The 72,089-nt window shown below is 44.0% G+C and overlaps 1 protein-coding gene across 1 annotated transcript; it reads right to left on the reverse strand.

Annotated features, from left to right (window-relative positions):
* Positions 1–11,562: 11,562 nt before the first annotated feature.
* Positions 11,563–51,040, reverse strand: LOC145361907 (putative G-protein coupled receptor 139). Its single transcript, XM_080217893.1, has 2 exons — positions 50,839–51,040; positions 11,563–12,470 (listed from the first exon to the last, which is right to left on the reverse strand). Exons 1-2 carry the CDS (start codon positions 51,038–51,040, stop codon positions 11,563–11,565), a joined length of 1,110 nt encoding a protein of 369 aa, XP_080074019.1.
* Between the last annotated feature and the right edge of the window lie 21,049 nt (positions 51,041–72,089).

A 72,089-nucleotide genomic window follows, 5' to 3' on the forward strand; every position in this document is an offset into this window, starting at 1 on the left:
TTGTCAGTTGAGGTAGTATGGGCGGAGATTAGAAATAGGAGAGGAGAGGTCACCCTGTTGGGAGTCTTTTATAGACCTCCTAAAAGTTCTAGAGAGGTTGAGGAAAGGATTGCGGAGACAATCCTGGTTAGGAGTGAAAGTAATAGGGTAATTGTTATGGGGGACTTTAACTTTACGAATATTGATTGGAGTTGCTATAGTTCTAGCTCGCTAGAGGGGTCAGTGTTTGTACAAAGCGTGCAGGAAGGTTTTTTGTCTCAGTATGTAGACAGGCCAACTAGAGGTGAGGCTATATTGGATTTGGTGCTGGGAAATGAGCCAGACCAGGTGCTAGACTTGGAAGTTGGTGTGCATTTTGGTGATAGTGACCACAATTCGGTTACGTTCACCTTAGTGATGGGAAGAGATAGGCGTGAACCTCGGGTCAGCAATTTTAGCTGGGGTAAGGGCGATTATGAGGCTATCAGGAGTGAATTAGGAAGCATGGATTGGATTAGGGGATTGCAGGGACTGGGAACATCTGAAATGTGGAATTTTTTCAAGGAGCAGCTACTGCGAGTCCTTGATAGGTATGTCCCTGTCAGGCATGGTGGATTTGGTAGATCTAGGGAACCGTGGTGCACTAAAAGAGTTGAGTCGATGGTTCAAAAGAAAAAGGAGGCTTATGTTCGGATGAGATTGGAGGGCTCAGATAGTGCACTAGAAAGCTTTAGATTGGCTAGGAGGGAGTTGAAGAGTGAGTTGAGAAGGGCTAAAAGAGGACATGAGAAGACTTTGGCTGATAGGATTAAGGAGAATCCTAAGGCGTTCTATAAGTATGTCAAGAACAGAAGGTTGGTCAGGGCAAGATTAGGGCCAGTTACAGACAGCAGGGGGAAGTTGTGTGTGGAACCGGAGGAGATTGGAGAAGTATTGAACCAATATTTCTCTTCGGTGTTCACGCAGGGGGACATGAATATAGCTGAGGAGGACATTGGGTCGCAGGGGTGTAAAATAGAAAGTATTACGGTTGATAAAGAGGATGTGCTGGAAATTCTTGAGGGGCTGAAAATAGATAAGTCCCCAGGTCCGGATGGGATCTACCCTAGGATTCTCTGGGAGGCTAGAGAGGTGATTGCAGAGCCTCTGGCTCAGATCTTCAGGTCGTCATTGGTCTCTGGTGTAGTCCCGGAGGATTGGAGGATAGCGAATGTTGTCCCATTGTTTAAGAAGGGGAACAGAGACTTTGCCGGGAATTATAGACCGGTGAGTCTTACTTCTGTTGTGGGCAAGGTTTTAGAAAAAATTATTAGGGATAGGATTTATAGTTATTTGGAGTGTAATGAATTGATTAGAAATAGTCAGCATGGTTTTGTAGCAGGTAGGTCGTGCCTTACTAACCTTATTGAGTTTTTTGAGAAGGTGACCAAAGAGGTGGATGGGGGTAAGGCAGTTGACGTGGTATACATGGATTTTAGTAAGGCGTTCGATAAGGTTCACCATGGTAGGCTTCTGCAGAAAATGCAGATGTATGGGATTGTGGGTAATCTAGGAAGTTGGATCAGGAATTGGCTATCAGATAGGAGACAGAGGGTGGTGGTGGATGGTAAATATTCATCATGGAGTGCAGTTACGAGTGGTGTGCCTCAGGGATCTGTTTTGGGGCCACTGTTGTTTGTAATTTTTATTAATGATCTGGATGAGGGTATAGTTGGGTGGATTAGTAAATTTGCTGATGACACCAAAGTTGGAGGTGTGGTAGATTGTGAGGAAGGGTGTCATAGTCTGCAGGGAGACTTAGATAGGTTGCAGAGCTGGGCCGAGAGGTGGCGGATGGAATTTAATGCGGAGAAGTGTGAGGTAATTCACTTTGGTAGGAGCAACAGATGTGTCGAGTATAGGGCTAACGGGAGGACTTTGAATAGTGTGGATGAACAGAGGGATCTAGGTGTGTGTGTACATAGATCCCTGAAAGTTGGGAATCAAGTAGATAAGGTTGTCAAGAAGGCGTACGGTGTCTTGGCGTTTATTGGTAGGGGGATTGAATTTAGGAGTCGCAGTGTAATGTTGCAACTGTACACTACTCTAGTGCGGCCGCACTTGGAGTACTGTGTGCAGTTCTGGTCCCCGCATTACAAGAAGGATGTGGAGGCGTTGGAGAGGGTGCAGAGGAGGTTTACTAGGATGTTGCCTGGTATGGTGGGGAGGTCCTATGAGGAGAGACTGAGGGATCTAGGGTTGTTTTCGTTGGGAAGAAGGCGGCTAAGAGGGGATCTTATTGAAACATATAAGATGATTAGGGGTTTAGATAGGGTGGATAGTGATAGCCTTTTTCCTCGGATGGAGAAAGCTAGCACGAGGGGGCATGACTTTAAATTAAGGGGGGGTAGCTACAGGACGGATGTCAGGGGTAGGTTCTTTACCCAGCGGGTGGTGAGGGATTGGAATGCCCTGCCTGCTGCAGTTGTAGATGCGTCTAGTTTGGGGGCGTTTAAGAGATCTCTGGATAGGTTTATGGACGAAAAGGGATTGGTATAGGCTAGTGTGTCATTGTTTTTGTAACTGGTCGGCGCAACATCGTGGGCCGAAGGGCCTGTTCTGCGCTGTAATGTTCTATGTTCTATGTTCTATGTTCTAACACTCAATACTATTCTACACTGACAGATAATCCCAATTTCAATGATTACTGGAATCAGCATTTCCACTCATGTTCGTGATCCACACTCAGTACAACACTACACTGACAGATGCTCTTGTTATACATGTTCACTGGGGATATTTTTCCACTCGGGTTAGTTATTCACAATGTACAATTCCACAATGACAGATATTTGGGTATATTTGTTCACTGGAGTCAGCTTTCCCATTCTGGTTGGTGAGTCAGTGTAAAATCACTCTGTATGATTTTACTCTGACTCCCACGAACAATGTCTGTCAACGAGTTTGCTGTAACTCAAGGCTGGTTCAACATTACAGAATAATCCAGAAAATGTACAATCTGATACAATGCAATATATTTCCTCATCATGAGCAAAACAACACAAAATGTTTCCACATCTCTATCTAAGACAGCACAATAGGACTAGACAGAAAAATGGTTCGGCACAGCCAAGAAGGATCAAAAGGTCTGTTTCTGTGCTGTAATGTTCTATGATTCTATGGTTCTATCTCATCATAATACAACACAATAAGATTCCACATCTCAATCTCATCATCAAAATAATATGATTCTTCATCTCAATCTAATTCAACAACATAATGCGAATCCGCATCATAAGCTAATACATCACATCACGTTTCTACATCTCAATCTGATACAACAAAACATTATAATTCCACATCTAATCCTAATGCAACACAATAAGACTTCACATCTCAACTGAGTACATCAATATAATATGATGCCACATCTCAATCTAATGCATCAACACACTACGATTCCACATCTCAATCTCATACAGTTTTTGCTTTGCAACCATAGAATAGTGGGGGAATAGTGAAAAGCCACAGCAACAATTCAATTGACCCGATGACTGGAATGATATGGTTGACCAGATTTCTGTATATCGGTGACAATCAGTTCACTCACAGAGTGAAATATTTGTTCAGTTCACACACCGTATCAGACAGCTACCATGGATATAATCACTTACCAGGAACTCCAAAAACACCCAGGAATGAATAGAATATTTTTTTCGCCATTTCAAATTGAAGTCCCATTTTCTCTGTGGTACTTTTCGAACTGCAAGGAATTTCTGCATTAACTCTGTGGTCATGCAATCTCCTTAATATATACCCTGGGTATCCTCTGGGATCCAGGCGTTACACAATCACTCAACTGATTTTCTCTGCTTTAATGATCAACGCATGACAACATTGGATTAGTCTGGGGAATATGCATGTTTCTGAGCTCGAGTTGTTGTGTTTCCTGGACTGGGCAGTGTTGACAACATTAATTAACTAATAAAGTTACAGAGTGCATTTTGCCATCAATGGCGCTATCATCTCAAACTTCAAATCGCTAACTGTCAAGTTGCTCCAATATTATCCTTCACCTGGCTATGACCAATCAATAATTCAACTTCCAAGAGAGATTTTATTTCTCAGGGCTGTTCTGCACTATCCTGGGATATGTTTACTCTGTTTAACTGTAACATCAAGTTGATAAATATAGCTGTATGTTTGTGACTCGTCATTACAGGAATTGAATAATAAAGTATCTGCCTTTCAATAGCACAACATGATGTGATTTCTCATGCCAGTCGAATATAGTGCAATACAAGTCCACATCGCCATCTGATAAAACATATTTTCCCACATTGTAATTTAATTCAACAACACAATCGTTTGCGCATCTCAATATAATTTCAAATCTCGACCAAATGTTACACAGAGTATGATTCCGCAACTAATACAAGACAATATGTGAACATATCTCAATTTAATCCAACACAATGTGCTCCAACATCGAAATCTAATTCAATAACACAATATGTTTCCACAAGTCAATCTGATACATCATAATATTATTCCACACCTCAATCAAATTACACCTCAAAATCCGATTCCATGTCTCAATCCAATACAACAATACCTTACAATTCCACATCTCAATACAATACAGCAACACAGTATGATTCCACGTTTCGATCAAATAAAACACAAAATGGTTCCATGTCTCAATCTAACAGAACAACATAATATGACTCCACATCTCAATCTGATAGAATAGCACAATATGATACTGCATCTCAATGTAATACACATCATGATTGTGCATTTCAATCTAATACAACACAGAATGGTTATGTAACTCAATCTAATAAAACACAATATGATTCCACATCTCAGTCCAATACAATGGCACAATATGGTGGCATACATCAATCTAATACAGGACAAAATGTTTGGGCATCTCAATATAATTCAACACAGTTCTGTTTCTTAATCTAACACAACACGACATGTTTCTACATCTCAGTTCTCTTTAACAACACAATCTCATGCCACATCTCAATCTAATGCACCATGGCAATATGATTCCACATCTCAATCCAAAAGACCAATCAATATGATTCCACGTCTCAGTCTAATACAACACAATTTGTTCCAATATTTCAATTTATTTCCACAACACAACATAATTCCAAATCACAATCTGATACAACACAATATGATTCCACATCACGATCGAATGCAACACAATATGATTTTACATCTCAATCTAATACAACACAATATGATTCCGTACCTCAAGCTAATACAGCAATGTAATATGTTACACGCTAAACGCAATGCATCAGCACAAACTGCTTAAGAATCTCAAACAATCAGGACCCTCCAAGAGATTGAATAAATTACATGTAGGAATTAAGGGTTGTGATTGCACAAAGATGAGTAGAATGGTACATTTTGAAAACAATATAAGAGGCAACAACAAAATATAATTTCTCCACACAGTGGTGCAGATCAGTCTGGGTTCCAAGAGTAGGAATGACAAAAACGAGCATGCAGACACGGTGAGAAATGAAGTAAGGTAGTATTATGTGGGTAGCAATGATACCTCACAGAGCCAGGGAGCTGGGTTCATTCCCAGCCTTGGTTCATTGTCTGTGTGGATTTTGTGCATTCTCCCTGTGTTTGTGTGAGTGTCCTCCGGGTGCTCCGCTTTGCACCCATAGTCCAAAGGTTTGCAGATTGTGTGGATTGGTCATGTTAAATTGCCGCTTGGTATCTAAAGTAGCTCTGGTGGATTTGCCGTGGTGAGTGCACGGTTTATGGTGATAGGGTGGGTGGTGAGCCTGGGTAAAATCCTCTTTAGGAAATTTGATGAAGCTTCGACGAGCTGAATGGTCTCTTTATGAACTGTCGCCAATCGATCGTTCCAATGTTAGCATTTACTCTGTGGGAAATTGAATATAGACGGAGGAAGGTTGCTCTTCAGTTGTACTGTGTACTGGTCAGCACTTATTGGAGCAGTGTGTTCAACATTGGGCTCTTCATTTAAGGAAATGTGGAAATCCGTTTGAAGCATTTCAGACAAGTGTTGAAGACCAGAAAGGTGAGTAAGTCTAAATTACAACGATAAAACATCTCGCCTGCCTCCACTTCCAACACGGTAATGGCATGTTTAGATAGATTCCTGGCAAGCAAGGCAGTGATATGTTGTCGGGCGCAGGCGAAATATAAATTTGAGATTATTTTCAGCAGAGCCAGCATGTTATTAAATGGCGGAGCAGGTTAGAGGGGTTGAATGGCCTGCGTCTGTTCCTTACCTCCTCAATCGATATCGCTGCAAGATTCTGTAAAGAAATAGCGATTGCTACAGACACTCCAATGAGTCCATGCAATCCAACTGCAGTAGATTCTTGTGCCTTTATTCATGAGTCATTTAATGCCTATTTTCTGACAAAGCTGCTCCCCCTCAAGGTGGGGTGCCCCCATCCCCACACCTTCGTTCATCGTGTTCGAGCCGTATGGAATTCCTTTGAATGCCTCTTTTTACTGTTGTCACCATTTTCATTACCCATCTGATGTGGGGAATTATTTTAGGTGGTCTGATTAATTTAAAGTCTTTATTCAACATTTCATTTCAGAAAGAGAAAATGTTTATTCAGTTCAATTAAATTCTTCATTTAAATGAGATTTTTTGATTAACATATTCAAATGCTTGAAACAAAAACAGCACAAATTAACAATATTCAGACAAACATACAACTCGGACAAGACAAATCTGATTTTGGCCCAAAATGGGAGATCAATGCTTCCACCAAAACAGCTAATGAGCTCGCAGGCTTTCAGAAAAGATCTCAGATTTCATGCCAAACAGCAGAATTGGTTCTAGTTTTTGTTATCAGATTATACAGCCCAGCACTTAATTAAAAGCGATTTCATTCATTCGCTGTTCTGTAAGTCTAACAATGGCATGTCCTTTAATCAAACACATTTTGAACCTTCAAATATTGACCTGTCATTTGCCTGTCCGTTTTATGGAAGTTCTCTCTCAAAAATGGTTTCAGCATTTCTCGAACCAATTTAGTCCGGTTCTATTGAAGGAACATTTATCTATTGGACCTGTTCTCCCGGCTTAGTTATGCATTGGCAATTTACTTTTTTTTGCATGATTTGTGCCTGAATTGTGCTGATATATTCATGAATTCAGCTTTCATTTGTATGGCATCTTAAAAATATTGGTGTACTATCGGCCACCCAACAGCCCATGGGCAGTGGAAGAAGGCATGTGTAAAGACAGTTTGGATAGGTGCAGAAAGAATAGGGTTGTTGTAGTGGGAGATTTTAATCTTCCTGGAGAGGATTGGAAGGTGCCGAGAGCTGGGGGTTCGGTTGGGGAGTAATTTGTAAGATGTGTACTGGAAGGGTCCTTGGGGGCAGTATGTAACTAGCCCTACTAGAGAGGGGGCTTTACCGGATTTAGTTCTGGGTAATGAGCCGGGTCAGGTGGTTGAGGTTGCAGTGGGCGAACATGTGGCTAACAGTGACAACAACTCTGTCTACTTTAGGATAATAATGGAAAAAGTTGAGTGCTGTCCAAAGGGGAGGGTGTTAAACTGGGGGAAGGCAAGTTACAGCCGGATTTGGCATGAGCTTATGGATACTGATCGGGAGAGTTTGTTTGCGGGTAAGTCCATGTTCGGCAAGTGGGAGGCTTTCAATGGAAAACTGAAAAGGTTGCAGGAAAGACATGTGCTGGTTAAAAGGAAGGATGGGAAATGTAGGATTAGAGTGCCGTGGATTACAGGGGAAACTGAGGACTTGGTCAGGAGGAAGAGACAGGCATATGTTAGGTCTAAGCAACTGGGAATCGAGAGAGCGCTGGAGGAATATAGAGAGAGTAGGAGGGAGCTCAAAAGGGGAGTTAGAAGGGCGAAAATGGGCCATGAAATGGCTTTGGCGGATCGGATTAAGGAAAATCCAAAGGCATTTTACTCCGATGTTCGGAACAGAAGGGTGGTTAGAGGGAAAATCGGTCCTCTTAGGGACGGAGGAGGGGACCTGTGCTTAGAGTCTGAGGGAATTGGGGAGATCCTTAATGAATACTTTGCGTCAGTATTGACGAAGGAGAGGGGCTTGGTGTCTTGTACTGTCTTGGAGAGAGCTGTAGACCAATTGAAAGAAATATCCATTACGAGGGAGGAAGTGTTAGTCTTTTAGGCAGCATTAAAACTGATAAATCTCCGGGGCCTGATGGCATTTATCCTAGGCTGCTTAGAGGGGCGAGAGATGAGATTGCTGGGCCTCTGACGCAAATCTGTGTCTCTCCTTTGGACACAGGTGAGGTCCCAGAGGACTGGAGGATAGCGAATGTGGTACCGCTGTTTCCAAAGGGTAGTAGGGGTAACCCTGGTAATTATAGGCCGGTGAGTATGACGTCACTGGTAGGAAAGTCGTTGGAAAAAATTCTTAGGGACAGGATGCATACGCATTTGGAGCGTTGCGATCTGATTACGAATACACAGTATGGCTTTGTTAAGGGGAGGTCTTGCCTTACGAATCTGGTAGAATTCTTTGAGGAGGTGACAAAAACGGTCGACGAAGGACGAGCCGTTGATGTTGTCTACATTGATTTCAGTAAGGCGTTTGACAAAGTCCCTCGGTAGGTTGGTGGAAAAGGTTAAGGCTCATGGGATACAAGGCCAGATATCTGGATGGATTGATATTGGCTAGGCAACAGGAGACAGAGAGTAGTAGTGGAAGGGTCCTTTTCCAGCTGGAGGTCGGTCACCAGTGGTGTGCCACAGGGCTCAGTACTGGGACCTCTTGTATTCATAATATATATAAATGTTATGGAAGAAGGCGTACGTGGTGTGATCAGCAAGTTTGCAGATGACACAAAGATGGCAGGATTGGCGGATAGTGAGGAGGAGTGTTAGGCAACACAGCAGGATATAGATAGGCTGGTATATTGGGCAGATAAATTACAAATGGAATTTAATCCTGATAAATGCGAGGTGATGCGGAAGGATGTGGAGACCACAGAGAGAGTGCAGAGGAGGTTTACCAGGGTGCTGCCTGGTATGGAAGGACTGGGTTGTGAGGAAAGATTGGGTAAATTGTGGCTGTTTTCCTTAGGAAGACAGAGATTGAGGGCGGATCTAATAGAGGTGTATAAGATAATGAAGGGTATCGATAGAGTAAACAGTGGCAGGCTTTTCCCCAGATTGGAGACAAATATCACGAGGGACCACGAGCTTAAGGTGAGGGGGAGAGGTATAATTTGGATGCTAGAGGGAGGTTTTTCACACAGAGGGTCGTGGGGGTATGGAATGCACTGCCAAGTAAGGTGGAGGAAGCAGGCACGCTGGACTTGTTTAAGGTTTACTTAGATAGTCACATGAGCGAAACAGGGATGGAGGGTGATAGGAAACGGTTTTAAATAAGGATCAGAGGCTCGGGACGTTCCTGGAAATCAACTGTTACGTGTGTTGATGTTTTTCTCTTTTACTCCACTGGTGTGTTCGTCCACCTTGTTGTCTAACGAGGGGCATACACACGGTGGGTCGTGCGTGGGCTGCTCTTGGGTGTTTCGAGAGTAGCCTAGTACTTCACGTCGTTTGTGTACGCTAAAAACTGGACCAGCAAATGGGCACCCACAGCAGCTCAGTGACTATCACTGCTGGCTGTGCAGATACATGGATTTGGGCCGGTGTCTCTGGGAGTTTGCACATTCTCCAAGTGCCTGCGTGGGTTTCCTCCGGGTGCTCCGGTTTCCTCCCACACCCCAAAGATGTGCTCTTAGGCTGATTGGTGTAACAAATTGTCCCTAAATTATTCTCCCCTCAGTCTGGTTTCCAATGTGGAGTGCCATAAGCATAGACATGGGTCAAGGGTGGAGGAGGAAAAGCACAATGTTAAAATGGCGGCCCAGGCTCGTTGGGCCGAAGGGCCTGTTTCCCGGGCTGTGTTGTTCTTTGTTCAATGTTATAGGGAAGTAATTCAGAAAATTGATTTTGCTAATTATAAGAGATTAACTTTTGGGTTGGCTTCCCTACTTAACATTTAAAAGGGATCAGTACAGTTTGAGGTGCTTTCACTGACACTGAGACAAGTCAGAGTGGAATTTATGCCTGAGCCATAATTCGATGGTTCTGAGCCTAAAGTGTTGTGGCAGGACTGTAGGATTGCAAACATTACACACTGGTTCTAAAATTACATTCGGTGGCAGTGGAGCTCCCTGGTGAGTTGAGCATGAAATAAATGGAGGATAAAGTTGAAGTCCGGTGCAGCCTGAAATTATAGTCAGCATGGATTTGTCAAGGGCAGGTCGTGCCTTATGAGTCTTGTTGAGTTCTTCGATAATGTGACTGAACACATTGACGAAGGAAGTGCCGTGGACGTGGTGTACATGGACTTCAGCAAGGCGTTTGATAAGGTCCCCCATGCAAGACTTCTTGAGAAAGTGAGAGGGCATGGGATCCAAGGGCCTTTGGCCTTGTGGATCAAGAACTGGCTTGCCTGCAGAAGGCAGAGAGTGGTTGTGGATGGGTCTTTTTCTGAATGGAGGTCAGTCACCAGTGGAGGACCCTTGCTGTTTCTCATTTTCAGAAATGACCTGGATGAGGAAGTGGAAGGATGGGTAAGTAAGTTCGCTGATGACACGAAGGTCGGTGGTGTTGTGGATGGTCTGGAAGGATGGCAAAAGTTGCAGCAGGACATATATAGGATGCAGGACTGGGCGAAGAAGTGGCAGATGGACTTCAACGCGGATAAATGCGTAGTCGTCCATTTTGGCAGAACCAACGGGATGAACGAGTACACTATCAAGGGCAGGAGTCTTAGTAGTGTTGAAGAACAGAACGATCTTGGGGTCCGGGTCCACAGGACTCTTAAATCAGCCTCGCAGGTGGAAGAGGTGGTCAAGAAGGCGTATGGTGTACTGGCCTTCATTAATCGAGGGATTGAGTTTAGGAGTCGGGAGGTAATGCTGCAACTTTATAAGACCCTTGTCAGGCCTCACTTGGAGTACTGTGCGCAGTTCTGGTCGCCTCACTATAGGAAAGACGTAGAAGCTATTGAGAGGGTGCAGAGGAGATTTACAAGGATGTTGCCTGGACTGGGAGGCATGCCTTATGAAGTTAGGTTGAGGGAGCTGGGTCCCTTTTCCCTGGAGAGACGTAGGTTGAGAGGCGACCTGACAGAGGTTTATAAAATGTTGAGAGGAATAGATAGGGTGGATTCCCAGAGGCTATTTCCCCGGGTTGAAATGGTCGCTACGAGAGGACACAGGTTTAAGGTGCGGGGAGGAAAGTACAGAAGTGATGTTAGGGGTAAGTTTTTCACTCAGAGGGTGGTGAGTGAATGGAATCGGCTGCCGTCGGTGGTGGTGGAGGTGAACTCGCTGGGGTATTTTAAAAGACTTCTGGATGAGTATATGGGGTTTTATGGGATTGGGGGTTATAGATAGGTGTTGATGTGATCGGCACAACTCATGGGCCAAAGGGCCTGTTTGTGCTGTAGTGTTCTATGTTCTATGTACACTGTCCTTCTCCGATTGTAGACAGGGCCGTTTGAGTTTTTTTTGTTTATTCTTCAAAAGAAATACAGGGATCCACCTCCGTGTTATTCTCAGTTGTTTTGTTTCGTCATTAACTGAAAAATTGTAACCGGATATTTAACTGCATTCCTGAGCTGCTCTCTGAACTTGGACTGAGTCAGTCCATATATAAATGTGTTTGTACAGCAACTTAAATTGAGCAACATGAATCCAGCTTGTTGAAATATCAATTCAGAATTGGTGTAACCCATTGTGTTTTTCCCAGCAATGATATAATAGAAGAACTCTATAACATTCACCAACCACAGAAGTATGAAGCTGCCAGATATAGAGAAGAGTAAAATCACGGACTTCTTCCTACTCTCCATCTCTGGGTCACTGTAATTTCTTGTGTTGCCCTGGGACCTCAGGCCTTTACGTGCTCGACTGGTCACTAAAATGTGTCTGACTGTCAGAGAGTTGAGCAGCAGAACTAACGCAAATGGAACCAATGGCGAGAGAATCGTATCAAACCAGTCTAATCCCACCCAAATGGGATTAGTGAAATAACCTGGCTTGATATCACAGTACCACGATGCATTGTCGATGATTGCTCCAGGCTCGTATGCAAAATAAAAGGGGATGTTCTGCAAAAAGAGCAGGATGCATGTTATCTGAAGAACCACGGCTGCAGTTTCTCTGGTGCAAAAATTCCTTTTCAGATCCTGGCAACAAATGGCTACAAACCGATCAAAAGAGAAAGTGACGGTGAACCAGACTGAACAGTCTGTGGCCGCGCTAATCAAGACAATGCGGACACTACACATCGGGGTGATGTCCAGGAAGGATGATGGGAAATAGTAATACTTGATATGAGTCAGTATGACCTGACATATAATGACCAATAGATCCGCCATTGCCATCGATACAAGGTAGAGAGTGGTGCATTTGGAGAGGCCACACTTTCCCTGGGAGAGGATCACAATTCCTAGTACATTCGCTAGAGGAAAAAGGAAAGAGACTGTAAGTCATGTGTCAAATGTCTGCCCACTGGAGCCCATTGTGCTCACAGGAACTCAAACTTTTTGGTGAGAAACATTGCACTTCCCATTTCAATATCAGAACCCACCAGTAACACCACTTTCCTTGAGACTGGCTGTTAGATAATTCAGGTACCGCTTGATAAAATCCCTTCTCACAGTAAGGAAACAGAAGCAGTATTATAGCACCTTCGCCCTATCTGACGCTCTTTCAAATAATATTCACTCTTCCATTTTAATCCATCCCACAGTATTGAACATTGTTCACGCTGGTATCAACACATTTCTTCCCCAAAGACCCCAACCCCCAAGAATGGACCCATGGCAGCGTTGGGCATTCCCGATGATCGAACCCATTTCCCATCAGCTCCAACCACTGAAATGAAGAATGTTGTGATTGAATTCTCCTCAGGAGTAGGCCTGCCCAATATCTCAGATCCTTCCCAGAAAATAAAATACAATAAAAGCTCTGATTAATATTCTCCCAGACTGGAAGGGTTGGTTCCAGTCTCTCTCTACAGATTCTGCCAGACCTGCTAAGGTTTTTCAACATTTTCTGTTCTTTTTTCAGAAGCAAACATGGCATTTTGGCAGAACCAATGGGATGCAGGAGTACAATATCAAGGGTACGAGTCTCTGCTGTGTTGAAGAGCAGAAGGATCTTGGGGTCCGGGTCCATAGGACTCTTAAATCGCCTCACAGGTGGAGGATGTGGTCGAGAAGGCACATGGTATACTGGCCCTCATTAATCGAGGGGTTGAGTTTAGGAGTCGGGAGTTAATGCTGCAACTTTATAGGACCCTTGTCAGACCCCACTTGGAGTACTGTGCGCAGTTCTGGTCACCTCATTACAGGAAGGATGTGGAAACTATTGAGAGGGTGCAGAGGAGATTTACAAGGATGTTGCCTGGATTGGGAGGCATGCCTTATGAAGACAGGTTGAGGGAGCTGGGACTCTTCTCCCTGGAGAGACGAAGGTTGAGAGGCAACCTGATAGAAGTTTATAAGATGTTGAGAGGAATAGATAGGGTGGATTCTCAGAGGCAATTTCCCAGGGCTGAAATGGTTTCTACGAGAGGACACAGGTTTAAGGTGCGGGGAAGCAAGTACAGAGGAGATGTTAGGGGTAAGTTTTTCACTCAGAGGGTGGTGAGTGAATGGAATCGGCTGCCGTCGGTGGTGGTGGAGCCGCTGGGGTCTTTTAAGAGACTTCTGGAAGAGTATATGGGATCTAATGGGATTGCAAGTTACAGATAGTTCTATGGCTTGGTAGGTATAGATGTGATCGGCGCAACTTGTAGGCCGAAGGGCCTGTTTGTGCTGTAGTGTTCTATGTTCTATGTTACATATGTCTTCCTGGTGACATCTGTCTTACAGAATTTTACCAAACCCAAATCACATTTCGTAATATTCAAATACTGCTCAGTATCAGGCACGCTTTTCCAGAAACAACTCAGGAATAAGTCAGGGTTTGCGCCATTCCCTCGGAATCATGCCAATCAGGATTATATCCTCTAAGCCGCCCACTGTCAGCAGAACCTTGATCCTCCCTCTGTTTGCCCGTCACATCAATAATTCCTTCCTGAGATCAGGTCGTAGAGGCATGAGCAACCCTACACTTGCAGACCCCTCTCCAGGGTTGGGGGACCTTCACGATGACATCTACACTTCTGGACCTCATCGAATCAGAGCCATTCCTGTTCCAAAGCAGCATTCCCTCAGCATCAGACCCTGTCTGCATGTGCAAGCAGATAACCATTATGATTATGTTTGAAACTATGGAATCTTATCAAGATTGTAAAACTAGATCTTAAAGTGATTCTCCCAGAAGGAACATGACATTAATTGTGTATTCCAGTGGAGGTTAGTCTCGGATTTCTTCTCTCAAAAAGGATCACAAGGCATTTCAAATTCAAGAATGCGTGGAATGTAGGATATCATATTCATTTTTATTTTGCAATAACCTACTCCATCAGAGAGAACAGGAGGCAAGGAAATGATTATTGAATGATAGTTCTTATCGTTTGACATTGCCTATAAGGGTCAATTATTTCCCAAAATTACCTGAAAAAAAAACATTTTGAGTTTGTAAAAAGAAGCAAAATTCCATTTAATCATACAATTTAGGAGATTTTAACAGCCGGCAGTGATGATCTAACACATATGTGGGGTATTGAGATCCCTGGGAGATGGATTTAGAGAAATATAAAGGAAAGCAGCAGCATTTGACCAGAGATAAGGTAATCTTTAATACGACATGAGCAGAACACCTTATTGATTGAAAGAGTCTGACACACACACACACACACACACACACACACACACACACACACACACACACACACACACACAAACACACACACACACACACACATGCACACGTATGTTTTTTTATTTTGTGAATTACGTTTCTCCCTCCACAGCATAAACACCCCCTCAGCATCGCAAACCCTACAAAGGGTTACACAAATCTCAGAATAAATGCAGGATCAGACACCCCTCCAGCTTGAACCCGTCTGACGAAGAGGCTCTAAGGAGTACACGATCCCACTGGCATCACTCTAAACTCAGAGTGTGACCACCTTCTACAGGTTGTATCAAGCCCACCTTCCTTGCAGTGAAAAGGCCTCTCCTCGTGCAGTGAAAAGGCAGGAGCAGATCCTCCACTCCAGGGTAATCCCCCCACAAGCTCAGAGCCTTGAGGATCAGACTCGCTCACATTCAGAACCACTTTCTTGGAAGCAAGCAGAACTTGATTTGAGACAGCGGTCCATAGGATCTCCAGCCCACCCCTTCCCCCTGAAGGATCAGAGTCCTAACTCGCTCCCAAGACATCAGGTACTGCAGGAACATATATGGTCCCGTGGAACAAACCCACCCAATATCAAAATCCCTCAGGATCATGACAACTCCGAGATGATGTACCCCCTCCACGGAACATAGAACCAGAGAAAAGTTACAGCATGGTGGGGGGGGGGCATTCAGCCCACTTTGTCCATGCCAGCTCCATGACACCCAGGTGCCCTTTCTAATCCCGACACCCCTCCCATGGCCCTGCAGCTCACAACAGGAAAGTCGCAGATCCATTGTAAAGACTGAATCTGCCACCACTACCAACCCAGGCAGTGAATCCCAGGCACCGTCTACCCTCTGCGTCAAAATGCTTGTCCTTACGTCCCCTCGACACATCTGCCACTTATTCGGAATTTATGTCCCCTGGTTATAGAATTCTCCACCAAGGGAAACAATTTTATTCTACCCATTCTATTCCTCCCCCTCATTCATTTGGACGCCTCAATCAAGTAACTCATCGGCTTTCTTTTCCTCCCAAGGAAAACAATCCCAAACCTTTAGGGACCTCCCACTTCATCTACCCGACTTCGTCGACCCCACTTCACATGTTCCCATTCATTGTGTACTCTGACAACTGTTTCACCTCGCTATTCCATCACCTCCTCCTTCCCTGTGCTAAAATCCATCTGCCAATTTACCCCCCAGTCCGTCACCACAACAATATCAGTTCGGAGATTATAGTTAGCCGCTATGCTCGTTGAATCTTTGTATCGTCTGCAAGTCTGCCAACCATGAACCCACTTTCACGTCCAAATCATTAATTAAACTGCAAGGGTCTCAACACTGAGACCTGTGGAACACCACTTGAAACAACTTTCCAATCTGAGGGACATCATTCGAACTTTACTCTGTGTTTCAAAACCACTTTTATCCAATTCTCCAGATTACCGTGTATCCCACTGGCTTTTCCTTTTTTTTTTGACCAATCTGCCTGTGGGACATTACTCAATGCCTTGCTAAAATCAATGCACAAAACCATAATCACGCTACCTTCATTAACTCTTCTTGTCACTTCCACACAGATTTCAATGAAACTTGTAAGGCAAAACCTTCATTTAACAAATCCATACTGACTAGCCCTGACTAGTCAGTATGCATTTAGACATGATGGTTTAACCTATTTCTCTGGATTGAATCTACTCGTTTGCCCATCTCTCCTGTAAGGCTAACAGGCCTATAATTGTTCAGCATTTCCTTCCATCTCTTTTAACTCAATGGGACAATATTTGCATTTCTCCAGTCCTCTGGTTCCTCCCCTATAACTGATGAGATTTGAAAAATCATCCTCAGAGCATCTGCTATCTCGTCCGTGACCTCCTTTACGAAGCACAAAAACAGTCAGTCGTTCCCTGGAAAGTTCAAATATTTCAGGGATTCCAACGCTTTGAGAACTTTCTCTCTCTTTCTGATTGTCGTGTCAAACTCTCAGTATTCCTCTTGCTCTATTAAATCTGCATCGTCCCTTTCCTTTGTTCAGACAAAATAATCATTTCCCACAGCTCCTGCTTGAAAACACAAGTTCACGTCTCCCTCTCTGATCGCTGGCAAAGTATTTCCTTAATTAACGTTTTTTGTAACTCTGAAATATATTGGTAAAGCACCATTGTATGTTATTGAACTTTACCAAGGAATCGTTTTTATGTTCTCTGTTTGATTTTCTTATTTCCATTTTTCACTTCATCTCTGCACTTGCGACATTGTGTAGTGTATGTGTAGTGCATTATTATTTTTGCCTATCCTACACTTCCTTTTTCTCTGTTTTATCTTCACCTGCATTCCTCCAGAAAACGAGACGGGTACAGATTTCAAAGCAACACTCGTATGTTTGGAGAGAAAATTCTGCAGGAAGTAACCCTGACTTATCAAACATTCACACCGCAGGCAAGTGTTGAAATCTTGCCCACTAACCTGGATGAGTGTCGTTCCAAGAACACTCAAGACACTTCACACCATTGACGGAAAACATCAACACTGAACTGCCATCCATGGACTACCAGAGACCTCTGCCATTTTGGAGCGTAGAAGAATGAGGGGAGATTTGATTGAGGTGTATAAGATTTTGATGGATATAGATAGAGTGAATGCAAGCAGGCTTTTTCCACTGAGGTTAGGGGAGAAAAAAAAAAACAGAGGGCATGGGGATGGGTTAAGGGTGAAAAATAAATCAAGTTGAGAATTTATACTCACCATGCATATAATTAGTAAATGTCCTTGAAACGTGGTTTTGAATATTCGAACAATATGGCCGGATGATTTAAACATCACTGGGTTGTATATTTCTATTCAGACCAGGTTACGTCAATAGTAACTGCGAGATATTTCTATTGATACATTGATGAAACAACAACTTCCAAAAACAGCCAAACTTTCCGTGTTTCCCATATATTACACTGGCAAAACACAGAGGCTGCACCCTGGAATGGAGAGATTAGACGCCAGTAAGCATGACTTGAAATAAAAAAAAATAACAAACTATTCTATTCTAGTCTGGGACCCAACACTCAAGATAATTCCAAATTGACAGAGGACTCATTAATAAATGGTCGCTGTCAAGGGAGAGTCGAATTTGGTTTCGGGCACCCACTCGCCAACACCACACACATACAGTTGAAATAATTCACAGACATAAGGCTTCCAGGAACCTACCATCACTGCAGATTTTCTGTATACATGCGTCTAATACAGACAGTGACGTGATCAGTCGCAGAATAAGAACAGGAAACAACACACACACTCTTTCAATGGATCTGGTCACTTTCCACGAACACCAATGATGGCACGGTTCGTGCGGAACCTTTTCCCGATGTTCATGCATTTTCAGTGCGGAGTGACCGCTCCTTCCGTGCTATTGGAAAACAACCCGGACTAAGCTGTTCCGTTTAAAAAGCTTTGAATTTATCCCCTGTGGAATCGCCTGGCAGATAATAACGTTGCAAGATAATTCAATGTTTTTTCTTTAGTCTTTGATGTGAACAAATAGATGGTGACATCAGTTAATTTAATTTTGCATGGGGATATGTCAATTTTTAAATGAAAAATCCTGGTCAAATTGATGAATTAACAAGATTTGAAGATGTGTTCCCGAAGCACTTGTACTGTTCACACAAACATAATCAATATGATATCCAGTTCTCATTTCATTCCAGAAATGGCCTTCATTTGATCCTGATCATGCAGGAATGAAAATCCAAAATGTCAGAGTGGCTGCCTCAGGCGTGTTCTTGAGCATTGTATGTTGTAGCTGCCACTTATTTAAATGTACCCATTCATAATAGTGATTGAAGAGGAACATCTTGGAATATTAATTGCAGAATTCAAGTGATGGAGTATCTGGAAAGTGATGTAATATGAAACCATCCTTCTTGATGATCGAATGTCTCAGTGCCCTTGTCCTCTCTCTCCATTCCAGTGAAGGAACTCACACTGATACAATGTTTGACACGAACAGCATCCCTGACACTAATACAAGCCCTCACACTAATACAATCCCCCGCACTCCCACAATGCCTTCCCCAAAACAATCCCTCACACTAATACAGCCCCTCCCACTGAGACAATGCCTCAAAATTTTACAAACCCCCTCACGAATGCCGTCCCTCACACGAATAAAACACCATCACGGTAATGCAGTTTATCCCTCGTTTTAACACAGACTAGTTTACTTCAATCGTAATTTTGAGATCCTTCTCTTGATACAGTGACAACACAACGACTTCCAAAGAGAGTCAAACTTGTTCTGATTTCCATAAATTAGACTGGCATGGCAGAAAGGTTACAACATAGAACATAGAACATTACAGCGCAGTCCAGGCCCTTCGGCCCTCGATGTTGTGCCGACCAGTGAAACCAATCTAATGACCCTCTAACCTAAACTATTCCAATGTTATCCATATGCCTATCCACCGACCATTCGAATGCCCTTAAAGTTGGCGAGTCCACAACTGCTGCAGGCAGGGCATTCCACACCCTTACGACCCTCTGAGTAAAGAACCTACCTCTGACATCCGTCCTATAATTACCACCCCTCAATTTAAAGCTGTGTCCCCTCGTGTTAGCCATCACCATCCGAGGGGAAAGGATCTCACTGTCCACCCTATCCAATCCTTTGATCATCTTGTATGACTCAATATGGAATGGAGAGACTGTTCGCCAATCAAGCCTGATTTCAGTGTAACGACAAACTATTCCATTCTAGCTGGGACCAAACACTCAATGTAATGTTAAGAGGACCCAATAATAAATGGTCGCTGGCAAGATACAGTCTAATTTGACTTGGGATCGCCAACACCAAGCACACAGACACACACACACACACACACACCCATACACACACACACACACCCACACACACACAGGCCCACACACCCACACACAGACACACACACACACACACACACACACCTATACACACACCTATACACACACACACACACACACACACACCTATACACACACACACACACAATACAATTCCACTCTCAAAGAAAGACAACTTTGAAAGTCTTCCCCGAGTGAACACCGACACCCCGATTTGTGTGACACCTGCAGCATGTTCCTGTTGAATCTGTAAGATGTTAATTGGTGGAATTTGTGAATAAAATCAGCATTTATTTTTTGAACAAACAAGATTATTGAATCAATTGACAGATAATCGTTCAAAGAACATATTATCACTGAGAGTTTGTCTTTAAAAATGTGATTAATCGCGGAATAATGACAGGAAACAACACAGATATTATTTCAATGGATCTGGTCACATACCTGGAACACCAATGATGGCAAGGATTGTGTAGAATATTTTTCCCATGCCAATTGATGGTTTGTGCATTTTAATTGCGCGCTGATCTCTCCTTTTGTGCAGTTGGGGAACTGTCCGTGTTAAGTTCTGAGTGAGACATTCAATGTGCCTTTAATTTATACCCTGTGGAATCGCCTTAGAGATAACGAGGTTGCAAGATCAATTGTGTTGTTTTTTTCTTTGGTTTGAACAAATAGGTTGAGACATGAATTAATTTAATTTTGCACATGGGTACATCAAATGCAAAGTGAAAAAAATTCTGGTCAAGTTGATGAACTAATAAAATTGGAATTCACTCATCCCCAGCATTTCTACTCAAATATAATCAGCATGATACCAATTCCACATTTAATTCCTTCACTTGACTCTGATCATTCAGGAATGAAACTCAAAATGTCCGAGTGTCTGCCTCAGGCCTGTTCTTTTGCCCCCTGAGCTCTCGTTGGCCTTTTCAAGTGTGTACATTGAAAGTGTGTGTAAAAAGTCTCACAACACCAGGTTAAAGTGCGACAGGTTTATTTGGAATCACGAGCTTTCGGGGCGCTGCTCCTTTATCAGGTGAGTGGCTTCTTCATTTACCCGATGAAGGGTCAGCGCTCCGAAAGCTCGTGATTCCAAATAAACCTGTTGAAGCTTAACCTGGTGTTGGGAGACTTCTTATTTTGCCCAAGCAGGTCCAACGCAGGCATCTCCACACCATGGCATTTGGTATAGTGATTAAGTGGAAGGTTCTGAACATTAATTACAAAATTCATGTGATAGGGTTTATGGAATGTTCTGAAATATATAACTATCTGTCAGGGTGTGCAAATGGCTCAGGACCCTTGTCCACTCTCTCCACTTCAGTGAAGGAACTCACAGTATTACAATGCCTAACACTAATAAAATCCCTTATACTAATATAGTCCCTCACACTAATACACTCCCTCACACTAATACACTCTGAATTGGTAGTTCAGTGTGCTCAGCGTGTGGGGTTACTTCCTCCTGCATTGCCATCAGTTCAATAACTTTGACTGCCTGTGCTGCACAGTCCAGAGCTTGGGTGCAATTGGTCAACCCTGCTGATTGATGTGGAGACCAAACAGCTGAAGGTGGCTTATCCTTAACATGTATGGAAAAAAAAACGGCAGCAACAACTTCACCAATTACAAACAAAAACAAAGCAACAATAGGAATAATAAAAACAATGTACAACGTTAAACAAATATGTCTCAGTTGCTCCAAACAAAAAAAAACCCTTCCATGAACAAAAACCTTTGAACAAGTTCAACACCGCAAAGTCTGATGCTCATGTGATAATGGAACCAAGTCATTTTGGTGAATTCTGCAGTTGTCTTAATAAACTCAGAACAGTTTGAAGTCAGAACAGCTTCTCAGAACACCAGGTCAAGCCACCAACAACAAGATTTTCCACGCCAGGAAGGCAAGACCTTACATTCAGATAACAAGTAGAATTTCCAAATAAAACAGGGAAAGAGACAGAGAGACAGGGAGAGAGAGATGAGAACCCATGACGTTCCTCCAAACAATGCAGGGCAATAAAACAACACAAAGTAAAAATAAACAACCTAATTTTAACCACGTAAGAAGCAATAACAGGACTCTGCAATAATGAAATCTGTTCAGGCTGCAAGGTGAGAGAACATGACGTGGAATAGATTGTTGCACAAGATTAAGTTACGTAGAGTTGAGGGTAAAGTGTTAGCTTGCATTGAGGATTGGCTATCTAACAGGAAGTAGAGAGTTGGAACAAATGGGTGCTTTTCCGGTTGGCAGTTGGTTACTGGTGGTGTGCCGCAGGGATCAGTGCTGGGGCCTCAACTGTTGACCATATATATAGACGATCTGGAGGAGGGGACTGAATGGAGGGTAACAAAGTCTGTGGATGACACAAAGATGAGTGGGAAAGTTAATTGCATGGAGGATGCGGAAAGTCTGCAGAGAGATTTGGAGAGGCTAAGTGAGTGGGCGAGGATCTGGCAGATGGACTATAACATTGGCAAGTGTGATGTTATCCACTTTGGAAGGAATAATAGTAAAATGGACTATTATTGAAATGGTGAAAAATTACAACATGCTACTGTGCAGAGGGATCTGAGAGTCCTTGTGCATGAATGGCAAAAACATCATTTTGCAGGTGTAGCAGGTGATCAAGAAGGCAACTGGAGTGTTGACCTTTATCACGAGGGGGGGATGGATTATGAGAACATAAGAACACAAGAAAAAAGAGCAGGAGTAGGCCATCTATCCCCTCGAGACTGCCCCACCATTCTACAAGATTATGTCAGATCTGATCGGGGTTCAGTTCCACTTACCCGCCTGCTCCCCAAAGCCATTAATTCCCTTATTGGTCAGAAATCTATCTACCTGTGACTTAAACACATTTAATGAGGTAGCCTCCACTGCTTCAATGGGCAGAGAATTCCAAAGATTCACTACCCTCTGGGAGAAGAAGTTCCTCCTCAACTCCATTCTAAATTGACTGCCCTTATTTTGAGGCTGCGCCCCCTAGTTCATGTTTCCTTTCTAAGTGTAAATTACCTCTCTGCCTCTACCCTGTCTAGCCCAAAAGCAGGGAGGTCTTGCTGCAATTGTACAAGGTACTGGTGAGGCCGCAACTGGAGAACTGTGTGTAATTCTGGTCCCCTTATTTGCGGAATGATATTTTGGCTTTGGAGGGAGTGCAGAGAAGGTTCACCAGGTTGATTCCGGAGATGAGGGGCTTAGCTTAAGGAGAGATTGAGTAGATTGGGTCTGTACTCATGGGAGTTTAGAAGGCTCAGGGGACATTTTATAGAGACAAATAAGATAATGAAAGGGCTAGACAAGGATGCCCATAACCTCTGACCTAAATCCTTAAGGAGACTGTACGGCACACACCCACACACCCCCACACACACCCACACACACACACACATGACCAGGCAATATGGATGACCTGATGCATGGAAATGCGCTCCAAGTACAAACTTCTGTTTCTGTGTTTTCAGTCTGTCGGGATTGATACACAGCCTGGAATTACCTCAAAGAAAAGCCCAAATTTGGGTACTTGCCCCGATCAGTAGGTGGATCCGAAGGTTTATTTTTTGCACAATTTTATTCTGCTCTAGTTGCAGTGAATATAAGCAGCAGACTTTCTTCGAGTGGATTTTTTTCTGCAAATGTCTTTCAGTAAAAACGGGAAAGAGTGCATGGACAATTTAGGAGTCAGCACTCATTGTCCTGTGTTACAGGGAACGGTTGGCGAGGCCAGGACTTTATTCCTTGGAACGTAGGAAAATGAGGTGACCTTATTGCGATGAATAAAATCATGACGGGCATAGATAGGATGGAAACAGGGAAGGGGAATTGAAAATAACAGGGCATAGGTAAAAGGTGAAAGTGGAAAGAATTAAAGGAGGCCTAACAGGCAACTTCTGCACACAGAGGGTGATGTTTTTGTGGAATCAGATGCCCGAACAACTGGTTGAGGCAGGTAGAACAGTAACAATTTTTATTTAAATTGGATATGTAATCTGATGGAAAAGATTAGAGGGATGTGGGCCAGACGTGGGCAACTGGGACCAACTGGGAGGACACCATGGTCAGCATGGAAATGTTGGGTTGAAGGGCCTGATTCCACACTGTATTGCTCTCTGACTGCAGATATGCAATGCACAGAAATTTAAAGGAAGATGTATGATGTTTTACTACATTGTCGTGACATTCAGTTAATTCCATCAAACAAACGTTTATATATAACAAAGTGGATTTGCAGTGTTTGTAATAAGTTTCAGCTGAAGACATTTGGGATTTTGTTCTTTATTTTAAGCAGAGTTGTTTCTCCGAAGTTTATGAGTCTCTTTTATGCAATGTTGATGATGAGAAGTCTCTTAACAACACAGCACAGGAAACAGGCCCTTCGACCCTCCAAAAAGAGGGGCTTGGAGTGAAGACTTGGAGTGAAATGAGTTCTACATTTGGAGTGGGAATTATACAACACAGCTATTTCAAATGCTTTAGTAAAATGTACCCCTCATGATGACGTCTGCAAGCCTCCTGTGAACTGATGTGAGCGATCTATCTGATAGGTATTGCAGAATCCAGTGCAGGCTGAAAATTTGGGATCATCTTCCTCCGCTGATGGGACATCACACCTTTGTCTTGGCTTCTTAAAATAAAAGAAGTTATTTAAATGTTGCAACATTGATGCAGAGATCATGAGCGAGGAGTCAGCAACATGCAAAATCTACAATGGACGTGACGAACACTCGCCGCCCTTCCCCTGACCATATTTAAATAATTTACAGAGATCTCAATCAAACAACGAAACCTTTGTTAATTTATACATATTAAGATATTCCTCATTAATCATTTGGAATTACATTTGACAAGAGACATTAACAAAGGCAGTAATCACTTAACAGAAATAGACACAAAAACAGCATACCTTTATAATAGCAGGGAAACCGTTTGATCTCTGTGCTTTGACATTAAAACTGCTGTTTCAAAGCTGGACCTTGGACATTCCCAATCAACCCATCACAAGTGGTCAAGGCTAGAGTGAACCTGCGTCGTGTTGGGGCCTGCTGAATGTTGAAGACTGATGCTCCAAATGTGAGCTGTCTCTCGATTTTTCAACTCAGTGAAATTGGCAACAACTTATATTGTTTTTCGTTGTGCATGGTTTTCCACCGCTAATTGGGAAGTTATGGGCCAAACTTTCATCCAAGGGCCACCCAATACAAGATTTGTCATAAACATTTCAAATGTCCCAAATTTTAAGTCACTGTTACCAATTAAAAGCATCTAATTCTCACATGTGAATTTGAGTCCGAATTGAAATTCTCACATGTTCAGCAAAATATCTTGGAATCATGCCGCTGGCCCATAACCATGGTACAAAATTAATGACTTTTGAAAATGAAGCTTTATGAAATACAATTTCTCTTCTTTATCTGTTTGTCTTAAATCACAATATCAGACAGAAAACTTGAAAATTTGAAACACACCACCCAAAACTCTCCAATGCAACACCAATAGTAAACACCACTTATTTGTTGATTCAATCTCTCAGACACATTATCTCCTGCTAAATCTTTGTTCTTTGTTTGGTGTTGCTATGACCAGGGAATAACATTCCCAAAGAGATTCTAAACACCTGCAGACTGTGTTTAAAATGCTCACATTTAACTGATTCCCATCAACTCATAATTGTAATCTCACACAGTTGATATATCTCTGTATTGGATGTTTTGAGTTATTGTTGTTCCAGAATGCCATCTGGATACGTGGAACAATTCAGTGATTGCAAAAGCAAATTGGGTCTAACTTTATCACACAGTCAGACTTGAATGTTCCCCTGCTTCAGGACTCAGTGATATTGTCAGTATGTTTCCTGATGCATAAGCATTGCATGGATATCATTTGAGGTTAGAAAGTAGCATTAAATTTTTCAGACAAATCAGTCCATGCAAGCCGCTGCCAGTGTTATCAAAATTGCAGCCTCCAATTATCTGTCGTTTTCAACAATCAGTGAAAGCTTAGAAAATGTACATATGGGAGTTGGAAATTTAAACACTTAGTTCCATGCAGTCTGCTGCGATGAAGTTCTTCCAACAAATCACAGGAGACTCTGCTACAGGTTACAATAGTTTATGGTTAATTCAAGCAGAGATGGAACGGCCCCAGAGCAGTTGAGGAGCGGCCCCTCTGACACATCCCAGGTCTCACTGATTGGTTCATACTGATGTCGCTCTGAGAAGTAAATGTTCCAATGCAAAGGGCAGGCTTTGATCAAATGTTGGAGTCTTCCCATTGGTTGGCGGTCAGAATTTGAAGCCCCTTTTGGTTACACATCTCGGAGTGTGGGAGCTGGAGGGGGTGAGGATGGTGTGGGGGAATCTAGTGTCTGAATTCTGATTGGCTTTGTCCAACGACAGCAAGTGTGATACGCTCACTTATTGGCTGATGTGTCGATATGAATTTGTGATTGGCAGGCTCATTTTGTTTACAAAATTGCCAGGAGTCTCCTCATGTGTGGCGTGATCACTGGATCACTCTCCTTGGACGGCTTCCCTTTAGATCTTAGAATGGAATCATCTGTTTAGTTGGGAAAATATCAATCCATCTGAGAGCTTCCTGATTGGGCCGGGTGCTGTTTGTACCATCAGATAAAGTTTGGAGATTGGCTCATCCTGTTGTCAGGGCAGAGTCCAGGATAGACAAATGCTTCATTCTGCCAGCGGGACGGTCCAGTTGATTAGTGAAGACTGCACTGAAGCAAAGCTTGATTGTTAATGATTGGCTGAGGTGGCAGCTTTTCATGAATTTGGATTACTTGCATTCCTGCTTGTTCAGAATGATAACAAGCTGATACATCCTGGTTGGCTACAGAATCTGTCAGCTAGTCTGTGTTTGGCAGACATGGCTGTCAGGCTGAGAGCAATCTGATTACCTGTGGCAACATTGAGTCACTGGGTAGATCTTCCTGAAAGCCTAAAGTAGCGGACAGTGGGCGGACAAATCATTCCAATTGATGGAGGTGGGTCAACAGTAATCAGCCGTGTCTCTCTGATTGGCTGAGAAGAGAAGTGTGATGCTGTCAGTTGATTTGTTTCTTTACTAATTCAATAATTGATGTGAGTGGATATTTTACTGTGATGCTGATCTGCTCTCTGAACTTGGGCTGAGTCACCACATAAATCAATGTGTTTGTGCCGCAATTCAAGTTCCGCAACATAATTGCAACTTGTTCAAATATATATTCAGAATCTGCATCAAGGCTTGGATCCGTTCCTGCAATTTGAGAATAAAAAAAATGCATTACATCCCCCAACCACAGGAGAATAAAGCAGCCGGATATGCTGAAGAGTAGTATTATAGACTTCTTCCTGCTCTCCAGCTCTGGGTCACGGCTGCTTTCTCCCTGAATCTGAGCCCTCAGTCCCTTCCGGACTCGACTGGTCACCAAAATGTGTCTCACTGTGAGAGCATTGATGAGTGGAATTAAAACAAATGGCATCAAAGGAGTGAAAACTGTTTTAAACCAAACAAAACCCAACCATCTGTCGTCTGTATAAGAACTCGTTTTTACAACACAGAACCATGGCACATTTTCAATGATCTGTCCAGGTTCGAATACAAAATACGAGGGTATGGTTTTCAGACAGAATAAGATGCTAATTGTTGCGAGAACCACAGTCGCAGTTTTCCTAGTGCAATATTTTGCTTTCATCTTCTGGCAACAAATGGCCACAAATCGATCAAATGAGAAAGCGGTGGTGAACCAGACAGAACAATCAATGGCTGTAAAAATCATTGCATTCAGAATGGTGCACACAGGGGTGATGTCCAGGAAAGTCGTTCCAAAATAATAATAAACCATCCTCCAAAGTACGACATTAGAGGTTACGAGCAACAGATCCGCCATCGCCATAGCCGTCAGGTAGCGAGTGGTGCAGGTGGAGAGGCCACACTTTCCCTGGATTAAGATCACAATCGCCAGCAAATTAACTGCAATAGAAAGATAGCAATGTAAACTGGGCATTGACTGCTCACTCATTCGACCTATGGAGAGGAAGGACAAGATTCTGTCATGGAAGTTACTCAGTGAGGACTGTTTCCAAATTAGAAATAGAGGGCTTGGTGTGTTGTGTGGAGGTTGAGGACTTGGGGGATCAGGCTGGGATGAGGTACAGGAGGCATTGCAGTGTCCCAAGTTAGTGGGTGCCCTTGGCCTCGTGATTTCAGAGTTGATGTGAGTTTAAGAATCAGGGGTGGAGAACTCCATTTTTTTTATGGAAAATGCAAGATAATAATGGGAGTGGGGCATTTTGGTATTTTTGTGGTTTAGGTGGATTGTGGGTGCTCTGCACGAGGGATATTGTTCGGGACTGAGGTTGTGGGGTGCTGGTGGTTACCCCCTCAGTAACTGCTCAACATCATCGAGGACATAACATCCCGTTTTATTGGCTTCCACACAATAACACATTCACAACATTCACCACCAATGGGCATGAGCACCTGTGCGTTCCAACTAAAAGACGCACAGAAATATCTCACAAAACTTCGTCGGACAGATCCTTTCATTTCACAAGCTCTATCATCCTGGAGAACAAGGGCAAGGAATACAAGGGAACCCAAGCAGAGAGAAGTCCCCCTCAAAAGAACACAGCATCATGACTTGGGGTTATATCAGCGTTCCTTCACTGTCACTGCGTCAAAATCATGGAACTCCATCTCTCATAGCACTGTGGGTGTAACTGCACACCCCGGACTGCACCAGTTCCAGAAAGCAGGCCTTCATCACCATCTTAGGGTGAATTGCAGCTGGGCAAGAAATTCTGGTCTTGTCAACGATGGAGACATCTCCAGATTATATAAAACAATATTACAATCAAGGTCATATTTGTACACATTTCTGTTGTTTTTATTGATGGGTAACTCTCCGAATTTGAAAATTAGAGTAAATTGTTAGGTGCAAAACACTTTAATTTTCCAAGGTCCTGCTGGCAAGTTAGAAAACCCAGAATCATGAAGAATCTCAGAACAAGTGGAGTTTGGGGACAAGCAGCAGAATGGTCAGCAAGCTGGCAACAATATCACTAAACAGTGAAATGTATTTGCAAGTAGTTGTTCCGATTGGTGGTGGGTAGGAAGTGGTAATTCAGGGGGTCAGCACTGGGATCACGGTCCTTCACACTTTAAAGAAATGCTGTGGTCTTGGGAAACTGAAATGTGTTTTCAACTATTCCAGCCAAATCCAAATTGAGAGCAGAGAAAGCAGAGGAACAATGGAAACGAATTCCATTAACATATCATTAGTAGTAAATGATGACTTGCACATTAACATTTCAGGAAGAGTTTAATTACAAGCCTTCGATGTGACAATTGCTGCTATCTGATTGGAAAATCAAGATTCTCAATATGCTGCTGGGAAATTAAGGGTTTGAATGAGGTGAAGGGTTTTTGTGGTTGAGGGTAATCGATTTACCAATCAATTAAAATAGCAACACAAATTCACAAAAATATCTTATTTTAAAACCTGCCGTCGAGTTCATTCCTCAAAGTGTGGAATTGGGAATCAAAAACACAACCATGTGTTTCATTCTGCCACAGTCCTCTCAGAGTTTAAATGCCAGTTACTCGTTGACATTTGTTTATGTTGGAGCCGTTCAGTTGTAAATTGAGTCATTGAGACAATTCACTATCCACCCACCAACAAACATATTCAGTCCACAGTGAATCATTTCCCCTTGCAAAATCTATCAGATTGTGGAAGCACAGGGACAGCTCCATTGAATGTAGATATCACTGAGCAGGAAACAATAATTTCCTTGTAGAATAGTCCATTCCAGTTAGTGTCTACGCTCAGGACATTTCGACACTGGCACATATTCCTGGTATACATGTTCACCGGAGTCAGTATTTCCTTTCAGGTGAGTGACCCAGACTCAGTGCATTTCGACACTGACAGATCCTGGTATACATGTTCGCTGGAGTCAGAATTTCCTTTCTAGTGAGTGACCAACACTCAATACTATTCTACACTGACAGATAATTCCAATTTCGTTGATTGCTGGAATCAACATTTCCTCTCGTGTTTGTGATCCACACTCAGTACAACACTACATTGACAGATGCTCTTGTTATACATGTTCACTGGAGATATTTTTCCACTCGGGTTAGTTATTCACACTATACAATTCCTCAATGACAGATATTCGTGTATATTTGTTCACTGGAGTCAGCTTTCCCATCCTGGTTGGTGAGTCAGTGTAAAATCACTCTGTATGATGTTACTCTAACACCCACGAACAACGTCTTTCGATGAGCTTGCTGTAACTCAGGGCTGGTTCAACATTACAGAATACTCCAGTAAATGTACAATCTGATACAATGCAATCTATTTCCTCATCATAATTGAAAACAACACAAAATGTTTCCACATCTCTATCTAAGACAGCACAATAGGACTAGACAGAAAAATGTTTCGGCACAGCCAAGAAGGATCAAAAGGTCTGTTTCTGTGCTGTAATGTTCTATGATTCTATGGTTCTATCTCATCATAATACAACACAATAAGGTTCCACATCTCAATCTCACTCATCAAAATAATATGATTCTACATCTCAATCTAATTCAACAAAATAATGCGAATTCACATCATAAGCTAATACATCACATCACGTTTCTACATCTCAATCTGATACAACAACACATTATAATTCCACATCTAATCCTAATGCAACACAATAAGACTTCACATCTCAACTGAGTACATCAATGTAATATGATGCCACATCTCAATCTAATGCATCAACACACCATGATTCCACATCTCAATCTCATACAGTTTTTGCTTTGCAAGCATAGAATAGTGGGGGAATAGTGAAAAGCCACAGCGGTAATTCAATTGACCCGATGACTTGAATGGTATGGTTGACCAGATTTTTGTATATCGGTGACAATCAGTTCACTCACAGAGTGAAATATTTGTTCAGTTCACACACCGTATCAGACAGCTACCATGGATATAATCACTTACCAGGAACTCCAAAAACACCCAGGAATGAATAGAATATTTTCTTCGCCATTTCAAATGGAAGTCCCATTTTCTGTGTGGTGTCTTTTCGAACTGCAAGGAATTTCTACATTAACTCTGTGGTCATGCAATCCCCTGAATATATACCCTGGGTGTCCTCTGGGATCCAGGCGTTACACAATCACTCAACTTATTTTCTCTACTTTAATGATCAACGCATGACAACATTGGATTAGTCTGGGGAATATGCATGTTCCTGAGCTCGAGTTGTTGTGTTTCATGGACTGGGCAGTGTTGATAACATTAATTAACTAATAAAGTTACAGAGTGCATTTTGCCATCAATGGCACTATCATCTCAAACATCAAATCTCTAACTGTCAAGTTGCTCCAATATTATCCTTCACCTGGCTGTGACCAATCAATAATTCAACTTCCAAGAGAGAGGTTATTTCTCAGGGCTGTTCTGCACTATCCTGGGATATGTTTACTCTGTTTAACTGTAACATCATGTTGAAAAATACAGCTTTCTCTCTGTGATCCGTCATTGCAGGAATCGAATAATAAAGTATCTGTGTTTCAACAGCACAATATGATGTGATTTCTCATGCCAGTCTAATACAGTGCAATATAATTCCACATCGCCATCTGATGAAACATATTTTCCCACATTGTAATTTAATTCAACAACACAATCTTTTGCACATCTCAATATAATGCGTCAGAATATAATTTCAAATCTCAACTTAATGTTACACACAGTAAGATTCCACATCTAATACAACGCAATATGTTACCATGTCTCAACTTAATCCAACACAATGTGCTGCAACATCGAAATCTAATTCAATAACACAATATGTTTCCACAAGTCAACCTGATACATCATAATATTATTCCACACCTCAATCTAATAAAACCTCAGAATCCGATTCCACGTCTCAATCCAATACAACAATACCTTACAATTTCACATCTCAATATAATACAGCAACACAGTCTGATTCCACGTTTTAATCAAATACAACACAAAATGGTTCCATGTCTCAATTTAATAGAACAACACAATATGACTCCACATCTCAATCTGATAGAACAACACAATATGATACTGCAGCTCAGTGTAATACAAAACACATCATGATTGTGCATTTCCATCTAATACAACACAAAATGGTTATGTACCTCAATCTAATAAAACACAAAATGATTCCACATCTTAGTCTAACACAATGGCACAATATGGTTGCACATCTCAATCTAATACAATACAAAATGTTTGTGCATCTCAATATAATTCAACACAGTTCTGTTTCTTAATCTAACACAAAACAACATGTTTTCCACATCTCAATCTTTTTTAACAACACAATACTATGCCACATCTCAATCTAATGCAACATGGCAACATGATTCCACATCTCAATCCAAAAGACCAACTCAATATGATTCCAGATCTCAGACTAATACAACACAATTTGTTCCAATATTTTAATTTATTTTTCCAACACAACATAATTCCACATCACAGTCTGATACAACGTAATATATTTCCTCATCATGATCTAATACAACACAATATGATTCCACAACTCAGTCTAATATAACACAACATGATTCCATATCCCAATCTAATATAAAACAATATGATTCGACATCTCAGTGAAATACAACACAATATGATTCTACATCTCAATCTAATACAACACAATATGATTCCACATCTCAATCGAATAAGAACATCACAACATAAGAAATAGGAGCCGGAGTCGGACATCTAGCCCTTCGAGCCTGCCCCGCCATTCAGTAAGGTCATGGCTGATCTGAAGTGGATCAGTTCCACTTTCCCGCTTTCTCCCCATAACCCTTAATCCTCTTGTCAATCAGAAACGTATCTACCCGTGACTTAAATATATTTAGCGAGGTAGCCTCCACCACTTCAACGGGCAGAGAATTCCAGAGATCCACCACCCTTTGAGTGAAGAAGTTCCTTCTCAACTCTGATCTAAACTGCCTCCCCTCCTTATCTTGAGGCTGTGCCCTCGAGTCCTGCTATCCTTTCTAAGTGGGAAGAATCTCTCTACCTCTACCCTATCCATCCCTTTCAATGTCTTATACGTCTCTATAAGATCCTCCCTCAGCCTTCTAAACTCCTACGAGTACAGACCCAGTCTCTTTAGTCTCTCTTCATAGGCTAACCCCCTCATCTCCGGTATCAGCCTCGTGAACCTCCTCTGCACTCCCTCCAAGTCCAATATATCCTTCCGCAAGTGCAGCGACCAAAACTGCACACAGTACTGACAGCTGTTGATCAGAATTTTGTCTGAATTCTCTTTCCTGGGTTACAATGCTTTTGAAATCATTGCGAATTTAGACATGGAGATCAAAAATATTCCTGGGCAGAATTTTGATAATGCCATGAATATGGCGACAAAAATATTCAGTCAAGCATTTCTGAACAATAAAAGCCCCTGTGCATTACTCGTTACACGTTCCAATCAGCATTTCATCTGCAATGCTGCTGTTACAATCCTGTGAAGAATCTATGCGTTTTGTTTTGACTTTGTTGAGAATGTTTGTTTTTTCCTTCAATCAGTCATTGAGTCTCACTCACTCTGTCAGTCGGCCTCACTCAGTCTGTCAGTCGGCCTCACTCTGTCAGTCGGCCTCACTCTGTCAGTCGGCCTCACTCTGTCAGTCAGTCGGCCTCACTCAGTCTGTCAGTCAGCCTCACTCTGTCAGTCAGCCTCAATCGGACAATCAGTGGGCATTGTTCGTTCGTCAGTTGTTCTCACTTGGTCAGTCAGTCAGACCTCACTTGGTCCATCAGTCTGCCTCGCTCAGACACTCAGCATCTCTGGATGAGTCATGGTTAGCAAGGGGCACAGTTAGTAAGTGTGCAGATGACACTATGATTGGTGGCATAAAAGGCAGTCAAGAAATTTATCCCCAATTGCAAAGCATCTTGACCAATTGGGTTGACGAATGGCAGATGGAGTTTAATTAAAATATATGCGCGGTGATGCATTTTGGTAGATTGAACCAGGGCAGGACTTACTCAGTTAATGGTAGGGCACTGGGGAGTGTTACAGAACAAAGAGACCTGGGTGTACATGTTCATAGCTCCTTGAAAGTGGAGTCACAGGTGGACAGAGTGGTGAAAAAGGCATTCAGCATGCTTGGTTTCATCGGTCAGAATTGTGAAGACAGGAGTTGTGATGTCTTGTTGAAGTTGTACAAGACCACACTTGGAACACTGTGTGCAATTCTGGTCACCCTATTATCGAAAGGATATGATTAAACTAGAAAGAGTGCAGAAAAGATTTACTAGGATGCTACCAGGACTTGATGGATTGAGTTACAAGGAGAGGCTGGATAGACTGGGACATTTTTTTCTCTGGAGCGTAGGAGGCTGAAGGGTGATTTTATAGAGATCTATAAAATAATGAAAGACACAGATCAGCTAGATAGTCAATATCTTTTCCCCCAAAGGTTGGGGAGTCTAAAACTACAGGGTATAGGTTTATGGTGAGAGGGGAGAGATACAAAACTGTCCACAGGGGCATTTTTTATTCACACAGAGAGTGGTGAGTGTCTGGAACAAGCTGCCAGAGGGTATAGTGGAGACCGGTACAATTTTGCCTTTTAAAAAGCATTTAGTTAATTCCATGGTTACGATGGGTATCGAGGGATATGGGCTAAATGTGGGGAGTTGGGACCAGCTTAGAGATTTAAAAAAAAGGGGCAGCATGGACAAGTTGGGCCGAAGGGCCTGTTTCCATGCTGTGAACCTCTTTGACTCTATGACTCGATGTGTCAGTTGGCATCACTGGGTCAGTCAGCTGACCTCACAGGGTCAGTGAGTCGGCCTCGCTCTGTCAGTCGGTCAGCCTTAGTCGGGCAGTCAACCCGCCTGACCAGGTCAGTCTGGCTGGGTCAGTCAGTCGGCATCGCTTGGCCAATATGTTGGCCTGTCTGGTTCAGTCAGTTGGCTGACCCTGTCCGTCTGGTCAGCTTTGCTTGTTCAGACATTGGCCCTCGATCACTCGGTCAGTTTCCCATCACTGGGTCACTCCCTTGGTCTCGCTCAGTCAGTCAGTCACCTCACTCAGTCGGCCCCACTCTGTCGGTGAGTCAGCCTCACTCGGTCACTCAGTTGGTTTCACTCATTCCTTCAGTTGGCCTCAATTGGCCAGCCAGTCACTCTGGCTCACTCAGTCAGTGAGTAGGGCCTCGCCCTGTCAGACTCTCAACCTTGGCCAGTCACTCACCCAACCTCACTGGGTCAATCAGTCGGCCTCACTCGTTCAGCCCCTTGGTCCCACTCGCTCACTCATTTGGCCTCATTTGGACAGTCGGTTGGCCTCGCCCAGCCCGTCCTTCACTCAGTCAGCCTCACTCGGTCACTCAGTCAGCTGCACTCAGTCAGTTGGCCACACTCAGTGATTCCCTCAGCCTCTCTCGTCCATCCAGATTGTCTCACTCAGTCAGACCTCATTGTTCAGTCAGTCGGCCCTGCTCGCTCAGTAAGCCAGCATTTCTCCCTCACTCATTTGGCCGTAATTGGTCAGTCAGTCTCGCTCGGTGAGTCTGTCGGCCTTGCTGTGTCAGTCATAGAAATCATAGAATCCCTACCGTGCAGAAAGAGGCCATTTGGCCCATTGAGTCTGCACCGACCACAATCCCACCCAGGTCCTATCCCCATATCACTACATGTTTTACCCACTAATCCCTCGAACCTACACATCTCAGGTCATTAAGGGACAATTTAGCATGGCCAATCCACCCTAACCTGCACATCTTTGGACATTAAGGGGCAATTTAGCATGGCCAATCCACCCTAACCTGCACATCTTTGGACACTAAGGGACAATTTAGCATGGCCAATCCATCCTAACCTACACATCTTTGGACAATAAGGGACAATTTAGCATGGCCAATCCACCTAACCAGTACATCTTTGGACACTAAGGGACAATTTATCATGGCCAATCCTCTCAACCTACACATCTTTGGACACTCAGGGACAAATCCTGGACTCTGCCCTGACAACAGGATGAGCCAATCTCCAATCTTTATCTGATGATACAAACAGCACCCGGCCCAATCAGGGAGCTCTGAGATGGATTGATATTTTCCCAACTAATCAGCTGATTCCATTCTAAGATCTAAAGGGATGGCATCCAAGGAGAGTGATCCAGTGAGAACTCCACACATGAGGAGTCTCCTGGCTATTTTGTAAACGAAATGAGCCTGCCAATCACGAATTCAGACAGACACATCAGACAATAAGGGATCGTATCACACTTGCTGTTGTTGGATGCAGCCAATCAGAATTCAGACATTACCTTCCCCCACACCATCCTCACCCCCTCCAGCTCCCACACCCCTAGATGTGTAACCAAAAGGGGCTTCAAATTGTGACCGCCAACCAATGGGGAGAGTTTAGAATCTCTTTGGGAATTTTATTTCCTGGTCAGAGCAACACCAGATAAAGAAGAAAGATTGAGCAGGAGATAATGTGTTTGGGAGATTGAATCAACAAATAAGAGGTGTTTACAATTGGTGTTGCATTGGGGAGTTTTGTGTGGTGTGTTTCAACTTTTCTGTCTGATATTGTGATCATTGTGATTTAAGACAAACAGATAAAGAAGAAAAATTGTATTTCATAAAGCTTCATTTTCAAATGTCATTAATCTTGTGCCATGGTTATGGGCCAGCGGCATGATTCCAAGATATTTTGCTGAAAATGTGAGAATTTCAATTCAGACTCAAATTCACATGTGAGAATTAGATTGTTATAATTGGTAATGGTGACTTAAAATTTGGGAGATTTGAAATGTTAATGACAAATCTTGTGTTGGGTGGCTCTTGGACGAAACTTTGGCCCATAACTTCCCAATTAGCGGTGAAAATTAATGAACAACGAAAAACAGTAGAACTTGTTGCCAATTTCAATGAGTTGAAAAATGGAGAGACAGCTCCCATTTGGAGAACCAGTCTTCAGCTTTCAGCAGGCCCCAAGACAACGCAGGTTCACTCTAGCCTTGACCACTTGTGATGGGGTAGATTGGGAATGCCCAAGGTCTAGCTTTGAAACAACAGTTTTAATGTCAAAGCACAGAGATCAAATGGTTTCCCTGCTATTATAAAGGTATGCTGTTTTTGTGTCTATTTCTATTGAGCAATTACTGTTTTTGTTAATGTCTCCTGTCAAATGTAATTCCAAATGATTAATGAGGAATATCTTAATATGTATAAATTAACAAAGGTTTCGTTGTTTGATTGAGATCTCTGTAAATTATTTAAATATGGTAAGGGGAAGGGTGGCGAGTGTTCGTCATGTCCATTGTAGATTTTGCATGTTGCTGACTCTTCGCTCATGATCTCTGCATCAATGTTGCAACATTTAAATAACTTCTTTTATTTTAAGAAGCCAAGCCAAAGGTGCGATGTCCCATCAGCGGTGGAAGATGATCCCAAGTTTTCAGCCTGCACTGGATTCTGCAATACCTATCAGATAGATCGCTCACATCAGTTCACAGGAGGCTTGCAGACGTCATCATGAGGGGTACATTTTACTAAAGCATTTGAAATAGCTGTGTTGCATAATTCCCACTCCAAATGTAGAAGTTATTTCACTCCAGGTCTTCACTCCAGCCCCTCTCTTTGGAGGGCCGAATGGCCTGTTTCCTGTGCTGTATTGTTAAGAGACTTCGAATCATCAACATTGCATAAAAGAGACTCATAAACTTGGGAGAAACAACTCTGCTCAAAATAACGAACACAATCCCAAATGGCTTCAGCTGAAACTTATTACAAACACTGCAAATCCACTTTGTTATATATAAACGTTTGTTTGTTGGAATTAACTGTATGTCATGACAATATTGTAAAACATCATATATCTTCCTTTAAATTTCTGTGCATTGCATATCTGCAATCAGAGAGCAATACAGTGTGGAATCAGGCCCTTCGACCCAACTTTTCCATGCTGACCATGGTGTCCTCCCAGTTGGTCCCAGTTGCCCACGGCTGGCCCACATCCGTCTAATCTTTTCCATTAATTTACAAATCCATTTAAAAAGAATTGTCGCTGCCCTACCTGCCTCAACCAGTTGTTTGGCCATCTGATTCCACATAAACATTACCCTCTGTGTGCAGAAGTTGCCTGTTAGGCCTCCTTTAATTCTTTCCCCTTTCACCTTTTACCTATGCCCTGTTATTTTCAATTCCCCTTCCCTGTTTTCATCCTATCTATGCCCGTCATGATTTTATTCATCGCAATAAGGTCACCTCATTTCCCTACGTTCCAAGGAATAAAGTCTTGGCCTTGCCAACCGTTCCCTGTAACACAGGACAATGAGTGCTGACTCCTAAATTGTCCATGCACTCTTTCCCGTTTTTATTGAAAGACACTTGCAGAAAAAAAATCCACCAGAAGAAAATCTGATGATTATTTTCACTGCAACAGAAGCAGAATAAAATTGTGTAAATAAATAAACCTTCGTATCCACCTACTGATCTGGGCAAGTACCCAAATTTGGATTTTTCTTTGAGGTAATTCAAGACTGTGTATCAATCCCGACAGATTGAAAACACAGAAACAGAAGTTTGTACTTGGAGCGCATTTCCATGCATCAGGACTTCCATATTGCCTGGACGTGTGTCTGTGTGTGTGTGTGTGTGTGTGTGTGTGTGTCCGTGTGTGTGTGTGTGTGTGTGTGTCACAGTCTCCATAAGGATTTGGGGCAGAGGTTATGGGCATCCTTGTCTGCTCCAATGATTTATTGTTGACAAAGCTGGCAGAAGGAAAATGAAAATTCTGGTAGTAATTACTGAGTAAAATATTTTAAAATAACAGACTGTTAAAGAGAAGTGATTCTCGGACCGAGTGATTGTCAGAAATAATTTAAAGAAGAGTGATGGTTTAATGAAGTTTATTCAACACCTTATAATCCACCCTTTTCAAACTCGCAGATAATTAAATAATTCTGTTCACAACAAAGCTTCATCGCAAATGAAACTGCAAAACTTTAATGTTTTGAGACATTGGATATTGTGCCGTTCATATAACAGCAAGCAATTGAAATAAAAACACAAAAGAACACAAGAAATAGGAGCAGGAGTAGACCAGCTGGCCCCTCGAGCCTGCCCCACCATTCAATAAGATGATGGCTGATCTGATAGTGGTTCAGTTCCACTTACCCGCCTGTTCCCCAGAACCCTTCATCCCTTTATTGGTCAGAAATCTATCTACCTGTGACTTAAACACATTTAACGAGGTAGCCTCCACTGCTTCAATGGGCAGAGAATTCCAAAGATTCATATTATTCCTATTGTTGCTTTGTTTTTGTGTGTAATTGGTGAAGTTGTTGTTGACGTTTTTTCCATACATGTTAAGGATAAGCGACCTTCAGCTGTTTGCTCTCCACATCAATCAGCAGGGTTGACCAATTGCACCCAAGCTCTGGACTGTGCAGCACAGGCAGTCAAAGTTATTGAACTGATGGCAATGCAGGAGGAAGTAACTCCACACGCTGAGCACACTGAACTACCAATTCAGAATGTGGGAAGGCTGCAGACCGCATCTGATGCCGAAGAGGCTCAATGGGAGTGCTTACATCTCGCCGAAAATAGGCGGATTTCTATTTCGGAAGAGGGACGTAACCCAGTGCGATATATGGACATTAATGGTGTTACAGCGCTTAACACAGTTGCCCCACAGCGACAAGATGCTGGCTCATTTCAGTCTTGGGTAACTGTCAGTGTCGAGTTTGCACATCCTCCCCGTGTCTGGAGGGGTTTCCTCCAGGGGCCCCTGTTTCCGCGCCCCCCCCCCACCCCCCGACTCAGAGGATGTGTAGTTTAGGTGGATTAGCCATGCTACATTGCCCGTTAATTTTGCTGGGTGTTGAGGTAAGGTTGATGACGATATGGGAGGGGGGGCGTCCTGGGTGAAATACTTTCCTGAGGATTTGGTGCACGCCTGTTACTCTGAATGAACATAGAACATAGAACACTACAGCACAAACAGGCCCTTCGGCCCACAAGTTGCACCGATCACATATGTACCGACTAAGCCATAGACCTATCTATAAACCCCAATCCCATTAGATCCCATTTACTCATCCAGAAGTCTTTTAAAAGACCCCAGCGAGTTCACCTCCACCACCACCGACGGCAGCCGATTCCACTCACTCACCACCCTCTGAGTGAAAAACGTACCCCTAACATCTCCTCTGTACTTGCTTCTCTGCAACTTAAACCTGTGTCCTCTCATAGCGACCATTTCAGCCCTGGGAAATAGCCTCTGAGAATCCACCCATTCTATTCCACTCAACATCTCATAAACCTCTATCAGGTCACCTCTTAACCTTTGTCTCTCCAGGGAGAAGAGACCGAGCTCCTTCAGCGTACCTTCATAAGGCATGCCTCCCAATCGAGGCGACATTCTTGTAAATCTCCTCTGCACCCTCTCAATAGCATCCACATCCTTCGTGTAGTGAGGCGACCAGAACTGCGCACAGTACTCCAAGTGGGGTCTGACAAGGGTCTTATAAAGTTGCGGCATTACCTCCCGACTCCTAAACTCAATCCCTCGATTAATGAAGGCCAGTACGCCATACGCCTTCCTGATCACATCCTCCACCAGCGAGGCAGATTTAAGAGTCCTATGGACCCGGACCCCAAGATCCTTCTGCTCCTCAACACCGCTAAGACTCCTACCCTAGATATTGTCTTCCTTCATCCCATTGGTCCTGCCAAAATGGACCACTACACATTTATCTGCGTTGAAGTCCATCTCCCACTTCTCTGCCCAGTCTTGCATCATATCTATGTCCCGCTGCAACTTCTGACATCCTTCCAGACCATTCACAACACCACCAACCTTCGTATCGTCAGCGAACTTACTAACCCATCCCTCCACTTCCTCATCCAGGTCATTTATGAAAATGACAAACAGCAAGGGTCCTAGAACAGATCCCTGGGGCACTCCAATGGTGACCGACCTCCTATTTTCCCTCTTGAGTATATTCCTGTATCCCCTGTACATCCCGAGGGGATTCCTTGATTCCAGCGGCTTGTACCTGGGCCGTGCCTCTTCTTTTCACTGTCAAAACTCAAGAAGTTTTGTCATACAAGGTTTCCTGCTTCTGCCAGCCTCGCCCTTCACCCGAGCTGGAAAACATAGAACACAAAGTTTAGCTATTTGACTTTTGAAGGCTTCCCACTTGCCGGAGGTCCGGTTGCCCTCAAACAGACTCTTGCAAGTTCCTGCCTAATTCCATCACAAATGGTTTGGTACCAATTGGAGCTTGCAACTGTGGACCAGTTTACATAACTATTTTATAGTTAATAGGACTATGGTCACTGGTCCCAAAGTGGATCCCCACCGATACTTCACTCACTTTCCGTTCCCTATTCCCAAAGAGTAGGTCAGGTTTTGCCCTTTCCCGAGTCGGACCCTCCACACGCTGCCTGAGGAAACTTCTGTGAACACACTTGTTGTGGTGGAGCTAGTGCCATGCTCAGCCAAAGGAGAAGATTAGAAGTTGTTTGTTGACAGGGAAAGAACGTTCAAAGGTTCAAATCAGACTGTGTGCTTTGATCTGATCCAACACGGTAATTTTAATGAACAATTTACAGCCTGATGATGAGAGTGTGGATTGCTATAAAACTACAGATAGTGTGGGGACGTGAAGGAGAGGTACAGGAACAAAGAGTAGGTGAAGAGGACAGAAGAAGAGGACAATACATCCCGCAATGGGAATAGAGGCACTTTGTAAGTGGGGTGACTGTCTGAGATAGGGGCTATTCAGATGGTTGGGACGATTTCATAGAACCATAGAATCCCTACAGTGCAGAAAGAGGCCATTTGGCTCATTGAGTTTGCACTGTAAACAATCCCACTGAGACCATATCTCCACAACTCCATATATTTACCATGGTAATTTCCCTGATACAAAGCAGCAATTCAGCATGGCCCACCAACCGAACAGACACTGTGGAAAGGAACGGGAATACGCAGAGGAAACCCACGGACACGCAAGGAGAACGTGCAAAACCCACTCAACATTCACCCCAGGGCGGAACTGAATCCGAGTTCCTGGCGCTCTGACACAGCAATGCTCACCACTGTGTCAACATGCTGCCCTCCATTGAGTGTGTATGATACAAATTATTGAGAGGGCAGAGAGAGAGACAGGACAGAGAGATAGAGAGCTGTTATGCCAGAAGGTGGGAAGTGAAGTGACCAATAAGGGGAGGGCTTTTAAGGAGAGGAAAGAATTCCAAAATTGGAAATGGGCCAGAGATTCTGAAGTGGGGAATATCGAGGTAGAGCTCCACAAACTGAGGCGGCTTGGGTGGGGGTGGTTTGTTCGACAGGCCAGCAGGACTGAGGGAAGTGAGTATTGAGGGAGGGCTGTCAAAATTTGAGCGAGAGACCAGAATTTTTGAGGTATCGGAAAATTCGGCTGGAACACGATGAACGAAGGTGTGGGGGGCGGGGGGGGGGGGGGGGGTGGTGCGGGGTGGTGGGGGGGGGGGCGGTGGTGGGGGGCACCCCACCTTGAGGGGGAGCAGTTTTGTCAGAAAATAGGCATTAAATGACTCGTGCATAAAGGCACAAGAATCTACTGCAGTTGGATTGCATGAACTCATTGGAGTGTCTGTAGCAATCGCTATTTCTTTACAGAATCTTGCAGCGATATCGATTGAGGAGCTAAGGAACAGACGCAGGCCATTCAACCCCTCTAACCTGCTCCCCCATTTAATAACATGGCGGCTGTGCTGAAAACAATCTCAAATTTATATTTCGCCTGCGCCCGACAACGTATCATTGCCTTGCTTGCCAGGAATCTATCTAAACATGCCATTACCGTGTTGGAAGTGGAGGCAGGCGAGATGTTTTACCGTTGTAATTGAGACTTACCTTTCTGGTCTTCAACACTTGTCTGAAATGCTTCAAACGGATTTACACATTTCCTTAAATGAAGAGCCCAATGTTGAACACACTGCTCCAATAAGTGCTGACCAGTACACAGTACAACTGAAGAGCAACCTTCCTCCGTCTATATTCAATTTCCCACTGAGTAAATGCTAACATTGGAACGATCGATTAGCCACAGTTCATAAAGAGACCATTCAGCTCATCGAAGCTTCATCAAATTTCCTAAAGAGGATTTTACCCACGCTCACCACCCACCCTATCACCATAAACCGTGCACTCACCACGGCAAATCCACCAGAGCTACTTTAGATACCAAGCGGCAATTTAACATGACCAATCCACGCAATCTGCAAACCTTTGGACTATGGATGCAAAGCGGAGCACCCGGAGGGCACACACAAACACGGGGAGAATGCACAAAATCCACACAGACAATGAACCGAGGCTGGGAATGAACCCAGCTCCCTGGCTCTGTGAGGTATCAGTGCTACCCACATAATACTACCTTACTTCATTTCTCACCGTTCCTGCATCCTCCTTTTTGTCATTCCTACTCTTGGAACCCAGAGTGATCTGCACCACTGTGTGGAGAAATTATATTTTGTTGTTGTCTCTTATACTGTTTTTAAAATGTACCATTCTACTTATCTTTATGCAATCACAAACCTTAATTCCTTCATGTAATTTATTCAATCTCTTGGAGGGTCCTGATTGTTTGAGATTCTTAAGGAGTTTGTGCTGATGCATTGCATTTAGCGTGTAATATATTACATTGCTGTATTAGCATGAGGTACGGAATCATATTGTGTTGTATTAGATTGTGATGTGGAATCAAATTTTGTTGTGTTCGATTAAGATGTGGCATCATATTGTATTCCATGAGATCGTGATGTGGAATCAAATTTTATTGTATTAGATTAAGGTGTAGAATCATATTGTGCTGTATTTGATTAAGATGTGGAATCACATTGTGTTGTAGCAGAGCATGATGAAGAAATATATTGTGCTGTAGGATGTGTCGAGGGCGGTGGATAGAGGCGAGCCGGTGGATGTGGTCTTTCTGGATTTTCAGAAGGCGTTTGACAAAGTACCTCACAAGAGGTTATTGCAGAAAGTCGAGGGACATGGAGTTGGGGGTAGGGTGTTAGCGTGGATAGAGGATTGGTTGTCAAATAGGAGGCAGAGAGTGGGGGTCAACGGGTGCTATTCGGATTGGCGGATGGTGACTAGTGGAGTGCCCCAGGGGTCGGTGCTGGGGCCTCAGCTTTTTACCATTTATATAGATGATCTGGAGGAGGGAACCGAGTGTAGGGTGTCGAAATTTGCTGATGACACCAAGATTGGGGGAACGGCAAATTGTGCGGAGGGTGTGGAGAGTCTGCAGAAGGATCTAGATAGGCTGGGCGAATGGGCCAGGAAATGGCAAATGGAATTTAATGTTGGCAAGTGTGAGGTGGTCCACTTTGGTAGGAAGAATGGTAGGAAGGACTATTACTTACGTGGCGAAAAACTGCAGCAGGCGACGGTGCAGAGGGACCTGGGGGTCCTTGTGCATGAGTCGCAAAAACCCAGCTTGCAGGTGCAGCAGGTGGTCAGGAAGGCGAATGGGATGCTGGCCTTCATAGCGAGGGGGATTGAATATAAAAGTAGGGAGGTCTTGCTGCAGCTGTATAGGGCATTGGTGAGGCCGCAGCTGGAGTACTGTGTGCAGTTTTGGGCGCCGCACCTGCGCAAAGATATTTTGGCCTTGGAGGGAGTGCAGGGGAGGTTTACTAGGCTGATACCGGAGTTGAGGGGGTTGAGCTATGAGGAGAGGCTGAATAAACTAGGCTTGTACTCGTTCGAGTTTAGAAGAATGAGGGGAGATCTCATTGAGACGTATAAGATGATGAATGGGATGGATAGGATAGAGGTGGAGAGACTCTTCCCGCTCAAAAAAGACAGTAGGACTAGGGGGCACAGCCTCAAGATAAAGTGGGGGGGGGGCGGTTTAGAACGGAGTTGAGGAGGAACTTCTTCACTCAAAGGGTGGTGAATCTCTGGAATTCTCTGCCCGTTGAAGTGGTGGAGGCTGCCTCGCTAAATATTTTTAAGACGCGGGTTGATGGGTTTTTGATAAGAGAGGGGATTAAGGGTTATGGAGAGAGGGCGGGAATGTGGAACTGAGCCACGACAGATCAGCCATGATCTTATTGAATGGCGGGGCAGGCTCAAAGGGCTAGATGGCCTACTCCTGCTCCTATTTCTTATGTTCTGATACACTCATGGATATGGGCAGACACCGAGATATATATAGAGATATATAGATGTATATCCAGTCAAATAAATGGGTTGTGAGGAATAAAAGTAACAAAGTCTGAGGTATAATATGATTGCATAGTGAGGTTTGAGAATGAATAATTAATAAGAAAATAATAGAACATGATTACAGATTACCTTGTTACCAAAAGTCACCTTCTCTTTCTATTACAAAGGTTAGCACCTTACATTCAACAGAACTTCCAAACTGCAGGAACAGTACAAGGCAACTCTTTTTGTGTTGTTAACGAAAGATCTGGAGTCAGGCACAAGTGGTCGCGTGTAGAGCAAGTTAATCTGGAAGTATTTATAACACAGACAACGTTAATTGAGACGAATGCAAGATGTGCCTGTTTTGGATGTTTTTAAGGTGGAAATTTCAATCCTGTGTGCGTGTGCAGCATGATATAATTATCGGGGTGGGGTGGGGGCAGGGGGGAGGTGGGCTTCACTGAAAGATGCAGAGCCTTCTGCAGCGGAATCTCTGAAGAACTGTTCTCCCTGCATATGCTTAAAAAGGAAAGTGCTCCTGGCCTGTTCTGAGTCTCCTTTGATTTGTTTGTAAGAAATCGGTGATAAAAGTATCAAAGACACAACGATAACAAGTGATGAATATATTCACACATCTTGTCAGACGCTTTCACATCCAAAACCAGTTCTACACTCGGACTGTGCCCCAGACTGAACAATGCGGACTGAATAATCACAGTGTTATGGTCTGACAGACACACAATAAATCTCATACTCACACATTGTACCTGATGCAGAGCTGGTAAGAGTGAATCATGCACTCACAGAATTGATCAAAGACTGATTGATGAACGGTAAGAGTGACACTCATATACTGTGCCCGAGATAGAGCAGGATTTTCACAGACAATATGCAAGTCCAGATGAGGAGTGAATCATGCATTCACACACATCCAGACACAGATACATAATGCAGCCCTCTACAAACATTGTGCATCAGAAACAGAACCATAGGGAACATCCTTCTTGCTTTGACCCTGTCTTGGCTGGTTAGAAGTTTATAGATTTTTGTGTGAAATGCTGCTTTGATCAGAGCTGGAGTACTCTCTACAGTCTGGTCAGCACACGGTAGGAAGGATGTGGTTGGAGAAGAAAGCGTGTAGAGGTGATTCACCAGGGTGTTGCCCTGGGCTGACCTAAAGAGATCACCCTCATTCTTCTGAACTCCAACCAATATCCTGCTCAGTGACTCAGTCTCGCCTAATGTCAATCTCATCGATATCTCTGCACTCACTGTGTTCTGAAACAGATATCAGAGGGCTGCCTGCTGGTTTGAGGATTATTGGATTGAGATGGAACCTGATACTGTAACTAAGAGGAGAGACTCATGAACGACAAAAACATCCCCAGGAAAATGAAGATGTTCTCTGCACTGACAGAGTCAAATTTGAGCAGGCAGCTGGGCATGGCACCAATCCTAACCCTCACCATCACCCAGACTGTTTAAATATTCCACACCTTTTGTCAGATAAAAGGTGGTTGGATTGAAAGACGTTAACTAAAGCTGTTTGTTCAGCGACTGTGATTAATGTCAGTCTCCGTGGATCCGCTTCCTGTCACTGGAGGGTTTCCCTCGTCTATTAATAAGTGATTCCATTCAATATGTTATCCCACACAGTCAGTGGGAGCGTCAAATCCGTCACTAGTAGAATCAGCGACCGCAAACAGAGGGAGAAAAAGATCAGAATCTGCAAACAACGGACTGGAACTTTGCAGCAATGGATCAGAAACTGGGAACAATAGACAGGAATATTTCAATAATTGACAGGAGTTTAACCGAGGGTTTTTACTGGCTTTCTCTAGATTCGATATCATTAGTATCTCGTATCGAATGTATTCTCTTGGTTATTCAAGGGGTTTACTACCCGATCTTGGCTATTGTTGGTCTCCCTGGTAAGTTTCTATGTCCAGTTATTAATTCAATTCACCCTGTTTAATTTTATTACTGGTCTTACGCACTTGGCCTTAATTGTTGTTTCTTTAGAATATCTGTATTCAGTCACTAACCCGACTGATGAATGTTTCAGTGTATCTGGTGTTCCATTTGCTCGGCTTTGCTCCTATTTGCTTCCCCAGTCAGTCTCTACATCAGCTATTGTATTTAAAATCCATCTTTCATTCCATTCCTCATCTTGTTATTAAATTATTGGGAGGATGGATTTTATTGTATTCAGTTCCACTCCCATTCCCTGTTCCCAGCCACAGACTCCAGGAGTTTGCCTGGGGTGGGGCATTCGAACGGATGTGTGTTAATCTCTGGGGTCCTGATGGAGGGGTAAAGTCGGGGGTCCTGATGGGGGGCCAATTGTCAGGGCTCCATATCGGGACTAATGTCTGGATCCTTCTGGGGGAATAATCTTGTGAGTCCTGATGGGAGAATAATTTCTGGGGTCCTGGTTGGGGCATGTTATCGGGGTTACTGATGGGGGATGATTGCCTGGAGTCCTGATGGGGGGGTGTAATATCGGGGACACTGACAGGGGAATAATGTCAGGGACCCAGATTGTGGGAACTATCTGGGACCTGATGGGGGAGTAATGTAGGGTCTCCTGATGGGGGTCAATGTCGTGGGTCATGATGGGGGTGTAATGTCAGGGTGACAGAAGGAAAGTTATGTGGAGGGTCCTGATGGGGGGATAATGTCGGGGGCCCTGAGGGGGATGTAATGACTGGGATCCTGATGGGGATGAAATGACTGGGATCCTGATGAGGATGTAATGACTGGGGTCCTGATGGGGATGTAATGACTGGGGCTCCTTATGGGGCAGTAATGTCGTGATCCTTCTGGGGGAGGAATGTTGTGGATTCTGATGGGTAATTAATGTCGGGGGGCGGGGGTGAGAGTGGAGCAATGTCAGGGGTCCTGATGCTCGAATAATTGCGGGAGTCCTGGTGGGGGAATCATTCCAGCTGTCCTGATGGGGGAGTAATGTTGTGGGCCCAGATGGGGGAGCAATGACGGAGGGTGTATTACAGAGAAATATCAGTGGTCATAATGGAGAAGTAATAAAGAACAAACAACAAGAAAAATTCCAGCAAAGGAAAATGACCTTTGGCCCTCCAAGCCTGCACCGATCATGCTGCCCAACTTAACTAAAATACCCCTACTGTTCCGGGGAACATATCCCTCTATTCCCATCCTATTCATGGATTTGTCAAGACACTGCTTAAAAGTCTTTCCGGTATCCGCTCCCACTCTGTCCCCCGGCAACGTGTTCCAGGCACCCATTACTCTCCTTGTGAAAAATCTGCCTCGTATATCTCCATCAAACATTGCCCCTCGCACCTGAAACCTGTGCCCCCGAGTAATTGATTCTTCCTCCCTGGGGGCAAAAAAATCTTCTGACTGTCCACACTGTCCATGCCTCCCATAATCTTGTAGACTTCTATCAGGGCGCCCCTCAATCTCCATCGTCCTCATCAGAACAAACCAAGTTCCTCCAATCTCTCCTCATAGCAAATGCCCTCCATACCAGGACACCATCCTGGTAAATCTTTTCTGCACACTCTCCAAAACCTCCAATCCTACTGGTCCTGTGGTGACCAGAATTGAACACTCTACTCCAAGTGCAGCCTAACTAAGGTTCTATAAAGCTACAACATGACTTGCCAATTATTAAACTCAATGCCTTGGTCAAGGTACGCAAATATGCCGTATACCTTCTTGACTACTTTCTACAGTGACCTGTGTACCTATACACCCAGATCCTTTTGCCTATCAATATCTTAAGGGTCCTACCATTTCCTGTATATTACCGATCTGTATTAGACCTTCCAAAATGCTTTACCTCACATTATTTCGGATTGAATGCCTTCTCTCCACCCACGTTTCCAACTTATCTATATCCTGCTGTACCCTCTGATGGTCCTCATCGCTATCCGCAAATCCACCAACCTTTGTGTCGTTTGCGAACTTACTAATTCATCCAGTTAAATTTTCCTCCAAATCATTTATACGCATTACAAACAGCAAAGGTCCCAGCACTGATCCCTGAGGAACACCACTTGTCACAGCCCTCCATTCAGAACAGTACCCTTGCACTGCTACCTTCTGCCTTCTTTGACCGAGCCAGTTTTGTATCACCTCTGATCCCAAGCGACTCCACCTTCTGCACCAATCTGCCCTGAGGGTTCTTGTCAAAGTCCTTACTGAAGTCCATGTAGACAACATCCACTGCCCTACCCTCATCAACCATCTCCGTCGCTTCCTCGAAAAACTCGATCAAGTTGGTGAGACACGGCCTCCCCTTCACAAAACCATGTTGCCTCTCACTAATACTGTCCGTGGTAAGTGTGTGAGAGTGTCAGTGTGATAATGTGTGTGAACGTGTTTGTGTCCGGCCGTATCTGTCTGTCCATATCTGTTTGTGAGTTATAGTATCAGTGTTAGTTTGTGTGTCTGTGTGAGGGTGTTTGAGTTTCTGTGAGCATGGGTGTGAACGTGTTTCTGTGCCCCCGTATCAAGATCTGAGTTATTGTGTATGTGTGTGTGCGTGTGCATGTGTGTGTGTGTGTGTGTGTGTGTGTGTGTGTGTGTGTGTGTGTGTGTGTGTGTGTGTGTGTGTGTGTGCTTACCTCACTGAAACAGGTAATTGCTTCCCTGGCTAATGTATAATTTCATTCTTAATTTCTCTTGCTCACAGTGAACATAATCACAATTGTGACCCTGAGGACCAGAAACTGCGGTGTCTCCAAGTGTGTCACTCGTTACCTGGTGGCCATGTCTGTGGGGGATCTACTGGTCGTTATCCTCGACTTGTTAATGAGACACATCCCCATTGTCTTTTTTGAACAATTTTATTACCTGAAGTCCATGCTCGTGTGTAATATCCACGCCGTCCTGCTTTATTCCGCCACTGACTGTTCTGTCTGGTTCACCGTCACTTTCACCTTTGATCGATTTGTGGCCATTTGCTGCCCCAAGCTGAAAAGTAAATATTGCAGCGAGAAATCGGCGGCTGTGGTTCTGGGAACAGTGACTGTCTTGAGCTGTTTAAAGAACATTTACTGGTATTTTATGTTGTTAGGTGAATATTTGCTGGGGTTTGACCCCTGGTTTTGTAATTACAAGTGGGCAGTTTTGTTCTCTCCAGCTTGGTCAGCAATCCAGTTCCTCCACAACATCCTAAACCCGTGTCTCCCATTTGTCCTGATTTTGCTGCTCAATGTTCTCACCGTCAGACACATTTTAGTGAGCAGCAGAGCCCGCAGGAGACTCCGGGCTCACAACAGTTGGGAGAGCTCCAGAGACCCAGAGATGGAGAGTCGAAGGAAATGCATAATTTTACTGTTTGCTATCTCAGCCAATTTCATCGTGTTATGGTCAATATTTATGTTATATTCAATACGGAGCAGGATGTATTATTTGGGGTACAAGTCTGTGTGGTTAGATCCTTTTGTTATGGAATTGGGCTTCATGCTGCAGCTCCTGAGTTGTTGTACAAACACTGGGATTTATGCCGTGACACAGACTCAGTTCAGGCAGCAGTTGAAAAATGTTCTGAAATTTCCCTGTTCAGCAGTTATTCAATTCATCAAACCCTGATGGGAAACCCTGTATACAAGACGTCTCTCTCTCTATCTTTCTTCTGATTGGGCACTCAAACCACCCAAACTCATAAACCATCCACTGATTGGACACATGATACATGGCAAAGCTGATCTGCTCTCCAACTTGTGGCTACACTGGACTATGATTATGGCTCTTGTATCAAACGTGACAGAAATTGACTGACTGACCGAGTGAGGCCAACCGACTCAGCAAATAAAGCCTTCTAAATGGCTGAGTGAGGCTGACTGACTGACCGAGGGAGACCGACTGTTTGAATGGGTGAGTGTGACCGACTGACTAACTGGGTCTCACTGACTGAGGGAACGAGGCTGACTGACTGATCCAGCAACGCTGATCGAGGCCAACTGAGTGAAGCCAACTGACTTGGCGAGGCCTTCTGACTGACTGACCAAGGCCGACTGGCTGACCAAGTATGGCCGACTGACCGACGGAGTGAGACCAACTGACTGACCGAGTGAGCCTGACCGACTGGAGGAACGAGGCCGGGTGACGGACATACCGAGACTGATTGACGGAATGCACGATGACGGCTGACTGAGTGAGGCTGACTGAGTGAAGCCAACCGATTGACCGAGTGAGGCTGAGTGACATGCCATGCGAGGCCAACAGGCTGACTGGGTGGGGTCGACTGGCTGACTGATCATGTCTGTCTGTCTGGCTGACTGACCAAACAAGGCCGACTAACTGACTGAGCGAAGGGTCACAGACTGACCAAGTGAGGCTGTCTGAATGAGTGAGTGAGGCTGACTGCCTAAACAAGGGAGACCCAATGACTCATGGGTGGCACGGTAGCACAGTGGGTTAGCACTGCTGCTTCACAGCTCGAGGGACTGAGGGTCGAATCCCGTCTTGGGTCACTGTCTGTGAGGAGTTTGCACATTCTCCTTGTGTCTGCGTGGGTTTCCTCCGGGTACTCCGGTTTCCTCCCGCAGTACGAAAGGTGAGTGGTTAGGTAGATTGGCCATGCTAAATTGTCCCTTAGTGTGCAAAGATGTGTGGGTTAGGTTGATTGGCCACGCTAAATTGTACCTTATTGCCCAAAGATGTGTAGGTTAGGTGGATTGGCCATGCTAAATTGTACTTTAGTGTCCAAAGATGTGTAGGTTAGGTGGATTGGCCATGCTAAATTGTACCTTAGTGTCCAAAGATGTGTAGGTTAGGTGGATTGGCCATGCTAAACTGCCCCTTAGTGTCCAAAGATGTGTAGGTTAGGTGGATTGGCCATGCTAAATTGCCCCTTAGTGTCCAAAGATGTGTAGGTTAGGGTGGATTGGCCAAGCTAAATTGTCCCTTAGTGTCCAAAGATTTGTAGGTTAGGTGGATTGGCCATGCTAAATTGCCCCTTAATGGCCTGAGATGTGTAGGTTAAAGGGATTAGTGGGTAAAACATGTAGTGATATGGGGATAGGACCTGGGTGGGATTGTGGTCGGTGCAGACTCAATGGGCCGAATGGCCTCTTTCTGCACGGTAGGGTTTCTGTGATTTCTATGACTGACACAGCAAGGCCGACTGACTGACCGAGCGAGGCTGACTGAGTGAAGGACGGGCCGGGCGAGGCCAACCGAATGTCCAAATGAGGCCAAATGAGTGAGCGAGCGGGGCCGAGGGACTGAACGAGCGAGGCCGACTGATTGACCCAGTGAGGTTGGGTGAGTGACTGGCCAAGGTTGAGAGTCTCACAGGGCGAGGCCCTACTCACTGACTGAGTGAGCCAGAGTGACTGGCTGGACAATTGAGGCCAACTGAAGGAATGAGTGAAACCAACTGAGTGACCGAGTGAGGCTGACTCACCGACAGAGTGGGGCCGACTGAGTGAGGTGACTGACTGACTGAGCGAGACCAAGGGGGTGATCCAGTGATGGGAAACTGACCGAGTGATCGAGGGCCAATGTCTGAACAAGCAAAGCTGACCAGACGGACATGGTCAGCCAACTGACTGAACCAGACAGGCCAACATATTGGCCAAGCGATGCCGACTGACTGACCCAGCCAGACTGACCTGGTCAGGTGGGTTCACTGCCCGACTAAGGCTGACCGACTGACAGAGCGAGGCCGACTCACTGACCCTGTGAGGTCAGCTGACTGACCCAGTGATGCCAACTGACACATCGAGTCATAGAGTCAAAGAGGTTTACAGCATGGAAACAGGCCCTTCGGCCCAACTTGTCCATGCTGCCCCTTTTTTTTAAAATCTCTAAGCTGGTCCCAACTCCCCACATTTGGCCGATATCCCTCGATACCGATCCTACCCATGGAATTAACTGAATGCTTTTTAAAAGAGAAAATTGTACCCGTCTCCACTATACCCTCTGGCAGCTTGTTCCAGACACTCACCACTCTCTGTGTGAATAAAAAATGCCCCTGTGGACACTTTTGTATCTCTCCCCTCTCACCTTCAACCTATACCCTCTAGTTTTAGACTCCCCTACCATTGGGAAAGATATTGACTATCTAGCTGATCTGTGCCTTTCATTATTTTATAGATCTCTATAAAATCACCCCTCAGCGCCCTACGCTCCAGAGAAAAAAATGTCCCAGTCTATCCAGCCTCTCCTTAAAACTCAATCCATCAAGTCCTGGTAGCATCCTAGTAAATCTTTTCTGCGCTCTTTCTAGTTTAATCATATCCTTTCGATAATAGGGTGACCAGAATTGCACACAGTATTCCAATTGTGGTCTTGCACAACTTCAACAAGACATCGCAACTCCTGTCTTCAAAGTTCTGACCGATGAAACCAAGCATGCTGAATGCCTTCTTCACCACTCTGTCCACCTGTGACTCCACTTTCAAGGAGCTATGAACATGTACACCCAGGTCACTTTGTTCTGTAACACTCCCCAGTGCCCTACCATTAACTGAGTAAGTCCTGCCCTGGTTCAATCTACCAAAATGCATCACCGCACATTTATTTTAATTAAACTCCATCTGCCATTCGTCAGCCCAATTGGTCAAGATCCTTTGCAATTGGCGATGCATTTGTTGACTGTTTGTGCATTCTGATGTCAAATTCTGCCTCGGAAAATTGGGATAATTGATGCAATCGAAGAGTAAATCTGATCCCTGAGGCAATGACCTTGTTCAGCACCATCCTTGTATCTGTCCAGGGTCGGGGATTGACGCTACAGTTATGACCAGATGGCACAGATGTAAAATAAGGAGCAGGAGGTTGAAAGGGTTGTTGAAGAAAGTTTTATTCAATCAGAGGGTGATGAGAATCTGAGATTTCCTGCATTAATCTGTGCTGGTGGCAGGGACTCCTTTCACATTTACGAAGCATTTAGATCGGTACTTGTGATGCCAAGGCATCCAAGGCTATGGACCAATAGCTGGAAAGTGAGATTAAAATAATTGAGTGGTTTGTATTTGACTGGTGCAGACTTGATGGGCCGAAGGGCCTTTGACTGTGCTATATGGACCTCTATGACTCTATGACTCTCCTTACAGTTAAAACACAAACGAAAAATGATGCTAAATTTAAGTAAAGAGTAAAGTTGTTTGGGCTTTGTAATGAAACTAATTTCAACAACTCCTCAACAAAGATTTCCTTGCTGAGACCATCTCGAAACAAAAGGACGTGTGAACCCAATAAATCCATATCTGCCATTTCTATGGCCATATTCCATTTTTGGTCCTCACAGTGCAATACAAAGTAAATAATGAAGATATGAAAATAACTCTGAGGGAGAAGTCAGAGAGAAGACCCAATGGCATTTGCTGTCATGTGTCTGGTAAACATCTAGAGATGGTCCAGAGTTCTCCTCGAGCTGATCACACAGTCACATGATGCCGAATTATCATTTTGATTGGATGATATCAATCAATCAATATTGTGGTTGGTTTGTAACCAGCCGGGATGGGCTCGAGGAAATAAGTAAGAATGTTCAAATTCTGTTGTTGAGTTCAAACTCCCACAGACACCGGCCCAAATCCATGTATCTGCACAGCTAGCAGTGATAGTCACTGTTGTGGTGCCCATCTGCTGGTCCAGTTTTAAGCGCACACATCGACGCGAAGTCCTCGGCCACTCTAGAAACATCCAAGAGCAGCCCACGCGCGACCCACCGTGTGCATGCCCCACGTTAGACAACAAGGTGGACCGACACACCTGCGGAGTAAAAGAGACAAAACATCAACACATGGAGCATGAGATTTCCAGTAACAATTTTGTACCATGGTTATGGGCCAGCAGCATGATTCCAAGATATTTTGCTGAACATGTGAGAATTTCAATTCGGACTCAAATACACATGTGAGAATTAGATGCTTTTAATTGGTAATGGTGACTTAAAATTTGGGAGATTTGAAATGTTAACAACAAATCTTGTATTGGGCGGCTCTTGGACGAAACTTTGGCCCATAACTTCCCAATTAACGGTGGAAATCCATGCACAATGAAAAACAGAAGAACTTGTTGCCAATTTCACTGGTTTGAAAAATTGAGAGACAGCTCCCATTTGGAGCATCAGTCTTCAGCTTTCAGCAGGCCCCAACACAACGCAGGTTCACTCTAGCCTTGACCACTTGTGATGGGGTAGATTGGGAATGTCCAAGGTCTAGCTTTCAAACAGCAGTTTTATTGTCAAAGCACAGAGATCAAATGTTTTCCCTGCTATTATAAAGGTATGCTGTTTTTGTGTCTATTTCTATTGAGCAATTACTGCCTTAGTTAATGTCTCCTGTCAAATGTAATTCCAAATGATTAATGAGGAATATCTTAATATGTATAAATTAACAAAGGTTTTGTTGTTTGATTGAGATCCCTGTATATTATTTATATTTATTATTATCATTATATATATTATATTGCTTATATTCACTGCAACTAGAGTGGAATAAAATTGTGTAAATAAATAAACCTTCGTATCCACCTACTGATCGGGGCAAGTACCCAAATTTGGGTTTTTCTTTGAGGTAATTCAAGACCGTGTATCAATCCCGACAGATTGAAAACACTGAAACAGAAGTTTGTACTTGGAGCGCATTTCCATGCATCAGGACTTCCATATTGCCTGGACGTGTGTGTGTGTGTGTGTGTGTGTGTGCGTGCGTGTGTGTGTGTGTGTGTCTCACAGTCTGCATAAGGATTTGGGTCTGAGGTTATGGGAATCCTTGTCTGCTCCAATGATTTATTGTTGACAAAGCTGGCATAAGGAAAATGAAAATTCTGGAACATAAGAACATAAGAACATATGAAATAGAAGCAGGAGTAGGCCATCTAGCCCTTCGAGCCTGCCCCGCCATTCAATAAGATCATGACTGATCTGTCGCTGCTCAGTTCCACTTTCCCGCCCTCTCCCCATAACCCTTAATCCCCTCTCTTATCAAAAACAAAAACATAGGTTACTGAGTAAAATATTTTAAAATAAGAGACTGTTAAAGAGAAGTGATTCTCGGACCGAGTGATTGTCAGGTTTAATTAAAAGAAGAATGATAGTTTCATGAAGTTTATTCAAAGACTTACAATCCACCCTTTTCAAACTAGCAGGGAATTAAATAATTCTGTTAACAACAAAGCTTCATCACAGCTGAAACTGCAAAGCTTTAATGTTTTGAGACATCGGATATTCTGACGTTCAGATCACAGTGAGCAATTGATAAAAACAATTTAGAACATAAGAACAGAAGAAATACAAGCAAGAGTCGACCATCTAGCCCCTCGAGCCTGCCCCACCATTCAATATGATTATAGTTGATCTGATCTTGGTTCAGTTCCACTTTCCCGCTTTCTCCCCATAACCCTTAATTCCCTGATTGGTCAGAAATCTATCTACCTGTGACGTTAACACATTTAACGAGGTCGCCTTAATGTGACTTAATGTGACCAATTGCCTGAAAATCTATGCGTCCTAAATTCTGAGTTGCCGTGAAAAATATTGAGCTGTGTTTTACTTGTGGAATTGATTACAGTTTGGTAAATTTGCTCTTATCTTGCATTCAGAGTCTCTACAGGCAGAAGCAGTGACCTCTGCTGCTAGGTCAGTGTTTCTTTGATGAGGAATAAGGGTGACTGATGTATTTTTGCAGCCAAGTTTTCACAGTCGAGTTTAGTAAAGTTATGACAATTTCGCTCAAGGAATGAATAATGCAATGTTTTCATTAAAAAAAAAACTACTTCAATGCCCGTGGTGTTGATAAGGAACTATTGACAGCGATTGTTAACCAGATAACAGAAAGCACACAATATTTACAACACAGATAATTTAATTCAGTCCACTTGTCACACACCGTATTGTCCCAATCTATGTTGTCAGACTGGATTATACAAACTTTGAGAGAGTTTTACCCCAGATATTTATTACTTTCTTGGAAAATACTGCTCACCATGTGTAAACACAATCCACAACATCACAGTTCACTCAGTTATGACATCTGTCGACGTACTTATTATTTGGATGTTGTAATAACTATGGCATCATGAGGTGTCCCACCTTAGTGAGCATAAATTCTCCACCTCCGCCCTCTGAATGCTTGTTCTCATTCTAATAATCGCTTTTAGTTCTCTACACAGCCCTCCCTCAGTGAGGGAAAACAGATATCTCTGTTCTGGAATGCTTGGGAGAAAATCCTTCTGCAGGGTCGCAATATCCTTTTCTTAAAACTATACTCAAATAAAACTCAATTCATGGATGATGCAATCTCACTTTTTTGTCACTCTCTGCCTCTGGAAATGGCACAAGAAGAAGTCTCACAACACCAGGTAAAAGTCCAAAAGGTTTTTTTGATAGTGAACACCACTAGCTTACAGAACGCTGTTCCTTCGTCAGTTGAGTGGAGAGTTCTGGTCACAAACAGGGCAGATAAAGGTACACACAGTTTACAGAATACTGATTAGAATACGAGTCTTTCCAGCTGTTCTGCTCCACGAGTCTTAAAGGTGCAGACAATAAGAGTGGAGATAGCATTAAGCAGAGGTTAAAGAGATGTTCTTTTCGCCACATTATAAGAAAGACGTAGAAGCCTTGGAGAGGATGAAGAGGAGGTTTACCAGGATGTTGCCTGGTATGGTGGGAAGGTCTTATGAGGAAAGGCTGAGGGACTTGATGTTATTTTCGTTAGAGAGAAGAGGGTTAAGAGGTGACCTAATTGAGGCATACAAGATGATCAGAGGATTAGAAAGGGTGGACGGTGAGAGCCTTTCATTGCAAAAGAGGATTAAAGTGGTTAAAATGATGACGTGTCTCCAAGTAGCATCCAACAGCCTCTCCAACTCGGTTGAAACAACATTGATTAAAAAACTGGTTGAGATTCTTCAGCAGCTAACTGCACAAAACAAAAATTGGTTTGCATTTATGTTTGTTCCACGTTTCCTTTGTGCAGAAATGGGGATTGTTTTGTGATTAATTTCTTGCTGTATTCCATTCTTCTTTATTACAGTTAACATCTTGGCGATTGTGATCCTGTCCCAGGGGAAGCGTGGGCTCTCCATCTGTACAACTTACTACCTGGTAGCCATGGCAATGGCGGATCTATTGCTCATTATTTCCGAGGTCATACAGAGGCAGATCAATAGTTATTTTTGTCCGTTGTCTTTCTTGGACACCACCCCTGCGTGTAGTGTGATGTCCGGTTGTCAGTTGTGCAGCCACAGACTGTTCTGTCTGGTTCACCGTCACTTTCTCCTTTGACCGTTTTGTCGCCATCTGCTGTCAGAAGCTGAAAATGACCTACTGCACCCAAAAAGTTGCAGCCACGGTTCTGGCCACAACATTCATTCTGTTCTGCTTAAAAAACGTTCCCAAGTACTTTGTGTATGAACCTGAAGAAATAATTGGCAATGTAACGTGGTTCTGCTCTGTAAAGTCAAGCTATTACAATCAGCCCGGATGGGTGGGATATAATTTGTTTGATACAGCTTTAACCCCATTGCCCCCATTTGTGTTAATTTTGGTGCTCAACGTTCTAACAGTCAGACATATTATCACGACGAGTCGGGCTCGGAAGGAACTGAGGGGTCAGAGAAATGCAGAGAATGGCAGGGACACAGAGATGGAGAGCAGAAGGAGGTCTGTAATTTTACTCTTCACCATATCCTTCAGCTTTATAATTTTGTGGTTCCCTTATGTTTTATATTGTTTTAACATTTCATATAATTTTGATGCTGATTTTTTTTATGTCTTTGAGCAGGTTGCGTATATGCTGCAGAATTTGAGTTGCTGCACAAACACTCTTATTTATGGGGCGACTCAGTCTAAGTTCAGGGAGCAGTTCAAAAACGCTCTGAAGTATCCGCTAATTCAATTAATTAGTTGATGAGAATGGTAACCAAAGGCAGACGATAAACAGGTCTCAGTGTTTCTAATGCAAGAAGGTTTCGCTCAACCCCAGCACTGGATCAAGTGTAATGTGGCAGACTACTGAAGCGATCAACTCTTTCTCCTGGCACTGATGATGAAACATCATGGCGGTGTGGAAAGGTAGGGACGGGGGAAGATCATGGGAAGTGGGTTGGCAGTGTCAGGACGGAACGGTTTGGGGATTCTGTTGAGGGAGCCAGTTTGTGTGGTGAGTTGGTGGTCAGCGAATGTGTTTATGATAAGGCAATATGACTGATTGACAATCCCCACATTCTCATTCATAACAGGATCAGCATTTGCACTATCGCATGAATTCATACAGGTAAAACCCACTTAGTTGTTTAAATGTTTAAGCATTTCACACCATGCAGACTAAATGTCCCATCAAGTTGTCTGCAGACAGAGCTGATGGCATCGTGGAGTAACATTTCTCAACATGGACTTTCTCGTCTCCAAGTGTTCCAGGTGTGTAAGTCAGGAGTTTCTCTTAAATGGAAGGACACGTGAACTAAAACTATTGACTAAGAATCCTCAGAGCAGTGAATGGACACTGAATGATGCTGCTGTCTCGTGATTCAACAGGAATGTGCCAAGTCAAAGATTCCCCATTGGGAACACTTACAGCCTCTGGTAATTGAGTCTCTGAGTTTTCCTCACCTTGAGATAGGCAGTGGTGGACATCAGTTTTGTGCCCAATTCCTCGCTAATTGGATCTTGATAAACAGTAGGGGCAAAATAAACTGATGTTCTGGTCCAACAAATGTCATTTTGTTTCTGTGCATCAAACAACACACTTTCTATGTCGATTGCAACAAAGCCTCAACGGAACATCCCAATTTGCAACCACAGGTACGAGAAAAGCTCTTTCAGTCCAGTTCCTTGAACAGATATTTTCAAAAGGGAATAGTCCCATGAACTCCAGTGCCTCAGTTGGTTCGGAATGAAGTATGATCTGATACTGGAACATCCGTATAAAGAATTGACCCGCATTCTGCGAGAGTAAAACAACAGCATGAATTAATGATCCTCCCAGGAACTATCTTGGGCGAGCACACCAGTCCCCTCATCTCCCCAAGCTTCAGAGTTTAATCTGGAACTACAATTAGCGACAAGCGGTCGGTATCCTGAGGTAGTGTTTTGCACAGGGTTTAGGGCAATGAATTAGCCACAGTGATCTTCTCAAAGTTTCAACCCAGTGCAATGTTGCAGGATGAACAAATACTATTTATAAGGGGAGAAATACACTGCACCAAGTCAGGAGTGTGAGCAGGTTTCTCTTAACCTTGGGATAGATTATTAATTCTGCTCACACGTCACTGTTTTGTTTACAAACTAGAGTGACACCTGTTTTAAACCAGTGGTCATTTATTGCCTGGAATCTATCTCAGAACATAGTCGTGGATCTGGCAACTGTGGAGTCCATCAGCTCCACATCGAGGAGACTGTATTTCTCCGTAATGTCTTCAGAAGTAACCTTTGCATTAAGGATAAGAATGACGGTTGTGATCTTATTATTGTTTCTATCATTATTACAAGGAATCGATTCCTATGTTGAATTGCAACAATTGTACAAAATAAATTTAATCTGTATTTTGATACCTTGGACAATGAGGTTTTTTTTTAAATTCACAAGAATTTGGAGGTGGGTCTGGGAAGCAAAATCATTTCCCAGCCGTTCCCTACCAAAGACAAACTCAACTCATTGTAGTCATGGAAACAACTACAGTGAATACAATAATTAGAGCCAGAATAACACCCCAATTAGCATTCAGATAAGATGAACACTGTAATAGTGTTCTGCTCTTTATCTATTTGGAAATACTTCACATCTATTCAACAGACATCACAGGAATAAGAATATATTCACAGGAATAAGAATATATCAGAATACGAATATACGGTCGGTGACCAGTGGAGTGCCCCAGGGATCTGTTCTGGCATCCTTGCTGTTTGTCATTTTCATAAATGACCTGGATGAGGAAGTGGAGGGATGGGTTAGTAAGATTGCAGACGATACGAAGGTTGCTGGTGTTGTGGATAGTCTGGAGGGATGTCAGAAGTTGCAGCGGGACATAGATAGGATGCAAGACTGGGTGGAGAAGTGGCAGATGGACTATTCCATCTGGTCCATTTTGGCAGTGGTCTATTTTGGCAGGAATACAATATCAAGGGTGGAGTCTTAACTGTGTTGAAGAGCAGAAGGATCTTGGGGTCCGGGTCCATAGGACTCTTAAATCGGCCTCGCAGGTGGAGGATGTGGTTAAGAAGGCGTATGGTGTACTGGCCTTCATTAATTGAGGATTGAGTTTAAGAGTCAGGAGGTAATGCTGCAACTTGCCAGTTGCAACTTGTCTGACCCTTGTCAGACCCCACTTGGAGTACTATGCGCAGTTCTGATCGCCTCACTACAGGAAGGATGTGGAAGCTATTGAGAGGGTGCAGAGGAGATTTACAAGGATGTTGCCTGGATTGTGAGGCATGCCTTATGAAGATAGGTTGAGGGAGCTGGGACTCTTCTCCCTGGAGAGGCGAAGGTTGAGAGGCGACCTGATAGAGGTTTATAAGATGTTGAGAGGAATAGATAGGGTGAATTCTCAGAGGCTATTTCCCAGGGCTGAAATGGTCGCTACGAGAGGACACAGGTTTAAGGTGCTGGGAAGCAGGTACAGAGGGGATAAAGAACAAAGAACAACACAGCACGGGAAACAGGCCCTTCGGCCCAACGAGCCCGCGCCGCCGTCCCCCTGTCTCAGTCAGGGATGTCAGGGGTAAGTTTTTCACTCAGAGGGTGGTGAGTGAGTGGAATCGGCTGCCGTCGGTGGTGGTAGAGGCGAACTCGCTGGGGTCTTTTAAAACACTTCTGGATGAGTATATGGGATCTAATGGGATTGGGGGTTAGAGATAGGTCTATGGCTTAGTAGGTATAGAAGTGATCGGCGCAACTAGTGGGCCGAAGGGCCTGTTTGTGCTGTAGTGTTCTATGTTCTATTTCATGTTCTTCATTTGTACTCTGGCATTTCAAACACCCAACAATATTCACACGTTTGACTCTGAATATATAAATGAAAAAGGCACATTGCTGCAAGGAGGGGAAAGATACGGAAAGAAACACAGCAGTGTTAAGACATCAGCAGGTTGCTGTATTCCTGTTGGTCACCCAGACTCCGCAAATTTCATCACTGCCAGAGATGTGCAGTGAAACATTTGCTCAGGGATGTGGAATCCACGCATGCAAGTCACCCCTGAATGCTGCAGCCACAGAAAGCACCAGGAATACAAAGCGATTGCTCTTGGATGGTTTCAGTCCATGTTGATGTACACACAGTATAATTCGACAAATACTAACGCTTGAGGAACACAAGAACATAAGAAATAGGAGCAGGAGTAGGCCATCTAGCCCCTTGAGCCTGCCCCACCATTCAATAAGATGATGGCTGATCTGATAGTGGTTCAGTTCCACTTACCCGCCTGCTCCCCATAACCCTTAATTCCCATATCTATCAGAAATCTATCTACCTGTGAGTTCAACACATTTAACGAGGTAGCCTCCACTGCTCCAATGGGCAGAGAATTCCAGAGATTCACTACCCTCTGGGAAAAGAGGTTCCTCCTCAACTCTGTTCTAAATTGACTCCCCCTTATTTTGAGGCTGTGCCCTCTAGTTCTTGTTTCCTTTCTAAATGGAAATAATCTCTCTGCCTCTACCCTGTCTAGCCCCTTCATTATCTTCTACGTCTCTACAAGATCACCCCTCTAAACTCCAATGAGTACAGGCCCAATCTACTCAACCTCTCCTCAGAAGCTAACCCAATAAGGTTCCTCATAAGGAACCCAATCTTACGAATACTTGACTGCGTGTTAGAGCAGAACTTCTCCATCACTCATCTCAATAACTTCAATATAAACACTACGATGAGATACAGGTGATTTTAGATTCGTTGTTATTGAAAGAATAGGTAAAAGATGAGATCGACCTGCAAAAATGTGCAGAGCTTTTGGTCTCCATATTCAAGGAAAGCATTGTTTCATCAGGAAATGTGCCGTTTAAGCAGCAGACCCTCCCTCCCCTCTCCAAAAGCATTCAAGTGACTTCTTGCAGTTTCTAATCAGAAATGTTTTAATTAGTTTTTGGTATTGCTCCAAATACAATAAAATGTATCTATAAAAATGAGCAACCACAGAAATACGATACAGCTGGATAAGGTGGAGTGTAAATGCACACACTTCCTTCTGGTCGCCACCTCTGTGTCTCTGTGTTTCCCTCCTCTGTTCTGACCCCCCCGCCCCCCCCCCCCACCCCGCTTCTGTAAAATGTGACTGAATAGTTTGTCATTTCACGCCATCTGCATTGAGCAGCAGAAGAAAACAGAATGGGCGAGTTGCATTTTACATTGTATGAAAACAATCAAATCCCAACTATATGAGCTCAACAGCATAACGCGAATCCAAACAGCAGAAGCATTGTTGATTATCTTGCCGGATCAAAGTTTTCTGTACAATAAAATGCTTCAAAATGACTGAAGTTGTTGATAGAACCGCAGCGTAGTTTCCTTTTTGAAATATGTCATTGACAATTTCTGGTTACCAATGGCCAGAAATCGGACAAAGAATGAGAGGACAGTGAAGCAGGTTCAACAGGTCTTTGTTGTACAGAACCATGTGAACACACAGCAGGAGTGGAATCTTCATCAACTGGAGAGACTCCGTCCTGAATAAGATTATGGCTGCTCTGATATAACTCAAATCTGTGGCTCCCTGTCTGTGATCAATTAGGATCCCGTTGCTGACAAATACACTCTCTGTTTCTGCCTCCCAAATACTCAAAGGCTCCAGCCACTGACTTTTCAGGAAAATTGTCCCTCAGACTCATGCCCCCTCCACCGACCCCCCTCCCCCCGGGTCTGAATATAAGATCATCTCATCTCCATTTCAGGTGGGCGACACTTTACCCATGAAGGGTGACCCATCTATTAGAGATCCTCCCACAAGGAGGACAGTCTGAGAGAGATGCGCAGGGGAGATTTGGACGCAGAGGGTGGTGTTTGCCTGGAATGCGCTGCCAGAGAGAGATTGTGCACATTAGCAACATTCAATAGGCATCTGGATGGGTGCATAAATCGGGAGTGAATAGAGGGATGTGGACAGAGTAATGGCAGACATCTTTATTTTATTCCATTCGGGCAACACCATCGGCAGAGGCTCGCATGGTCAAGGGGCTTGTTCCTGCTCTGTCCTTTCCTTTGTTCTTTGTTGATTTTGTTTCTTAAAAGGAAACATCCTCCCCACATTAACCCTGTCGCCAGCCATCTGGATCAGATGTAGTCCATTCAAAATTGCTTCTTACTCATCTCAACTCCAGGGGATTCAAGTTTAGTCTGACCAACCATTCCTCATGAGACAAGGTTGGATGGTAACAGCTCAGGCAAAGAAACTTCCTAGTTCCAGAGGCCGCACAGCAGTGAACCACCTTCAGATGCACAAATGCAGCTGATGCTGACCCTCCAGAGGTTAAAACGTCTCCTGGATCAATCCCAACTCAGCAGCATAACACTCGGAAGGCCAGGAAACTCTCCATGCACAGAACCTCACAAAATTCAGAATATCTCCACTTTCACACCCTTCCGAGCACTGGACGCAACCCAATTTGTGACACTATACTGCCCACATCTAGACTTTCCCAAAGTCTACACCAACCCAATGTAATCAATTAAACAACCCAGTGTGATCAAGTTAACAACGAGCATCATGATGATCAGAGTGAGGCAAGGAAGAACGTTGATTGCAAACTGGCCAACTGAGAGGGCAAAATTGATCATAAACAGTGCACAAAAGATAAATGAAGCGATGGGTATCTAAATGCCCATAGCTTTTGCAGTAAGGGTGGCACGGTAGCACAGTGGGTCGCAATGCTGCTTCATATCTCCAGGGACCTGGGTTCGACTCTTGGCTTGGGTCACTGTCTCTGTGCAGTTTGCACATTCTCCTCGTGTCTGTGTGGGTTTCCTCCGGGTGCTCCTGTATCCTCTCACAGTCCAAAGATGTGCGGGTTAGGTTGATTGGCCATGCTTATTGTCCTGAGGTGAGTCGGTTAGAAGGATGAGCGGGTAAAATATGGAGGGATATGGGGGTAGGGCCTGGGTGGGATTGCGGTTGGTACAGACTCAATGGGCGGAAGAGCCTCTTTCTGCACTGTAGGGTTCTATAAAAACAGACGAATTACGAACTAACACCTGGGTTTATATGCATATTCTGTCAGCCGACACGAGGCTAAAAGGCAAACAATGCTGGGACAGTGTCCAAATCCATGTCATTGTCAATAAGGACAGGAACATTCAAAATGGCGGCGTTGCAGCAACGTTAATTGTAGAAGATGTAAACACTAGAATGAGAGATGACATTCAATCAAAAGGTCAGGGTATTGATTTATTTTGTGTTGATTAACAAACAGCAAGTGGCAGAAATAACCATAGAATCATATAGTCGATGACACGGAGACAAGCCCTTCAGTCAAAACTGGTCATGACCACCAAAAAGTGCATCTAAGTGAATCCCATTTGGCTGCATTTGGTCCATATCTTTATAAGCTTTTCTTATCCATGTATCTGCCCAAATGTTCCTGCCTCAACCTGGTCCTCTGGGAGTTCATTCCACGTATGTACCATTGTCTGTGTAACAAAAATTCTCCACGTGTTCCCAGTAAATATTTCCCACTTAACATAAACCTATTCACTCCATTTCTCAATGCCCCAACCTTGGGAAATAGAGTGAGTGCATTCACCCTATCCATACCTCTCATGGCCTTGTAGATTTCTGTAAGATCACCCCTCAGTCTCCTACACTCCAAAGAATAAACCCTCACCTGTCCAATATCTCCCTAGAACTCAGTGCCTTGACTCCTGTCCACACCCTTGCAAAAGCGTTCTTCACCGCCCGATCTACATGTGACTCCAGCTTTAGAAAACCATGCACATTATCTCTAAGGCCGCTCTGTTCTCCGATACTCCCTGAGTTCCTATCATTTACGATGAAACTACTATCTTAATTTGACTTTCCAAAATGAAACACCTCACTCTAATTTGGATGGAACTCCATTTGCCATTTCTCGGCACACTTCCCCAGCTGATCAAAATCCTGCTGAAATTTTGATAACTTTCCTCACAGTCTACAATGCCCTTAATTTAGTGTCATTTTCAATCTTACCAATCATGCTTGGCACATTTTCATCCAAATCGTTGATATCGATAACAAACAGCAATGGGGCCAGTACTGACCCAGAGGTAGAGAGCCGCCAGTCCAACAAGCATCTTTCCGCAATAACTATCTGCTTCCTTCCTTCAATCCAATTTGATATTGAATTTCTCAGCTCGCCCGGGATTCCAAATGATGGAACCTTCCAGATCAGCCTGCCATGTGGAACTTTATCAAAGACGTTACTGAAGTCCACATAGGCTCCATCAACCACCCTAATCAACATTCCTGGTTACTTCATCAAAGAGATCAGACACATTTGTAAGGCATAATCTCCAATGCACAAAGCCATGCTGACTATTCTGAGACAACCGGTCTTTCGAAGTGCCTGTATACCTTATCCCTCAGAACCCTTTCCAGTAACTTTCCCACCACAGATGTAAGGTCTACTGGTCTGTAATTCTTTGCAGCCTCTCTTAAATAAGGGCACAACAGCCACTACCCTCCAGTCTTCTGGTCCATCACCCGTGGCTAAGTGGTGAGCGCTGCTGCCTCACAGCGCCAGGGCTCCGGGTTCGGCCTGGGTCACTGTCTGTGTGGAGTCTGCACGTTCTCCCTGTGTTTGTTTCGGTTTCCTCTGGGTGCTCCAATATGCTCCCACAGTCCAAAAGATGTGCTGGTTCAGTTCACTGGCCATGCTAAATTCTCCTTCAGTGTTACCGAACAGGTGCTGGGATGTGGTGACTGGGTGATTTTCGCAGTAACTTCACTGCAGTGTTAATGTAAGTCGAGATGTGACTAATACATGAATGTTTATTTCAACGATGATGCACTTATCTCAGATAGGGCTCACGTACTTTCTTCCCGAGCCTCACACAGTGTGTTTGGATCTACCTGGTCAGGGCATGGAGATTTATCCACATTCATACATTTTAATACATCCATCACCTCCTCTACTGTCATCCAAAATGCCCCTAATGTCTCACCACTAACTTCCCCAGGCTCCCAAGTTTTCAGGCTTTTCCCCACACTGAACAGGGAGGAGAAATATTAATTGAAACCTGCACCATCTCTTGCATGTGTGGTCCTTGAGGGGCCCGACTCTTTCTCTAGTTTTTCTTTCTCTTTTAGTATACTGAAAGAATCCCTTCGGATTCACCCGAATGCTCTCAGCAAAGCTACCGCATGCCTCCTTTTTGCCCTCCTATTTTCCCTCTTGAGTATATTCCTGTATCCCGTGTACATCCCGAGGGGATTCCTTGATTCCAGCGGCTTGTACCTGGGCCGTGCCTCTTCTTTCCGCTGTCAAAACTCAAGAAGTTTTGTCATCCAAGGTTTCCTGCTTCTGCCAGCCTCGCCCTTCACCCGAGCTGGAAAACACAGACAACGAAGTTTAGCTATTTGACTTTTGAAGGCTTCCCACATGCCGGAGATCCGGTTGCCCTCAAACAAACTCTTGCAAGTTCCTGCCGAATTCCATCACAAATGGTTTGGTCCCAATTGGAGCTTGCACCTGCGGACCAGTTTACAGAACTATTTTATAGTTAATAGGACTATGGTCACTGGTCCCAAAGTGGATCCCCATCGATACTTCACTCACTTTCCGTTCCCTATTTCCAAAGAGTAGGTCAGGTTTTGCCCTTTCCCGAGTCGGACCCTCCACACGCTGCCTGAGGAAACTTCTGTGAACACACTTGTTGTGGTGGAGCTAGCGCCATGCTCAGCCAAAGGAGAAGGTTAGAAGTTGTTTGTTGACAGGGAAAGAACGTTCAAAGGTTCAAATCAGTCTGTGTGCTTTGATCTGATCTGTATATTTTTCTGTTTATTCCGTTTAACTTTTTATTTTTAGTGCTAAGTCGCGAGTTTCGGCGGTTTTTTTTTAAATTAGTTAGAAACCGGAAGTCGTCACTAGGACGCTTACCGGTAGTTGTAGTTTTTTTTCGGGTTTAAAAGCACCTACCTCCGTGTCTCGGCCTCATTGTTCCTGTGGAGCAGAGTCGAGAGGCAGCGATTTTTGGGCGTGCGAGGAGGCAAAAACAAGGTATATTTTTCTGTTTATCCCGTTTAACTTTTTATTTTTAGTGCTAAGTCGCGAGTTTCGGCGGTTTTTTTTAAAATTAGTTAGAAACCGGAAGTCGTCACTAGGACGCTTACCGGTAGTTGTAGTTTTTTTTTCTCGTGCCCCTAACACTATAAATTAGTGCAGAGAGGATTCCCGATTCTCTACACTGGTAGAGAATCCCACCCTTCCACCTCCTCTAACCTAATTATAAGTGTGAGGGAAGTTTTTTTTTATATATTTTTACTTTTCTGCTGGTAATTGATTCAGGGATGGCAGTTCAGGCTGTAAGCTGCATCTCCTGTGGGATGTATGTAGTGAGGGACTCCCACAGTGTTTCAGGTGATTTTACTTGTGGGAAGTGTGTTAGATTGCAGTTTCTGGAGGAGCGTGTAAAGGAGCTGGAAGGGGAATTAGAGGAGCTCCGTATAATTCGGGAAGTGGAGCAGGACATAGAAAGGAGTTATAAGGAGATAGTCACTCCTAGGAATAAGTCTTGGGTCACTGCCAGGAAGAGGGGCAAAAAGCAGTTGGGGGGACAATCCCCTGGGGCTGTTCCCCTCCAAAATAGGTTTTCGGTCCTGGAGGCTACAGTTGAGGAGAAATCAACTGGGGATAGCCAAAGGGAGCAGGTCTCTGGGGGTGAGCCTATTGGCAAGCCTCAGGTGGTTAGGGGTAAGAGATTGGGCCTCGTGATTGGGGACTCCACAGTTATGGGGACGGATAGGAGAGTTGGAGGTAAGGGTAGGGACTCTGGGCTGGTGTGTTGCCTACCAGGGGCTGGGGTCCAGGATGTATCGGACAGAGTATTCAGGACTCTTAGGGGAGAGGGAGATCAACCCCAAGTTATAGTTCATGTGGGGACACATGACATAGGGAGATTAAGGGAAGGGGATATTAAGCAAAGATTTATGGAGTTGGGGTGGAAACTCAAGGCGAAGTCAGAAAGAGTAGTTATATCTGGACTCTTGCCTGTGCCACGGGATAGATTAGAGAGGAATAGGGAGAGGGAAAGTTTGAACTCGTGGCTGAGGGGATGGTGCAGGAGGGAGGGGTTCAGGTACTTGAGCAATTGGGGCTCATTCTGGGGAAGGTGGGACCTCTATAAGAGGGATGGTCTACACCTGAACCAGAGGGGAATCAATATCCTGGGGGGTAAATTTGCAAAAGCGATGCAGGAAGGTTTAAACTGATTCGGAGGGGGGGAGGGATAGTGAGGAAAGGGGGTGAAAGTGAGGGGGGCATAGTTGGGGAATGCAAGGCACGGCATAGTGGGGGTGGGGCGGAGCAGGGTTTGAAATGCGTGTACTTTAATGCGAGGAGTATTCGCAATAAAGTGGATGAACTTGCAGCGTGGATGAGTACCTGGGACTTTGATGTTGTGGCCATTTCTGAGACTTGGATAGAGCAGGGTCAGGAATGGATGTTGCAGGTTCCGGGGTACAAATGCTTTAGTCGGAGTAGAGAAGAAGGTAGAAGGGGGGGTGGGGTAGCATTGCTAGTCAAGGACTGTATCACAGTGTCGGAGAGAAAGTTTGATGAGGACTTGTCAGTTGAGGTAGTATGGGCGGAGATTAGAAATAGGAGAGGAGAGGTCACCCTGTTGGGAGTCTTTTATAGACCTCCTAAAAGTTCTAGAGAGGTTGAGGAAAGGATTGCGGAGACAATCCTGGTTAGGAGTGAAAGTAATAGTGTAATTGTTATGGGGGACTTTAACTTTACGAATATTGATTGGAGTTGCTATAGTTCTAGCTCGCTAGAGGGGTCAGTGTTTGTACAAAGCGTGCAGGAAGGTTTTTTGTCTCAGTATGTAGACAGGCCAACTAGAGGTGAGGCTATATTGGATTTGGTGCTGGGAAATGAGCCAGACCAGGTGCTAGACTTGGAAGTTGGTGTGCATTTTGGTGATAGTGACCACAATTCGGTTACGTTCACCTTAGTGATGGGAAGAGATAGGCATGAACCTCGGGTCAGCAATTTTAGCTGGGGTAAGGGCGATTATGAGGCTATCAGGAGTGAATTAGGAAGCATGGATTGGATTAGGGGATTACAGGGACTGGGAACGTCTGAAATGTGGAGTTTTTTCAAGGAGCAGCTACTGCGAGTCCTTGATAGGTATGTCCCTGTCGGGCATGGTGGATTTGGTAGATCTAGGGAACCGTGGTGCACTAAAAGAGTTGAGTCGATGGTTAAAAAGAAAAAGGAGACTTATGTTAGGATGAGATTGGAGGGCTCAGATAGTGCACTAGAAAGCTTTAGATTGGCTAGGAGGGAGTTGAAGAGTGAGTTGAGAAGGGCTAAAAGAGGACATGAGAAGACTTTGGCTGATAGGATTAAGGAGAATCCTAAGGCGTTCTATAGGTATGTCAAGAACAGAAGGTTGGTCAGGGCAAGATTAGGGCCAGTTACAGACAGCAGGGGGAAGTAGTGTGTGGAACCGGAGGAGATTGGAGAAGTATTGAACCAATATTTCTCTTCGGTGTTCACGCAGGGGGACATGAATATAGCTGAGGAGGACATTGGGTTGCAGGGGTGTAAAATAGACAGTATTACGGTTGATAAAGGGGATGTGCTGGAAATTCTTGAGGGGCTGAAAATAGATAAGTCCCCTGGTCCGGATGGGATCTACCCTAGGATTCTCTGGGAGGCTAGAGAGGTGATTGCAGAGCCTCTGGCTCAGATCTTCAGGTCGTCATTGGTCTCTGGTGTAGTCCCGGAGGATTGGAGGATAGCGAATGTTGTCCCATTGTTTAAGAAGGGGAACAGAGACTTTGCCGGGAATTATAGACCGGTGAGTCTTACTTCTGTTGTGGGCAAGGTTTTAGAAAAAATTATTAGGGATAGGATTTATAGTTATTTGGAGTGTAATGAATTGATTAGAAATAGTCAACATGGTTTTGTAGCGGGTAGGTCGTGCCTTACTAACCTTATTGAGTTTTTTGAGAAGGTGACCAAAGAGGTGGATGGGGGTAAGGCAGTTGACGTGGTATACATGGATTTTAGTAAGGCGTTCGATAAGGTTCACCATGGTAGGCTTCTGCAGAAAATGCAGATGTATGGGATTGTGGGTAATCTAGGAAGTTGGATCAGGAATTGGCTATCAGATAGGAGACAGAGGGTGGTGGTGGATGGTAAATATTCATCATGGAGTACAGTTACGAGTGGTGTGCCTCAGGGATCTGTTTTGGGGCCACTGTTGTTTGTAATTTTTATTAATGATCTGGATGAGGGTATAGTTGGGTGGATTAGTAAATTTGCTGATGACACCAAAGTTGGAGGTGTGGTAGATTGTGAGGAAGGGTGTCATAGTCTGCAGGGAGACTTAGATAGGTTGCAGAGCTGGGCCGAGAGGTGGCGGATGGAATTTAATGCGGAGAAGTGTGAGGTAATTCACTTTGGTAGGAGCAACAGATGTGTCGAGTATAGGGCTAACGGGAGGACTTTGAATAGTGTGGATGAACAGAGGGATCTAGGTGTGTGTGTACATAGATCCCTGAAAGTTGGGAATCAAGTAGATAAGGTTGTTAAGAAGGCGTACGGTGTCTTGGCGTTTATTGGTAGGGGGATTGAATTTAGGAGTCGCAGTGTAATGTTGCAACTGTACACTACTCTAGTGCGGCCACACTTGGAGTACTGTGTGCAGTTCTGGTCCCCGCATTACAAGAAGGATGTGGAGGCGTTGGAGAGGGTGCAGAGGAGGTTTACTAGGATGGTGCCTGGTATGGTGGGGAGGTCCTATGAGGAGAGACTGAGGGATTTAGGGTTGTTTTCGTTGGAAAGAAGGCGGCTAAGAGGGGATCTTATTGAAACATATAAGATGATTAGAGGTTTAGATAGGGTGGATAGTGATAGCCTTTTTCCTCGGATGGAGAAAGCTAGCACGAGGGGGCATGGCTTTAAATTAAGGGGGGGTAGCTACAGGACGGATGTCAGGGGTAGGTTCTTTACCCAGCGGGTGGTGAAGGATTGGAATGCCCTGCCTGCTGCAGTTGTAAATGCGTCT

The sequence above is a fragment of the Carcharhinus amblyrhynchos genome, chromosome X, assembly GCF_965287045.1.
Source record: "Carcharhinus amblyrhynchos chromosome X, sCarAmb.v2.hapA, whole genome shotgun sequence".
NCBI lineage: Eukaryota > Metazoa > Chordata > Chondrichthyes > Carcharhiniformes > Carcharhinidae > Carcharhinus > Carcharhinus amblyrhynchos.

Coding starts and splice junctions, on each gene's coding strand:
- LOC145361907 (XM_080217893.1), bottom strand. CDS start 51,040: ATGTCCGTCACCCGGCCTCGTTCCTCCAGTCGGTCAGGCTCACTCGGT. Junction 12,471..50,838: donor CAGTCAGCCTCGTTCCCTCA/GTCAGTGAGACC, acceptor TTTTTCCTCTAG/CGAATGTACTAGGAATTGTG.